The sequence below is a fragment of the Phocoena phocoena genome, chromosome 3 (assembly GCF_963924675.1).
Source record: "Phocoena phocoena chromosome 3, mPhoPho1.1, whole genome shotgun sequence".
In the NCBI taxonomy this organism is placed as follows: Eukaryota; Metazoa; Chordata; class Mammalia; order Artiodactyla; family Phocoenidae; genus Phocoena; species Phocoena phocoena.
The window spans coordinates 129318332-129390420 of NC_089221.1; the positions used below are offsets into that span (position 1 = coordinate 129318332).

Consider the following 72089-nt stretch of genomic DNA (forward strand, 5'->3'; position numbering starts at 1 on the left):
TAATGATGAAAAATCTGAAAGTGACATTAAGGAAACACTCCCATTTACCATTGCGACAAAAAGAATAAAATACCTAGGAATAAGCCTACCTAAGGAGACAAGAGACCTGTATGCAGAAAACTATAAGACACTGATGAAAGAAATTAAAGATGATACAAACAGATGGAGAGGTATACCATGTTCTTGGATTGGAAGAATCAACATTGTGAAAATGACTATGACTATACTACCCAAATCTACAGAGTCAATGCAATCCCTATCAAACTACCACTGGCATTTTTCACAGAACTAGAACAAAAATTTAACAGTTTGTATGGAAACACAAAAGACCCCGAATAGCCAAAGCAATCTTGAGAAAGAAAAACGGAGCTGGAGGAATCAGGCTTCCTGACTTCAGACTATACTACAAAGCTACAGTAATCAAGACAGTATAGTACTGGCACAAAAACAGAAATATAGATCAATAGAACAGGATAGAAAGCCCAGAGATAAACCCACACACCTATGGTCACCTTATTTTTGATAAAGGAGGTGAGAATATACAATGGAGAAAAGGCAGCCTCTTCAATAAGTGGTGCTGGGAAAACTGGACAGCTACATGTAAAAGAATGAAATTAGAACACTCCCTAACACCATACACAAAAATAAACTCAAAATGGATTAAAGACCTAAATGTAAGGCCAGACACTGTAAAACTCTTAGAGAAAAACATAGGCAGAACACTCTATGACATAAATCACAGCAAGATCCTTTTTAACTCACCTCCTGGAGAAATGGAAATAAAAACAAAAATAAACAAATGGGACCTAATGAAACTTCAAAGCTTTTGCACAGCAAAGGGAACCATAAACAAGATGAAAAGACAACCCTCAAAATGGGAGAAAATATTTGCAAATGAAGCAACGGACAAAGGATTAATCTCCAAAATTTACAAGCAGCTCATGCAGCTCAATATCAGAAAAACAAACAACCCAATCCAAAAATGGGTAGAAGACCTAAATAGACATTTCTCCAAAGAAGATATACAGATTGTTGACAAACACGTGAAGTATTGGCTCTTGATGACACGTAACTCTGCCAAAAGAAAATATAACAGGGTTGTCTAGCTGAAATAATTCTAAAATTTTGTTAATAATCTGCCTTTGATTTGTGAGGTAGAGACAATATATTTTATTATCTTCATAAGTGAGGAAACTGAGGATTAGAGGCTTAAAATTATTTGACAAGGAACTGTGCTATTTCACAGAGTTCTAGAATTCTTGAGCTCATCCTGTTTAAACTGTCATCTTAAAGAGGAGATATTTGCAGGGAGAAGGCATCATTTATTCATTGTCATATATTGCACTAGTAATAGCATCAGGGATAAAATATACTATCTTTTAATCACATTTATGAACAAGTTGACTAGATAAGGGGCGTTATTTATAGTTACACATCATGTGATATTAACTGATGCACACAATTTTTGAATGACTAACAGATCTTCTAATTCATCTTAACTCGATTGTATGCAAATATGGCAGTTGATTGGTTACTGAAGGAAATCTTTAATATTATTTTAACTGTGAGCAACTTTAGATTGGATTATAGGAAGATATTTGAGTATTTATCAAGATTCTTTATTAACACTTTGAATGAGGAGTACAATGCAAATGGATTCTTTTGCAAAGATAGTTGAAAAAATTGATTTGTAGAGGCCAAAAGGGACAAGGATTCCCTCCTAAAACTAGAGACACTAGAGGGGGATAGAGTCTCATTGCCCTTACTGAGTCTGAGTTTCTTGGGAGTGACTGGAGTGCTAAGCCTTTGGGATCTGACAATGGGATGCCAACGTTCTATCTGTAACTGTGGTTTCTGGGATTACTTTTCCCCCTATTGAAATAAATCAGTCATCAGCAGAACACTTATTTTCAATAAAAGTCTAACAGTTTTTCCTCATCTAAAATCTTATGCCTCACCAATGATAGTTTTAAGATTTTTGTTTTATTCTTTCTTTTCTTTTCCTCTGCAGTGACACCCTAATAATGGTGATGATACCTAAAGAAAAAAAAAAAAAACAGTAATAATGACTCATAAAAACTCTCAGTCACTAGACAAAAAAAAAAGATGGCAGGTGTAAGGTTCTCTCGAGATTTGGCAGAAATTATTTTTTTGTAATCAATTTATGTGCTTCATCAAAGAACTTGCTGTAAACCTTGGTGCTGACTCCGAGAGAAGTCTAATGCACATGAAAAGTTGGATGCTGCGTCTTACAATGCCAGTGTATCTCTTAGTGGAAGAGAGAATTATATACTTAGGATTGTGACAACTGCTAGACAAAGGATGCATAATAACACTTCTGGAGAGGACTTGTACACAAGCTATTGTGGATGAATAAGTGGAGCTGTCCATGGCACTGGACAAAACCCAAGAACCTGTACAAAGCCATCTGGAACATTTAGGCCTTCACAATGGGGGCAGACTTCCTCTACGAGGACTGACTGCTAGTCTTATTAACAGGGAGGAGTTAGTGATCAGTGTATTTAATCATAGCCTGACAACAACTTCTAGTAAATAAGGTTTTAAGAAAGGAAAAATATTTTAGAAATGAATCAGTGTGCTATGGTGTTGGAAACGTTTTGTGCTTTACTTCCTCTTTAGTCTCCCAGCCTAGGCAGCCTTTTTTACTATCCAGTGTCTGCCCTTTTCATAGTAAAATTCAAAGGATAAAGAATACTAGAATCTGTAGGGCACAAGGATGTTTACTTCACAGACATGTGTGAGTAGGAGTCTATTGCAGTGGAGGTGACTATGGTTAGTGCTTATGCTAGGGCAAGAATAGATAGTCACACATACATGTTTATTTATTTTTGTTTGTCTATTTATTTATTTATTTATTGCGGTATGCGGGCCCCTCACTGCTATGGCCTCTCCTGTTACGGAGCACAGGCTCCGGATGTGCAGGTCCAGCAGCCATGGCTCACGGCCCCAGTCGCTCCACGGCATGTGCGAATCCTCCCGGACCGGGGCACGAACCCGTGTCCCCTGCATCGGCAGGCGGGCTCTCAACCACCGCGCCACCAAGGGAGCTCTGCATGTTTATTTTAATTCAATGAATGAAAGTACAATTTTAGCAGTCTCTTATTTGGGACAGATTTAGAAATATTCCAGGAACAGTACTAAATTATGTTGCAGCTAAAGTGCAAAAATGCACAATTCCTGATGTCAGAATATAAAATGATATAAGGTGTAACAAGTGCCCTATTACCTAATACACCTTCACTACGAGGTGGAATAAGCTAAACCCTTTACCCAGAGGTACAGAAAGTATAATAGAAAAGTAAACCAAAGAGATCATATATTGTAGGAAAAAAAAAAAAAAAAAGACTAGATGTAGAAGATGGCATTTGAGAGGGTCTTTGACAAGAAAATCATGTTTAAATAATTAGTAATGAGTCATGGCCACACATCATTTTACCTAACTAATAATCTTCTATTTCAATTGTAAGAGAGAAGAGAGGGGCTTAATTTGAAAGGGGCTAGAGTATGAAGTACCCAAGGATGAAACCAAGGAATTTCAACTGGTCGCTTCAAAGTTTTACAAGTGCAGGTGTTTTGCCAGAGCATTTTGTTACATATATCCTTATACAAGTTTTCAAAGGCAACGTAACTAGATAGTGTTTTGCTCTGGTTACAGGATGAACTGCTTAGTACACGTTTTTATATACCCAGCAAGCATTATGATAACTTTATTAACCTGCAAGCATTTGGACTTGTGACCTTTGGCTTAAATAGCAGTAAGTGTGTATCAGATTGATTTCTTCTGGAGACAGGGTTAATGTGGGCAGAATGGGGAATTGAATGTTTTGTGGAAAATAGTGAGGGGGCATTAAAAGAAAGCAAAAGTTATAGAAAAGAAATTATGGGAGCTCTTTCTAAAACAGTTGTTAGCACCGTTTTTATTACATAGACAGAAAGCTGAAGCTCAGGGATATAATTAGAGGTACATAGTCAGCCCGTGGATAAATTTGGACCTTGGTCAATAGACTCTCTACCTGTTGTTTTTCTTATACCCTCATAGAAGCTGAGTTCAAAGACCAGTGCTTTCTAATTTTAAATATCTTGTACAACTAATCCTGACAGTACTGGCCTACAGGGACATCTCAGATTCAGGGACAGAATTGATATTCATGGTGATGATGACGGTGATAACTTGGACCAAGCACACCACAGGAAAATAGGATCTGAATCAGTGAAAGAGAGGATACAGATGAAAAGACATTAAAATTTCACTGTTTCCTAATTGTTCAGTTGAGTGAGGCACTAGGCAATTTATTTCAATTATTTATTCTGATGATATCTCATTGAAATATATTACACGGAAATATATTTTTGTTTATTATTTTGTACTAACTGAGAGAGAAAAGTGTCCTTACTATCTCCTTGTCATTTATGCTCTGTCCTCCGACTAGTAATGTCTTCATTGTTTATCCTTTTTGCAGCAGGGATTTATAATGCTTAAGAGCACTTGGGTGTGGGGGAAAATGTTGACATTAGAGAGATGATTCATTGAGTAAATTGACACAGATTTATTGTGACTGCAGGTCGGTGAGCTGACATCAATTCTCTCAAGCAGAATTGCTTTATCAAAATACAAATCAGTGAAGAAAAATTCCTTATCTATTTCCTTTCCCTCAAAGAAATCATTCCTGGACTTTCTGATACAGAGTGTTGAATATTTCTGAAAGTAATTATTCCTCTAGGAAAATCAGCCTTTGATAGCTTCATGAGTTGTGAAAAGCAAAATGCCAATGAAAAATATCTGATTTTCTGGCTTCAAATAAGACACCGTCCCTTCATGAGATTGTGATGTTCAGAGTGTACTGAGGCATGCGTAGTTTGAGTTTTATAGCACTTGAGTATATTTGTATAATGTTTTATATCAGTGGTTCTCAAGCTTGAGCATGCCCCAGAATAAACAAGAAGCCTTGTTAAATGAGTATTGCTGGCTATCCTCCCCAGCATTTCTGATTGAGCAAGTCTGAGGGGGGAGCAGTGTAAGAACTTGCATTTCTAATAAGTTCCCAGGTTGTCCTAATGTTGCTTAGGACAAGGACCTAAGCTTACCCAAGGACCGCACTTAGAGAAAATGCTGTACACTATTCTTAAAAAGTTCGTTTCACATTATCATGAGGTTCATTTGTCATTAAGCTTCACAAAATAGGAAAGGCTGGCATAATTCCTTTTATGTTATGCATAGAAGAAGCAGATGCTGAAGTTAATTTGCCAGTGTTATTCATATGGTAAATCAGTGATGAAGTAAGTGCTGGAATCCATCTTTTAACTCTTAGTGTTGGCTTTAGTGATACAAATTCTCCTTTAAATAAGATCCAGTTGGTAAGGCCAAGGGTTAGGATATGAGATGATCTTTATTGTTAGGTACGTAGGATATAAACTAAGGACAAACTCCTTTGCCTGGGATTCAAGGTTTTCATGATCAGTCCCCAATGTGAATTTTTGCCCCATCTCCAAATTATCTCTATCCAAGGTTCCAAACAAACTGGAACTTCCTCAAATGAGGCAGGTTGTTTTCTGCCTTCAAACAGGGAGACGTTTAAGTTATTCCCTCCATCTCTTATCACTAAAATTATATTTCTCAGTATTCAGTAATATGTCACTTTTTCCATAGAATTTTTCTTTCTAACCTTTCCCCTAACTGCTTCATCTTCACATAGTAAGTGCTACATAGGTATTCATTAAATGAACAAATATAAGTCTGGCATTGTGGAGGGAATAATGTGTGGGTTTTGTTTTTGTTTTTGATATTTTGGCGAGGTGGAGGTACACAGATAAGTGGGAAAAGCTAGTGGTAGGTTTCTATATTTGCTTAACTTTATTTTCTATCTTTGTGTTTTATTTTCATCTTTAACTTACCGTAAAATTGACTTTTTGTATGTGTATAGTTCTGTGAATCTATATGTTCATATAACTGCTGCCAAAGTCAGGATATAGAACAATTCTATTGCCCCATAAAACTCCCTCATATTACCCCTTTGTATTTGTACCCTTCCTACACCCCTAATCCCTGGCAACCATTGATCTGTTCTCTGTCACTATAGTTTGTCTTTAGGAGAATGCCATAGTACAAATGGAATTATACAGAATGTACATTTTTGAGACTGGCCTCTTGCCCTCAGCATAATGCCTTTTGAGATTTTTCCAAGTTTTTCAGTATATCAACAGTTTTGTTGTTTGCTTTATATTGGCATTTTGTTTTGTTTTATTTTTGGTTGACTAGTTGTCCTTTTTATGGATAAACCACAACTTATCCATTCAGTTATTGAAGGATATGAGGTTGCTTCTGTTCTTACATGATTATGAACAAAGCTGCTATAAACATTTGTATACAGGTTCTTGTGTGAATGTTAGTGTTCTTTTTTTAAATTTAATTTTAAAGATTATTTATTTATTTATTTATTGGCTGCATCGGGTCTTAGTTGTGGCATGCGGGATCTTCGTTGAGGCATGCGGGATCCTTTGTTGCGGGGCACAGGCTTCTCTCTCGTTGTGGCATGCAGGTTTTTTCTCTTTTCTAGTTGTGGCGCTCAGGCTCCAGGGTGTGTGGGCTCTGTAGTTTGTAGCACGCAGGCTCTCTAGTTGAGGCGTGCGAGCTCAGGACTGTGGTGCGCGGGCTTAGTTGCCCCACTGCGCGTGGGGTCCTAGTTCCCTAGCCAGGGATCGAACCCGCGTTTCCTACATTAGAAGATGGATTATTTACCACTGGACCACCAGGGAAGTCCCTGTGAATGTTAGTTTTCATTTCTCTAGGGTAAGTACTCAGAACTTGGATGTCTGGGGCAGATAGTAAGTATATGCTTAACTTAATAAGAAACTGCAAACTTGATTTCCAGAGTAGCTGTATCATTTTGCATCACACCGGTGATATTGGAGTTGCAGTTGTTACGCATCCTCACCAGTACGTGGTGTTGTCAGTATTTTTTTTTTTTTTTTTTTGCGGTACGCGGGCCTCTCACTGTTGTGGCCTCTCCCATTGCGGAGCACAGGCTCCAGACGCGCAGACTCAGCGGCCATGGCTCACGGGCCCAGCCGCTCCGCGGCATGTGGGATCTTCCCGGACCGGGGCATGAACCCGTGTCCCCTGCATCGGCAGGCGGACTCTCAACCACTGCGCCACCAGGGAAGCCCGTCAGTATTTTTTATTTTATCCATTCTAATAGTTAGGAAGTGGTATCTATTGTAGTTTTAATTTGCATTTCTCTCATGACTAATGATCTTTTTATGTAGATATTTTCGATCCATACATCCTTTTTGGTGAAGTATCTATTCAAGTCTTTTGCCCATTTTAAAAACTGTGTTGTTTTCTTACTGTTGAGTTTGGGGGTTCTCTGTATATCCTGTATTAAAGTTCTTTGTTACAGATGTAATTTGCAACTATTTTCTCTTAATCTTTTCATTTTTCTCATAGTGTCTTATGCAGAATGGTAGTTTTTAATTTTGATGAAGTCCAATTTGTCTATATTTTCTCTTATGGATTATGCTTTTAGAGTCATGTAAGAATTTTTTGTCTAAGAAAGTACATTAGTGAATGCCTAGGACTGAAGTTGGAGAAGGATGGGGTCTGTGGTAGGTACAAAATTTCTTTTTAGGGTGATGAAAATGTCCTAAAATTAATTTATGGTGATATTCTCACAACTCGGTGAATGTATTAAGAACCATTGAACTGTATACCTTGGGTGTATTTTATGTTATGTAGATTATGTCATAAATTTGTATCTTGTATCTCATTGCATCTCAAAAATGCTATTTAAATTAATTGAATTAATTTATAAAATCTATGTTTTCTTCTAAAATATATATAGTTTTGTAACATATACCTATAGCAATAGTCCATTTTGGGTTAATTTTTGTATAATTTCTGTATAAGGTGTAAACTTGAAGTTGAGGTAATTATTTTTGCTGTTATTGTTAGTTGGCTGCCTAGTTGTTCCAACACCATTTGTTCAAAGGACTACCTTCCTCTTTTGATTTGCCTTCATACCTTTGTCAAGAATCATTTAGCCATGTTTGTGCTGGTATATTTCAGGACTCTCTTCTGCTCCGCTGGTCTGTACTTTTACCAGTACCACACTGGCTTGATTACTGTAGCTCTATAGTAAGCTTGACATCTAGCAGTGCTGTTTCTCAACTTCATTTTTCTGATTCAGGTTTCTTTTGGCTAGTCTTGTTACTATACCTTTCCACATAAATTTTAGAATAAATCTGTCTATATCTACAAAAAATCGCTGGGATTTTGTTTGGAATTGTGTTAAATCTATAGATCAGTTCGGAGAGGATTAACATTTTTATAGGATCAGTCTCCCAATCCATGAGTATCCTATCTCTTGTCATTTATCTAAGTCTTTTTTTATTTATGTCATCAACATTTTGTACTGTTCCGTATACAGATACTATGCATGTTTTGTTAGATTTATATTTAAGTATTTCATTATTTTTGAACTCTTAGACATTTTAAAAAAATTCTGTTTTAAAAGTTTTCTGTTCACTGTGAATATATAGAAATACAGTTGATTTTTGTGTGTTAACTTTGTATTCTATGACCTAACTAAAATCAATAACTCTTTCTTAAGAAGTCTTTGTGGCTTGTTGGGATTTTCTACCGTCATTTTCCTTTTCAATCTCTATCACTTATATTTCTTATTTTAAGTTTACTTCACTGGCAAGAATTTCCAGTATGATGTTGAATAGGAGTGGTGAGAGTACATAGCCGTGCCATATTCACAGTCCTAGGGGGGAAAACATTCTGTCTTTCACTTTTAAGTATGATGTTAGCTACAGTCTTTTATTTTTAATTGAAGTATAGTTGATGTACAATATTATATAAGTTATAGGTGTAAAATATAGTGATTCACAATTTTTAAAGGTTATACTCTATTTATAGTTATTACAATATGTGGACTATATTCCTCATGTTGTACAGTATATTTTTGTAGCTTATTTTATGCATAATAATTTGTACCTCTTAATCTCCTCTATTGCCCCTCCCCCCTTCCCTCTCCCCATGGGTAACTACTAGCTTGTTCTCTGTATCTGTGAGTCTGCTTCATTTTTGTTATATTCACTGGTCTGTTTTATTTTTTAGATTCCGTATATAATGATATCATATAATATTTGTCTTTCTCTGTCTTCTTTCACTTAACATAATACCCTCCAAGTCCATCAATGTTGCAGCAAATGGCAAAATTTCATTCCTTTTTATGGCTGAGTAGTATTCCATTCTATGTACATACCACATCTTCTTTATCCATTCTTCAGCTGATAGACACTTAGGTTGCTTCCCTGTCTTGACTATTGTAAATAAAGCTGCTTTGAACATTGGTGTGCATGCATCTTTTGGAATTAGTGTTTCTGTTTTTTTTCCAATTTATACCCAGGATTGGAATTGCTGGGTCATATGGTAGTTCCCTTTCTAGTTTTTTTGAAAAACCTCCATACCGTTTTCCACAGTGGCTGCACCAGTTTACATTCGCACCAACAGTTTATGAGGGTTCCCTTTTCTGCACATCCTAGCCAACATTTATTATCTGTGTTCTTTTTGATAATAGCCATTCTGACAGGCATGAGATTTTCTCATTGGGGTTTTGGTTTGCTTTTCCCTGATGATTAGCAATGTTGAGCATCTTTTCATGTGCCTGTTGGCCATTTGCAATTCTTTGGAAAAATGTCTGTTCAGTTCTTCTGCCCATTTTTTGATTTGGTTGTTGTTTTTTTGATGTTGAGTTCTATGAGCTATTTGGGTATGTTGGATATTAACCCCTTATCGGTCATAACATTTGCAGATATTTCTCCCATTCAGTAGATTGTCTTTTCATTTTGTCAATGGTTTCCTTTACTATGCAAAAGCTTTTAAGTTTAATTAGGTCCCATTTGTTTATTTTTTCTTTTATTTCCTTGCTTTAGGAGGCAGATTCAAAAAAATCTTGCTACGATTTATGTCAGAGTGTTCTGCCTATGTTTTCCTCTAGGAGTTTTATGCTTTCCAGTCTTATATTTAGGTCTTTAACACCATATACAAAAATAAACTCAAAATGGATTTTAAACTTAAATTTAAGACTGGAAACTGTAGTCTTTTAAAAAATATACCTTCTTTAGGTTGAGGAAGTTCCCAACCATCCCTACCTTGCTGAGAGCATTATCATGAATGGTTGTTGTTTTGTTGAAACGCTTTTTCTGTGTCAATTTATATTACCCTGTAACTTTTATTTGTTAGACTCTTAATATACTGGATTAAATTGATTTTCAGATAGTGAACCAACAGTGCATTCCTGTGATAAGTCCCACTTCGTTGTGTTGTATCATTCTTTATATATATTGTCGGATTATATTTGCTAATATTTGGTAAAAGATTTTTATGTTTATGAGGGAAATTGGCTTTTAGGTTTCATTTCTTGGGCTGTCATCTGTTTTTAATTTTATTTATTAATAAGTTAGTTAATACAAATAAAATAGGCGGAAAATACGATTTCCAAATTTTGAATAGTATAGATCTTAAGTATTGTGGAGTTCATGGTGGAAGGTGATCAATGTCATTGTTTATCTTTGATATTAGGGTAACTCAATTTTATACAACGAATAGAGAATTGTTTCCTTATCTTCAGTTTTCTAGAAATATTTGGTAGAATCAATGTTATTTGTTCTTTTAATACTTGGTAGAATTCACCAGAGAAACCATTTGGCCTTGGGAATTTTTTTTCCTAAAGATTTTTAACTATGAATACAATTACTTTAATAATTATAGAACTATTCATGTTATCTATTTCATCTCTTTTTCACTTTGCAGCTTTTTAGCAAGTTGTCAATTTTTTTCAAGTTGTTAAACTTATGTGCATGGAGTTCCTTGTAATATGTCCTTATTTTAATGTCTGCAGAATCTGTACAGGAATCCCCCTCTTTCATTCCTGCTATGGTAGTTTGTCTGTCTCTCCATCTGTCTCTCTCTCTTTTTTTGTCTTCAGTTTTTTCAGAGGTTTATCCATTTTGAAGATCTTTCCAAAGCACTAGCTTTTGGTGTCATTGATTTTCTCTGTTACATATGCTTTATATTTTATTGACTTATCTTACTTGTTATTTCCTTCCTTATGCTTGCTGTTATTTTTCTAGTTTCTTAAGATGAAAGTTTGGATTACTTACTTGAGATCATTTTCTTTTTCTAATATAAGCATTTAGCTGCTAGCAGTAATTTAGCTGAATTCCACAGCTTTTGCAATGTTGTATTCTCATTTTTGTTTAGTTCACAATATTTTCTAATTTTGTTGGAGATTTTCTGTTTGACCTGTGGATTATTTAGAAATATGTTGTTTAATTTTCAAGTGTTTGGAGATTTTATTACTGTCCTTCCGTAATTTAGTTCTAGTTTACTTTCATTATGGGCATAGAAATTGCTTTGAATGATTTAACTTTAAAAATTCCTAAGTTTTGTTTTCTAAACAGAGATATGGTCTATCTTGGTGAGTATTCTATGTGCACTTGGAAAGAATGTGTATTCTGTTGTTGGGTCAAGTGTTCTAAAATTGTCAGATCCAATTGCTTGATGATATAGTCCAATTATTCTACATCTTAATGATTTATTGTCTCTTAGTTTTGTCTATTACTGAGAAAGGAGTGTAGAAGTCTCCACCTATAATTGTGGATTTGTATGTCTATCTGTCACTTTTTCTTCATTTTTTTAAGCTCTAGTATTAGGTGTTCATGCAATTAAGATTGTTATTTTTAGTCTTTATGGATGTTTTGATCCTGTTATCATTGTTGCTCTTTTCTTTTCCTTGTTAAATTTCTTTGCTCCAATGTCTAATTTCTCTTACATTAATATAGCTACTAATGCTTATTTTGGTTAATATGTATATGATATATTTCTTTTCAATCATTTGGTTTTTAACCTACCTGTATTATTACATTAGAAGTTTCTCAGAGATATAGTTGGTTCACTTGCATACATTATGAAAATCTTAGATTTTCAATTTGTTTGGTTGGGCCATTTAAATTTAGTGTAATTACTGACATGTTTGGATTTAGGACTATTATTTTATTGTTTTCTGTTTTCTCTGTTTTTGGTTTCTTTGTGTTCTCTAGTCCCTGTTTTCTCTGGTGTTATTTGAATATTTTTTAAAAATACTCTACTTTATCTACTGTGTTTTTAAACTTTACCTCATCTTATAATTTTGGTAGTGAATTCTCTTGGGATTACAAGTGATTCCTGCAGAATCAATATTTTACCACTTCAAATAAAAAGTTCAAACCATGTAGGTTTATTTTTCCTACCCCCATTATTTTGCAGTTTTCTTTCATATTACCTATACATTCATTGAAAACCTCATTAGACTGTAATTTTAATGTTCAGCAGTACAACATATTATTTAAAAGTCAGTACCCTCTAGGACCATCCATATTGTTGCAAATGGCAAGATTTCATTGTTTTTTATACCTGAACTATACATAAATATCTCACCTCTTTGTCCATTCTTCTGTCGATAGACATTTATATTGCTTCCATATCTTCTTTTGTTTGTTTTTTGTTAGTTTACATTTTTTTTGAATTTTATTTATATTTTTATACAGCAGGTTCTTATTAGTCATCCATTTTATACACATCAGTGTATACATGTCAATCCCAATCTCCCAATTCATCACCCCCCCTACTTTCCCCCCTTGGTGTCCATATATCTGTTGCCTACATCTGTGTCTCTTTCTGTCCTGCAAACTGGTTCATCTGTACCATTTTTCTAGTTTCCATATATATGCATTAATATACGATATTTGTTTTTCTCTTTCTGACTTACTTCACTCTGTGTGACAGTCTCTAGATTCATCCACGTCTCTACAAACGATCCGGTTTCATTCCTTTTTACGGCTGAGTAATATTCCATTGCATATATATACCACATATTCTTTATCCATTTGTCTGTCGATGGGCATTTAGGTTGCTTCCATGACCTGGCTATTGTAAATAGTGATCCAATGAACATTGGGGTGCATGTGTCTTTTTGAATTATGGTTTTCTCTGGGCATATGCCCAGTAGTGGGCTTGCTGGGTCATATGGTAATTCTATATTTAGTTTTTTAAGGAACCTCCATACTGTTCTCCATAGTGGCTGTATCAATTTACATTCCCACCAACAGTGCAAGAGGGTTCCCTTTTCTCCACACCCTCTCCAGCATTTGTTGTTTGTAGATTTTCTGATCATGCCCATTCTAACTGGTGTGAGGTGGTACCTCATTGTAGTTTTGATTTGCATTTCTGTAATAATTAGTGATGTTGAGCAATTTTTCATGTGCTTCTTGGCCATCTGTATGTCCTCTTTGGAGAAATGTCTATTTAGGTCTTCTGCTCATTTTTGGATTATGTTGTTTGTTTTTTTTAATACTGAGCTGCATGAGCTGTTTATATATTTTGGAGATTAATCCTTTGTCCATTGATTCGTTTGCAAATATTTTTCCCATTCTGAGGGTTGTCTTTTTGTCTTGTTTGTTGTTTCCTTTACTTTGCAAAAGCTTTTAAGTTTCATTAGGTCCCATTTGCTTATTTTTATTTCCATTACTCTAGGAGGTGGATCAAAAAAGATCTTGCTGTGATTTATGTCAAAGAGTGTTCTTCCTATGTTTTCCTCAAAGAGTTTTATAATGTCTAGTCTTACATTTAGGTCTCTAATCAATATTGAGTTTATATTTGTGTATGGTGTTAGGGAGTGTTCTAATTTCATTCTTTTACATGTAGCTGTCCAGTTTTCCCAGCACCACTTATTGAAGAGACTGTCTTTTTCCATTGTATATCCTTGCCTCCTTTGTCATAGATTAGTTGGCCATAGGTGGGTGGGTTTATCTCCGGGCTTTCTATCATGTTCCATTGATCTATATTTCTGTTTTTGCAACAGTACCATATTATCTTGATTACTGTAGCTTTGTAGTATAGTCTGAAGTCAGGAAGCCTGATTCCTCCAGCTCCGTTTTTTTCCCTCAAGACTGCTTTAGTTATTTGGGGGTCTTTTGTGTCTCCATACAAATTTTAAGATTTTCTGTTCTAGTTCTGTAAAAAATGCCATTGGTAATTTGATACAGATTGCATTGAATCTGTAGATTGCTTTGGGTAGTGGAGTCTTTTTCACGATATTGATTCTTCCAATCCAAGGACATGGAATATGTCTCCATCTGTTGGTTTCATCTTTAATTTTTTCAACAGTGTCTTATATTCTGCATACAGGTCTTTTGTCTCCCTAGGTAGGTTTGTTCCTACGTATTTTATAGTTTTTGTTGCAATGGTAAATGGGGGTGTTTCCTTAATTTCTCTTTCAGATTTTTCATCATTACTGTATAGGAATGCAAGATATTTCTGTGCATTAGTTTTGTATCCTGCAACTTTACCAGATTCATTGATTAGCTCCAGTAGCTTTGTGGTAGCATCTTTAGGATTCTGTATGTATAGTAGCATGTCATCTGCAAACAGTGAGAGCTTTACTTCTTCTTTTCCAATTTGTATTCCTTTTATTTCTTTTTCTTCTCTGATTGCCATGGCTAGGACTTCCAAAACTATGTTGAATAATACTGGTGAGAGACGACATCCTTGTCTTGTACCTGATCTTAGAGGAAATGCTTTCAGTGTTTCACCATTGAGAATGATGTTTGCTGTGGGTTTGTTGTATATGGCCTTTATTATGTTGAGGTAGGTTCCCTCTATGCCCACTTTCTGAAGAGTTTTTATCATGAATGGGTGTTGAGTTTTGTCAAAAGCTTTTTTTCCATCTATTGCGATGATCATATGGTTTTTCTTCTTCAGTTCGTTAATATGTTGTATCACATTGATTAATTTGCATATATTGAAGAATCCTTGCATCCCTAGGATAAATCCCACTTGATCATGGTGTATGATCCTTTTAAAGTGTTGTTAGATTCTGTTTGCTAGTATTTTGTTGAGGATTTTTGCATCTGTATTATTTATTTTGAAGGTTTTTCCTGTATGGGACTCTCTGCACTTCCTGGACTTGTGTGGCTATTTCCTTTCCCATGTTGGGGAAGTTTTTGACTATAATCTCTTCAAATATTTTCTCGGGTCCTTCCTCCCTCTCTTGTCCTTCTGGGACCCCTGTAATGCAAATGTTGTTGCGTTTAATGTTGTCCCAGAGGTCTCTTAGGCTGTCTTCATTTCTTTTCATTCTTTTTTCATTATTCTCTTCCGCAGCAGTGAATTCACCATTCTGTCTTCCATGTCACTTATCCATTCCTCTGCCTCAGTTATTCTGCTATTGATTCTTTCTAGTGTATTTTTCATTTCAGTTATTGTGTTGTTCATCTCTGCCTGTTTGTTCTTTAATTCTTCTAGATCTTTGTTAAACATTTCTTGCATCTTCTCGATCTTTTCCTCCATTCTTTTTCCGAGGTCCTTGATAATCTTCATTATCATTATTCTGAATTCTTTTTCTGGAAAGTTGCCTATCTCCACTTCATTTAATTGTTTTTCTGGTGTTTTATCTTGTTCCTTCATCTGGTACATAGCCCTCTGCCTTATCATCTTGTCTATCTTTCTGTGAATGTGGTTTTTGTTCTACAGGCTGCAGGATTGTAGTTCTTCTTGCTTATGCTTTCTGCTCTCTGGTGGATGAGGCTATCTAAAAGGCTTGTGCTGCTTACATATTGACTGCTGTAAATAATGCTGCAGTGAACATAAGGGTGAATATATCTTTCTGAATTAATGGTTTTGTTTTCTTTGGGGAAATACCTGGAAATAGAATTGCTGACACTAGAGGGTATTATGCTAAGTGAAATAAATCAGACAGAGAAAGACAAATATGATTTCACTTATAATGGAATCTGGAAAACAAAACAAAGCAAACCAAACAGAACAGAAACAGACTCATAGATTCACAGAGCAAACTAGTGGTTGCCAGAGGGGCAAAGTAGGGTTGGCAAAATAGGTGAAGAGAATTAAAAGGTGCAGACTTTGAATTTTAAAATAAATGAGTCACAGGGCTGTAATATAGTCATAGCATAAGGAATATAGTCAATGATACTTTTGTGTATGCTGACAGATGGCTACTAGACTTAATGTGATCATTTCACAATGTATTTGATTGTCAAATAGCTATGTTGTATACCTGAAACTAATAACATTGCACATCAACTATACTTTCATAAAAAATAAAGTGGCTGAAGACACATAAAAAGCCAATGGAAGAGTAATATATATTTATCTTAATTTTCCACTTCTGTTGCTTTCTGTTCATTCCTGATATTCCACGTTTCTTTCTTGTATAATTCCCCTTCTGTCTGAAGATCTTGCTTTAGCAATTATTTTAGAGCAACAGTTTTTCTTAATTTTCTTTCATCTGAGAATGTCTTTATTTTTGTTCATGGAGGATTTTTTTTTCTGAAGATAGAATCCAGGTTTTGCAGTTGTTTTCTTTTAGCACTTGAAATATACTGTTCTGCTTTCTTCTTGGCTCCATGGTTTCTAATGAGAACCGTGCAGCCATTTGAATTTTTGTTCATCTATAAGTAATGCATAATTTTACTCAGTTTGCTTTCCATATTTTTCTTTGTGTTTAGTTTCCAGTAGTTTGATCGTGATTTGTCCTGGCTTGGATTTCTTCATGTTTATCCTTTTCTGGGTTTTCTGAGATTATTGAACTTGTAGGTGTGTGTTTTTCCTCAAATTCAGGAATTTTTCAGTCATTATTTCTTCAAATATTTTTACTATGCTGTACCTTTTTTCATCTTATACTGTTCTTTTGTTGACATGAATATTAGGCTTTTTGGAATTGTTCCACTAGTAACTGAGGCTCTCTTAACTTTTTTCCAGTCATTTTTCTCTATATTTCACATTGGATAATTTCTATTGAGCTATCTTTACATTTTCAAACTGTTTCTTCTGTCATCTCCATTCTGCTGTCTGCCCATTTAGTGGGTTTAATGATACCTTAGTTATTCTATTTTTCAGTTCTAGTTAACAGTTCCATTTAGTTCTTCTTTACATCTTCTTTTTCTGATACTTTTAAACTTTCCAGTCATTTCAGCAGTGTTCACAATTACTTGGAGTTATTTTAAAATTTGTCTGACAATTTCAATTTCCATGTCATCTGGGATAGGTGTCGCTTAATTGTCTTTTTCCATGGGAAGTGAGGTTTTCCTGATTCTTTAAATGCCATGTATTTTTGGATTGTATCCTAGACTTTTTGAATTTTATTTTCTGAGTCTACTTCTTGTTTAAGTCCTACAGAGAATTTCAGCATTTTTGTTTTAGCAGATGTTCAGTCTACTTGGGTTTAGGCCACAAGTCCTGAGCAGCTTTATATGGACAGTAGTCTCAGCATCAGTTGTGTGGTCAAAGCCTCTGCAGTGCTACTTGGATCTGTCCTTCATGTGTACCCCCTACTGGGGGATTTGAACAGTGGTCTATCCCACTATAATTTAGTTCTCAAAGTCTTTGTATGCTGTTTAGGGTCAGATTCATACATGTTCATCCTGTGCTGAGCCCAGGAGTTCATAAACAACCATAAGAGGTCTTTTTCTGAGCTTCTTTCTATCTGTAATCTCCCCCATATTTCCTGTTTTCCAAGGGTTTCCTTCTCAGTCACCTGGCCAGAAAGCTGAAACTCTAGTTATCCTACTCTGCCATGTATTTCACACAAAAGCATCAAAGTCCAAGGCCAGGCAGTGGGAGAATAGAGGGGAAAAAAAGTCACCCAGTGTTACTACTGCAGCTCCCTTAACCAGAGACGATTGCCTTCCCTCAGAGTTTTGGATCCTGTGGCTCCTGTTATTGCCCTGCTGCAATGAGATTGTTTGGGGGCCAGGGCACAAGAGAACAGAGAATGGAAAAAAAGGAGAAAAAACCAGTAGCTTTCTACTCTCCTTTCCCACGCCTTAAGTCGTTCTTAGTAGTCTTCCCTCAGATCTCTCTTTGTCCAATTAGTTCCCACTTCCTAGTTTTAAGCTGTGTTGATTTTAGGTATGGGGATAATGCAGGAGGAAAAGGAATGTGGCAGTTTTACTTTCAGTTGGGTGGTACTTGAAATCCTGGTCGTCTTCTACTATTTACTTGTTAGAGACTTCAGTAACTGCTGCATGAAACAGAGAATAGAGCAGTGCTCACCAAGGGTTGGGGAGCAGGGGAAAGGGAGAGATGTTCAGTTGGCATAAAGTTTCAGTTATGCAAGATGAATAAGTTCTTGAGACCTGCTGTACAACAGAGCACCTATATTTAACAATACTGTGTTGTCCACTTAAAATTTGTTAAAAGGGTAGATCTCATGTGAAGTGCTCCCAAAAAAGGAGGTGAGATACAAACTTTATGATGTAATGGATGTGTCTGTTACTTTAATTATGGAGATGGTTTCATGGGTGTGTGCTTATATTCAAACTCATTTAATTATGGACTTAAATATGTGCAGCATTTTTGTATATCAATGATACCTGAATAAAGCTGTTAAAAAAATAGCTGCTGCATGCATTTTGCCCAGATTTTCTAGCCACAGTTGGTGGGAAAGATAGTGTGTGATGACTTTCTTACTCAGAACCAGAGCCTCCCATCAGCCATATGATCTTTTTGTTTGCTGGGGCACATTTTTGCTGAGGTATATTTTTTAAACATCATGGCCTTTTATGTATGAATCAGTTTCGTCACTGGTTGAGAGTCTTTATGATAGTAGGATACACAGTATCTCACCCAGAGTTGTATGACCTGCAGGGCTTAGGAGAATGATGTGTACCTCACCCATTGTTACACAGAAACTATTTGTTGGATCCGTGATTACATAAAATCAATTAACTTTCCCTCTGGATCATTCCAATTAAGACAATCTAGGGGAAGTCCAGATGTTTTGAATACAGTTATGAATAAAATGAAATAGCTATTATACATTCATCTCTTTGCTAGAAAAATCAAGTAAAAGACCTGCACCTAAGTAAAATCTTGTTCTAATAGAGAGGGAGGAAGAGAGGGAGAGAAAGAGAGAGCAAACCTACCTAACTAATGGTTAGAAGGTGCTTAATGTCATTAAAAATAATGTTCAAAATTGATTTCCTAAGGAGAATCTGCTAAAATGTCTACATTTTAGCCCTTCTGTCATTAGAGTTACATTAAATGTTTCAACCTCATGATTTGACTCAAGTCATTTGACTCAGTTTTTATTGGTAGATCAGTAATTAATGGAATAGCCTGAGCAATTTCAGAATTAACTTTATTAATTTGACAACATTTATTTAACAAATATCAAACTCCTACACTATGAAAAGCTCTTGATGATGTGATCGGATGTAAAAGTGAGTGAAATAGTTACTTTCCTCCATGATAGAGGCTGACAGACTTTTTCTGCAAAGCATCACATAGTAAATATTTTAGGCTTTTCAGGCCGTATGGTCTGTGTCACAACCACTCAACTCTGCTGTTGTAGTGCAGAAACACATGGACAATATGTATAGACAAAATGTATATGAATGGGCATGGCTGTCTTTCAGTAAAACTTTATTTACTAAAGCAAGTGGCACACTGAACTTGGACTCTAGTTTGCCTGGGTACTATGAGAGTACAGGATATGAGTCCTCTAACCTAGTCTGCCAAAAATGATGCTTGCAGAAGTCTTCCTGGAAAAGGTGATGTCTGAGATAAGTTCCGAAGTAAAAGTAAAGTTAGGTGAAGAATTATCAGAGAGAAAAAGGTGGGGTTAAAGTATATTTTATCAGGAGGAAATAACATGAACAGAGGTACAGAGGTATGTGTAAAGAATTACCCATAGATTTGGATTTTCTGAAGCTTTAAAGGCCAGGAGTGAGTGTTTCTAAGCCGGTGTGGTGCTCAAATGAGAGATGAGTTTGGAAAAGTCAGTAGGTATCCAGTGAAGGGTCTTAGGCAAAGCATCAATGTGTTCAGGTTTTCATTTTATATAAATACACTTTCTAAGTGTGTGTGGAACTCAAGTGAGATGGAAGATGATGGGGGTGGGGAAGCAAGAACGGCCTGTGCCACAATTGTTGAGCACTTCATCATTTCCCTGTGGATCACTGGATTTTTTCCTGTTTTGGTATCTTGCCTACAAAGACACTGGATTTTATGCTGTGACTTAAGACAAGCTTCAGATGATTCTTTTCCTTTCTTTGTGATTCTAAGGCAAAGCATAACCCCATATCATCTGATGGTGAATATTTTTCCAACTTTAGTGAAGAATAATTTACAGATATACTTGTATATATTTAAAGTATACAATGTGATGATTTGATATACATATACATTGTAGAATGATTACCAAGATCAAGATAATTAATACATCCGTCACCTCATATAGTTAACTCTTTGTGTGTGTGTGTGTGAAGAATGCTTCAAATCTACTCTCATCAACTTTCAAGTATAAAATACCATATTATTAACTGTATTCACTATGCTGTACATTAGATCCTCAGAACTTATTCTTATAACTGAAAGTTTGTACCCTTTGACCTACATCACCACATTTCTTCCTCTTGCACAGTCCCTGGCAACCATTGTATTCTCTGTTTCTATGAAATTGGCTTTTTTTTCTTTTCTTTTTTTGTTTTAAGATTCCACATGTAAGTGATGTCATAAGATAGTTATCTTTCTCTGTTTGGTTTATTTCACTTAGCATAATGTGTGCTAGACCCATCCATGTTGCAAATGACAGAGTTTGCTTTTTTTTGGCTGAATAATATTCCATTGCATATATAAGATATAAAATATATAGGATATATAAGATATATAAGATAACATAAGATGTAAGATAAGCTATAGGATATTATATATACCATATATATAGAATTATATGTTATATACACATATATACAGGTCTTCCTTCACTTATGATTGGTTTACATTCTGATAAACCCATCATCAATTGAACGTGTCATAAGTTGAAACGCGTTTGATACAACTAACCTATCAAACATCACAGCTTAGCCTAGCCTAAGCTAACCGTGCTCAGAACACTTACACTAGCCTACAGTGGGGCAAAGTCATGTAACACAGAACCTATTCTATAATAAAGTGTTGCATATCACATGTAGTTCCTTGAATACTGTACTGAAAGTGGAAAACAGAACCATTATGAGGATACTGCATTGTTGTAAATATATTGAATGTTTACCCTTGTGATCCTGTCGCTGACTGCTGCCACTGCCCAGTATCACAAGAGAGTATCCTACAGCGCTAGCCCAGGAAAAGTTCAAATGCAGAGTCTGAAGTACTTTTTCCAGTGAATGCATATTGCTTTCACACACATTGTAAAGTTGCAAAATCTAAGTTGAACCATCGTAAGTTGGGTACTGTCTGTATATATACATCTCTTATCTTCTTTATTCATCTTTCAGAGGACATTTAGGTTGTTTTTTGTATCTAAGCTATTATGAATAATGCTGCGATGAACATGGATGTGCAGATATCTCTTTAAGATACTGATTTCACTTTCTTCATATATATACCCAGGAGTAAGATTTATGGATCATATGGTAGTTCTATTTTTAATTTTTTGAGGAACAGCCATACTGTTTTCTATAATGGCTGTACCAATTTACCTTACTACCAGCAGTGTATAAGGTCTCCTTTTCTCCACATCTTCACCAATATTTGGTATGTCTTGTCTATTTGGTGGTCATCTTAACAGGTGTGAGGTGATAACTTACGCTTTTGAGGTGCATTTCCCTGCTGATTAGTGATGTTGAGCACCTTTTCATATACCTATTGGCCATTTGAATGTCTTTGGAAAAATGTCTGTTTGGGTCCTTTGCCCATTTTTCAGTTGTTTGTTTTTGGTATTGAGTTGTATGAGTTCTTTATATATTTTGGATATTAAACCCTTTTAGATATATGGTTTGTGAGTATCTTCTTCCATTCTCTAGGTTGCCTTTTTGATTTATTGTTTACTTTGCTGTGCTGAAGCTTTTTAGTTTGATATAGTCTCTTTTGTTTATTTTAATTGTGGCCTATGCTACTGGTGTCTTATCCAAGAAATCATTGCCAAGGAACCTTTTATTCTGTTTTCTTCTAGAAGTTTTATGGTTTCAGGTCTTACATTTGAGTCTTTGATCCATTTTGAGTTAAATTTTGTAAGTGGTATAAGGTGTCCAGTTTTATTTCTTTGCCTATTTTCCCAACAGCATTTATTGAAGAAACTATCCTTTGCCTACTGTGCGTTCTTGGCACCATTGTCAAAAGTTAATTGACCGTGTATGCATGGATTTATGTCTGCACTCTCTATTCTGATCCAATGATCTATGTGTGTGTTTCTATGCCTGGACCATATTGTTTTGACTACTATAGCTTTGTAATATAGCTTGAAATCAAGAAGTGTCTACATTTAAAAGTGTATCATCACAAATAATAGTATGGTAATATAGTAATTTGAGGGCAGATGACAATAAAGGAACTTGAGGAAATATTTTCAATGTAGACTTTCTCAAGTTATTTTATTGTCACCTGCCTGAAAATTACCGTAATACCTCAACATATATATAGGGATTAGGAATGTGCCCTCTAGAGTTAGGAGACACAAAACTTGCACAGTAATAAGCAGTGGTCCTGGCAAAACAAAAAAACATGCTCTTTCCCTGACATCAACACAAAGTAAAACAGAACAAACCTGAAGGAAAACCAAGACTCCTGATTCAGCTATACCACTGTCCTGCAGTTTATTCACTCTGCTTAATTCTTCCCGCTTTGTCATCTCTAATTCTTAATCCAGAAGACCAGCATATGTGGAATAAATAGAAATCCTTTCAGTTCATTATACTTCACCTTGGGATAGCTCTTGTTTCCAGATGTCCTGGGAACTGTTTCTACTTAGCAAATACATTTCTTTCTTAGGAAACCATACTTACTCACAAACTATCACACTGACAAACCAGATATGAAAGAGAGATACCATCCTCCATACCCAATTTTCTCTTCTTTTTATGCTTTAGAGACATAAATTCATTTTAGCTTTCATGAAAAGACTGGAGTTAACAGATTTTTGCCTGCAGTCATCCTAATAGACGTGTGGGCTTTCGAGTCGTTGGATCTGGATTCAAATGTCAGCTCTTGCCCTTAACTACGCTTAATGTCTAAAGTGAGAAATTTAGATGTTTAAGCTCACTTTCCTTTTCCATATATATGTAGATAATTTAAAATAAATGAAAACCCATAGAATTTTTAAGATTCAAATAAAAATTTGTAGGTGTTATTATCTCTTTTCAGAAATGAGGAAACCAAGGGTAAATGAAGTTAAGTATGCTGTACAATCATATTCTATAATAACAAGTAACATTTTTTGCACTCAGAAAATGTTAGTATCATACATTCTTCTGATATCCTCTCTTTATGGGGAAACAAAGCTTAGAGTTGATTCATAGATACCATTAAAAACATTCATCTACCTAAACTGTTGAGTCAGGTCAACATAACTGGAATGAGGTTGGCATATTCCCTGCCCAATGGGAATTTTTGTTTGGATATATACCTTATTCCCCTCTGATTTGGGAAGTTTATACTGATGCTATGTGTGTGTGCACACATACATAGCAGAGATGGCAGTCCATCAAGCAGCCGCATAGCACAGGGATATCAGCTCGGTGCTTTGTGACCGCCTGGAGGGGTGGGATAGGGAGGGTGAGAGGGAGGGAGACGCAACAGGGAAGAGATATGGGAACATGTGTTTATGTATAACTGATTCACTTTGTTATAAAGCAGAAACTAACACACCATTGTAAAGCAATTATACCCCAATAAAGATGTTAAAAAAAAAAAAAAAAAGCCAGGGGCAATCCCAAGACTCTAGTCAGCACCACTTCTAAATTCAGTTGCTCTGAGCTGACTTAAATCCATCTTTCTTCATCTCCTGGGCAGGGTCTCTGTAGAGACATGGTAGTTCTGAGTCTGTGGCCTCATCTGGTACAAAACTGTTCTCTAATGAAAGGCCTGGGGCCAGAGACCTCATTTACTTTCCCCAGTGTCTTCACAGATGGAAATGAGGATTTCTATTTCACAAAGCAAAAGGGCATGCTGTCGGAACTACAGCGTCTGCTTCTCGATTCAATAAAGCAAATTCAAAACCTAATGTCCCCCGCTGCTGACCTTGTCACAGTGACTGTGTTTTTTCAACACGGTTGTACCTCCTTTGTAACTGTATTTAACTCACTGCAGGGCCAGACACTTGCATGCATGGGAACAGTGCTGCAAAAGACTTTGCCCTGTTCAGTGCTATAAGAAGAAGGATTCTTCAGAGGTGCCAGGAGAGATCTGTGGCTGCCAACAGAAGGTTTTAGAGACAACTATTTACCATTCTGGACTTTTCCTTTTAGGTACTATGCAGGGATAACCATTAGAATTCAATAGACACAACTTCTTCCTTTATAAATGAGGAATCTGAGGACCAGAAGTTTAATAACTTGCCTAAACTTATATCGATACATCAGTTGGTGGAGGTATCCTAAAATGGCAGCCACAGGAGGTCTGCATGCCACTGTCCAGGCAAAGTCTCTGCATTATAAACTCCTAGGAGGACTTGCTGTGTGGAGGGCCTGCTATGGTATGCTTGGTTCATCATGGAGAGTGGGGCCAAAGCCTGTGAGGTCACACTGTCTGGGAATATCTGTGAATAGATGGCTAAATCCATGAAGGTTGTGGATGGCCTGAGGATCCCCACTGGGGACCCTGTTAACTACTATGTTGATACTAGTATGTGCTATGTGACACTCAGTGTTCACTGGACATCAAAGTGAAGATCATGTTGCCCTGGGACCCAAGTGGTAGGATTGGCCTGAAGAAGCCCCTGCCTGACCATGTGAGCATTATGGAACCCAGAGATGAGATACTGCCCACCACCTCTGTCTCAGAACAGAACAGTGGGAAGCCGGAGCTGCCAGCTATGCCCCAGACAGTACACACAGCATAACAGGGTCTCCTTGGCAGTTGGATCTGGAGTCTGCAGGTTGCTCTCTAAAGATCTTTAGTAAAATCTGTTAAAGAAGAGAAAAAAAATCAAGATCTCACACAAGAGCCTTTTTATAGCCACAGGTTGTATTCTCCATTTACTAATCTCTAATAATCACTTATTTTACTCTGGACCGGTGTTTCTTTCAGATCAGAGTTTCTCCAAGTATGATCCCTGAGAAATGTGCATCAGAATCTCCTTGTGTGCCAGTTAGAATGCAGATTCCTGGGAGCTGCTCCAGGACTATAATTTTCATGTCTCTGAAATTGGAGACATTTTCATTTTCAACATGCACCTGAGGTGATTCCTGTGAAATATAGTGTTTTTTCTTTTTCTTTTGAACTAAATTTAGACTTACAGAAGAGCTGCAAAGAGAGTACAGAAAGTTTCCATGTATACTTCATCCAGCTTCTTTTAATGTTAACATTTTACCTAATAATATAGTATACCTATCAAACCAAAAAATTACCATTGGAACATTATTAATAACCAATTATGGACTTTATTCATATATCACCAATTTTTTTTCACTAACTATATTTTTGTTGTTCTAGGACCCAATTTATGGTCCCACATTGCTTTTAGTTATTATGTATACCAAATTTTACTGCTCTAGATTGTAATCCCATGTTCCACACTACAGGGGTTGAATCCTGGCTCTGAAGGCAGCCAAAGGCTTAATTCAGGTACTCATGTGACGGTACTTAAATTCCAGCTACAATGACAGTACTTTTAATAATGCTGCAGAGACTCAATCACTCAGAAACTAAATTGAAGGACACATAAAACATCACTCAGTCTCTCATTTTACTGATAGAGTTCCTGCATCCTAGAGAAGAAATTTGAGCAAGTTGATGGAAATATTGGAACTGTAGTCCATTTCACATGTCTCCAAGTTACCTTGTAATTTCTTTAAGCATCTGGCTTTGATTATAGTTCTTTCCTTTATTCTCAAAGTGAAGGTCAATGAACAGTTTTAAAAAATATCATCCATGATTTCATATGGTTCTTCCAGTTATCCATGAGAGGAATAGGAGAAGGCTAGCATTCTCCAATTTGGTGATCAGGAATCAGGTTCAGAGAGTAAAAACTGAGGTCCCCAATGTTCCATGGCAAGCATACAGCTAAGCCCTATCCAGACCTCTACAGGCTGACTCCTGAATTAGTGCCATTCTGCAGTATGCCACACGCCTCCAGCCCTGAATTTATGCACTCGGTGCTGAAACGGATATTTTGTGTATTCATATAGAACATTTGGAGGAGTGAGTATTTATACACAAATTCAAATAGGGCACCCAAATGGGGAAACGTTGTGAACCTGGCATATTGAGCAATTATAAATGGGAGACATGACTGTGGGAAGGGAAATGACATAAATCAGTGTGAATATCTATTCTTGGTAGAAAAGACTAGATAATTCTAAGGTGTTGTTTTTTTTTTTTTTAACATCTTTATTGGGGTATAATTGCTTTACAATGGTGTGTTAGTTTCTGCTTTATAACAAAGTGAATCAGCCATACGTATATATATATCCCCATATCTCCTCCCTCTTGCATGTCCCTCCCACCCTCCCTATCCCATCCCGCTAGGTGGACGCAAAGCACCGAGCTGATCTCCCTGTGCTATGCAGCTGCTTCCCACTAGCTATCTGTTTTACATTTGCTAGTGTATATGTGTCCATGCCACTCTCTCACTTCGTCCCAGCTTACCCTTCCCCCACTCCATGTCCTCAAGTCCATTCTCTACGTCCGCGTCTTATTCCTGTCCTGCCCCTAGGTTCTTCAGAACCTTTTTTTTTTTTTAGATTCCATATATATGTGTTAACATACGGTATTTGTTTTTCTCCTTCTGACTTACATCATTCTGTATGACAGACTCTAGGTCCATCCACCTCACTACAAATAACTCAATTTTGTTTCTTTTTATGGCTGAGTAATATTCCATTGTATATATGTGCCACATCTTCTTTATCCATTCATCTGTTGATGGACACTTAGTCTGCTTCCATGTCCTGGCTATTGTAAATAGAGCTGCAATGAACACTGTGGTACATGACTCTTTGAATTATGGTTTTCTCCAGGTATATGCCCAGTACTGGGATTGCTGGGTCTTATGGTAGTTCTACTTTAGTTTTTTAAGGAACCTCCATACTGTTCTCCATAGTGGCTGTATCAATTTACATTCCCACCAACAGTACAAGAGGGTTCCCTTTTCTCCACACCCTCTCCAGCATTTATTGTTTGTAGATTTTTTGATGATGGCCATTCTGACCACTGTGAGATGATACCTCATTGTAGTTTTGATTTGCATTTCTCTAATGATTAGTGATGTTGAGCATCCTTTCATGTGTTTGTTGGCAATCTGTATATCTTCTTTGGAGAAATGTCTATGTAGGTCTTCTGCCCATTTTTGGATTGGCTTGTTTGTTTTTCTAATATTGAGCTGCATGAGCTGCTTGTAAATTTTGGAGATTAATCCTTTGTCAGTTCCTTCATTTGCAAATATTTTCTCCCATTCTAAGAGTTGTCTTTTTGTCTTGTTTATGGTTTCCTTTGCTGTGCAAAAGCTTTGAAGTTTCATTAGGTCCCATTTGTTTAGTTTTCTTTTTATTTCCATCTCTAGGTGGTGGGTGAAAAAGGATCTTGCTGTGATTTATGTTGTAGAGTGTTCTGCCTAAGTTTTCCTCTAAGAGTTTTATGGTGTCTGGCCTTACATTTAGGTTTCTAATCCATTTTGAGTTTATTTTTGTGTATGGTGTTAGGGAGTGTTCTAATTTCATTCTTTTACATGTAGCTGTCCAGTTTTCCCAGCACCACTTAATGCAGAGGCTGTCTTCTCTCCATTGTATATTCTTGCCTCCTTTATCAAAGATAAGGTGACCATATGTGTGTGGGTTTATCTCTTGGCTCTCTATCCTGTTCCATTGATCTATATTTCTGTTTTGCGCCAGTACCACACTGTCTTGATTACTGTAGCTTTGTAGTATAGTCTGAAGTCAGGAAGCCTGATTGCCCCAGCTCCGTTTTCCTTTCTCAAGATTGCTTTGGCTATTCGGGGTCTTTGTGTTTCAGTAGAAATCGTGAATTTTTTTGTTCTAGTTCTGTGAAAAATGCCAGTGGTAGTTTGATAGGGATTGCATTGAATCTGTAGATTGCTTTGGGTAGTAGAGTCGTTTTCACAATGTTGATTCTTCCAATCCAAGAACATGGTATGTCTCTCCATCTGTTTGTATCATTTTTAGTATCTTTCATCAGTGTCTTATAGTTTTCTGCATACAGGTATTTTGTCTCCTTAGATCAGTTTATTCCTAGGTATTCCTAGGTATTTTATTCCTTTTGTTGCAATGCCAACAAAAGTTAGCATTGTGTGGAGTGTTTCCTTAATTTCGCTTTCAGATTTTTCATCATTAGTTTATAGGAATGCAAGAGATTTCTGTGCGTTAATTTTGTATCCTGTTACTTTACCAAATTCATGGATTAGCTCTAGTAGCTTTCTGGTAGCATCTTTAGGGTACTCTATGTGTAGTATCATGTCATCTGCAAACAGTGAGAGCTTTACTTCTTTTCTGATTTGGATTCCTTTTATTTCTTTTTCTTCTCTGATTGCTGTGGCTAAAACTTCCAAAACTATGTTGAATAATAGTGGTGAGAGTGGGCAACCTTCTCTTGTTCCTGATCTTAGTGGAAATGGTTTCAGTGTTTCACCATTGAGAACGATGTTGGCTGTGTGTGTTGTCGTATATGGCCTTTATTATGTTGAGGTAAGTTCCCTCTATGCCTACTTTCTATAGGGTTTTTTTAATCAAAAATGGGTGTTGACTTCTGTCTAAAGCTTTTTCTGCATCTATTGAGATGATCATATGGGTTTTCGCCTTCAGCTTGTTAATATAGTGTATCACATTGATTGATATGCATATATTGAAGAATCCTTGCATTCCTGGGATAAATCCCACTTGATCATGGTGTGTGATCCTTTTAATGTGCGACTGGATTCTGTTTGCTAGTATTTGGTTGAGGAGTTTTGCATCGATGCTCATCAGTGTTATTGGCCTGTAGTTTCCTTTTTTTGTGACATCTTTTTCTGGTTTTGGTATCAGGGTGATGGTGGCCTCTTAGAATGAGTTTGGGTGTGTTACTCCCTCTGCTGTATTTTAGAAGTGTTTGAGAAGGACAGGTTTAACTCTTCTTTCAGTGTTTGATAGAATTCGCCTGTGAAACCATCTGGTGCTGGGCTTTTATTTGTTGGAAGATTTTTAATCACACTTTCAATTTCAGTGCTTGTGGTTCATCTGTTTTTATTTTCTGTTTCTTCCTGGTTTAGTCTCAGAAGGTTGTGCTTTTCTAAGAATTTGTCCATTTTATTGGCATAGAGTTGCTTGTAGTAATCTCTCATGATCTTTTGTATTTCTGCAGTGTCAGTTGTAACACTCCTTTTTTCATTTCTAATTCTATTGATTTGAGTCTTCTCCCTTTTTTTCTTGATGAGTCTGGCTAATGGTTTATCAATTTTGTTTATCTTCTCAAAGAACCAGCTTTTAGTTTTTTTGATCTTTGCCATCGTTTTCTTCATTTCTTTTTCATTTATTTCTGATTTGATCCTTATGATTTCTTTCCTTGTGCTAACTTTGGGGTTTTTTGTTCTTCTTTCTCTAATTGCTTTAGGTGTAAGGCTAGGTTTTTTATTTGAGATACTTCTTGTTTCTTGAGGTAGGATTGGATTGCTATAAACTCCACTCTTAGAACTGCTTTTGCTGCATCCCAGAGGTTTTGGGTCATCATGTTTTAATTGTGAATTGTTTCTGAGTTCTTTAAAATTTCTTCTTTGATTTCTTCAATGATCTATTGGTTATTTCATACTGTATTGTTTAGCCTGCACGTGTTTGTATTTTTTACATATTTTTTCCTGTAATATCTAGTCTCATAGGGTTGTGGTCAGAAAAGATACTTGATACAATTTCAATTTTCTTAAATTTACCAAGGCTTGATTTGTGACCCAAGATATGATCTATCCTGCAGAATGTTCCATGAGCACATGAGAAGAAAGTGTATTCTGTTCTTTTTGGATGGAATGTCCTATAAATATCAAGGCCATCTTGTTTAATGTGTCATTTAAAGCTTGTGTTTCCTTATTTATTTTCATTTTGGTTGATCTGTCAGTTGGTGAAAGTGGGGTGTTAAAGTCCCCTACAATGATTGTGTTACTGTCAGTTTCCCCTTTTATGGCTGTTAGCATTTGCCTTATGTATTGAGGTTGTGTGCGTAAATATTTACAATTGTTATATGTTCTTGTTGGATTGAACCCTTGATCATTATGTAGTGTCCTTCTTTGTCTCTGGTAATAGTGTTTATTTTAAAGTCTATTTTGTCTGAGATGAGGATTGCTACTGCAGCCTTCTTTTGATTTCCATGTGCATGAAATATCTTTTTCCATCCCCTCACTTTCAGTGAATATGTGTCCCTCTGTCTGAAGTGGGTCTCTTGTAGACAGCATATAAACGGTTGTTGTTTTTGTATCCATTCAGCCAGTCTATGTCTTTTGGTTGGAGTATTGAAGCCATTTACATTTAATGTAGTTATTGATATGTATGTCCCCATTACCATTTTCTTAATTGTTTTGGGTTTGTTATCGTAGGTCTTTTCCTTCTCTTGTGTTTCCTGCCTAGAGAGGTTGCTTTAGCATTTGTTGTAAAGCTGGTTTGGTGATAATTGAATTCTCTTAGCTTTTGCTTGTCTGTAAAGGTTTTAATTTCTCCGTCAAATCTGAATGAGACCCTTGCTGGGTAGAGTAATCTTGGTTGTACGTTTTTCCCTTTCGTCACTTTCAGTATGTCCTGCCACTCCCTTCTGGCTTGCAGAATTTCTGCTGAAAGTTCAGCTGTTAACCTTATAGGGATTCTCTTGTATGTTATTGGTTTTTTTTTTTTTTTTTTGCTGCTTTTAATATTTTTTCTTTGTATTGAATTTTTGATAGTTTGATTAATATGTGTCTTGGCGTGTTTCTCCTTGGATTTATCCTGTATGGGACTCTCTGCACTTCCTGGACTTGATTGACTATTTCCTTTCCCATATCAGGGACGTTTTCAACTATAATCCCTTCAAATATTTTCTCAGTCCCTTTCTTTTTCTCTTTTTCTTCTGGGTCCCCTATAATTCGAATGTTGGTTTGTTTAATGTTGTCCCAGAGGTCTCTGAGACTGTCCTCAATTCTCTTCATTCTTTTTTCTTTATTCTGCTCTGCAGCATTTATTTCCACTATTTTGTCTTCCAGGTCACTTATCCATTCTTCTGCCTCAGTTATTCTGCTACTGGTTCCTTCTAGAGAAGTTTTAATTTCATTTATTGTGCTGTTCATCAGTGTTTGTTTGCTCTTTAGTTCTTCTAGGTCCTTGTTAAACATTTTTTCTATTTTCCCCATTTTATTTCCAAGATTTTGAATCATCTTTGCTCTCATTACTCTGAATTCTTTTTCAGGTAGACTGCCTATTTCCTCTTCATTTGTTTGGTCTTGTGGGTTTTTACCTTGCTCCTTCATCTTCTGTGTTTTTCTCTGTCTTCTCATTTTGGTTAACTTACTGTGTTTAGTCTCCTTTTCGCAGGCTGCAGGTTCATAGTTCCCATTGTTTTTCATGTCTGCCTCCAGTGGCTAAGGTTGTTTCAGTGGGTTGTGTAGGCTTCCCTGTGGAGGGGAGTTGTGCCTGTGCTCCGGTGGATGAGGCTGGATTTTGTCTTTCTGATGGGCAGGACTGCATCCAGTGGTGTGTTTGGGGGTGTCTGTCACCTTTTTATGATTTTAGACAGACTGTCTGCTAATGGGTGTGGTTGTGTTCCTGTCTTGGTAGTTGTTTGGCATAGGGTGTCCAGCATTGTAGCTTGCTGGTCATTGAGTGGAGCTGGGTCTTAGTGTTGAGATGGAGATCTCTGGGAGAGCTTTAGCCATTTGATATTACATGGAGCTGGGAGATATCTGGTGTACCAGCGTCCTCAACTTACTCTCTCACCTCAGAGGCACAGGCCTGACTCCTGGCTGGAGCACCAAGGCCCTGTCAACCACACGGCTCAGAAGAAAACAGGGGAAAAAGGAAGGAAAGAAGGAAAAAAATGAAATAAAGTAAAGTTATTGAGTAAAATTTTTTTTAATTATTAAAAAATATTAAAAAGTACAATAAAAAGAAAGAAAGAAGACAGCAACTAAACCAGAAAACAAATCCACCAATGATAACAAGTGCTGAAAATTATACTTACAAAAAAACCACAAAAACTATGGACAGACAGTACTGCAGGACAAATGGTAAAAGCAAAGCTATACAGACATACATAAAGAAGCATACACATACACCCTCACAAAAAGGAAAAAAAAAATGTATAGAAAAAAAAGACCAAGTCAATAAACAAATCTACCAATGATAATAAACTAAATACTAAAGTAAGATAAACATAAAACCAGAAACAAATTAGATGCAGTAAGCAAACCCCAAGTCTACAGTTGATACCAAAGTCCACCGCCTCATTTTTGGGATGATTTCTTGTCTATTCAGGTATTCCAGAGATGCAGGGTACATCGAGTTGATTGTGGAGATTTAATCCATTGCTCCTGAGGCTGCTGGGAGAGATTTCCCTTTCTCTTCTTTGTTCACACAGCTCCTGGGGTTCAGCTTTGGATTTGGCCCTGCCTCTGCCTGTAGGTCCCCAGAGGGCGTCTGCTCCTCACTCAGACAGGACAGGTTTAAAGTAGCAGCTGATTAGGGGACTCTGGCTCACTCAGGCCGGGGGAGAGGGAGGGGTGCGGAATGCAGGGCGAGCCTGTGGCGGCAGAGGCTGGCGTGACGTTGCACCAGCCTGAGGCGCACCGTGTGTTCTCCCAGGGAAGTTGTCCCTGGATTACGGGACCCTGGCAGTGGCGGGCTGCACAGGCTCCTGGGAGAGTAGGTGTGGATAGTGACCTGTGCTTGCACACAGGCTTCTTGGTGGCTGCAGCAGCAGCAGTAGCATTTCATGCCTGTCTCCGGTGTCCGTGCTGATAGCTGTGGTCCAGGCCTGTCTCTGGAGCTCATTTAGGCGGTGCTCTGGATCCCCTCTCCTCGCACACCGTGAAACAATGGTCTCTTGCCTCTTAGGCAGGTCCAGACTTTTCCTAGACTCCCTCCCGGCTAGCTGTGGTGCACTAGCCCCTTCAGGCTGTGTTCACACAGCCAACCCGAGTCCTCTCCCTGGGATCTGACCTCCAAAGCCCGAGCCTCAGCTCCCAGCCCCCACCAGCCCCAGCGGGTGAGCAGACAAGCCTCTCGGGCTGGTGAGTGCTGGTCGGCACCGATCCTCCGTGCAGGAATCTCTGTGCTTTGCCCTCTGCACCCCTGTTGCTGTGCTCTCCTCCATGGCTCCGAAGCTTCCCCCCCCACCCACCTCCCGTTTCCACCAGTGAAGGGTCTTCCTTGTGTGTGGAAACTTACCCTTCTTTACAGCTGCCTCCTAGAGGTTTAGGTCCTGTGCATATTCTTTTGTCTCTGTTTTTTCTTTTGCCCTACCTAGGTACTTGGGGAGTTTCTTGCCTTTTGGGAAGTCTGAGGTCTTCTGCCAGCATTCAGGAGGTGTTCTGTAGGAGCTGTTCCACATGTAGAGGTATTTCTGATGTATTTGTGGGGAGGAAGATGATCTCCACGTTTTACTCCTTTGCCATCTTGAAGGTCTCCAGGTTTTTTGTTTTTTAATTTAGGTAACTCATTCCTTGTCTGTCCTGAGAATGAAATGAGTGACTCTTATGAATTTTGTCACTGCTCACAGCTTGGCATGCTTCTGGAAAAAAAAAAAAATGTTCATGGGAGAATCAGTATAATTTAAGACCCCGTTACACACAAAGCTACCAACAAAGTTGTATACAGGAAAGATAGAGTTCTATTCCTGTTTTTACCACTAAAACTAGTTTGTGCCCGTACACAAATAGTTGTTTGTTTGTGTTTTGGTACTATGTCACAGTCAGCCTAAATGTAAATGAGAGGGTGCGAATTGGTGGTTTCTTGGGCAAAGCCATAGCTAGGATCGGTCAGGGGGGATTACCATGGGAAAGAGCTGGTAGGTTAAGCCTACCTGTTGTGTGGTTTGATGGGGGTGTATTCACATGAAAGGCTATCATTCTTTCCCTGTGTTGGCCGTGATTCCCAAGGTCTTGCTCTGTTTCCTCTGATATTTTTTCATTAGAGTCTTAACAAAAGCCAATCCCATGCATGTCTTTATTTTTGTTGATTCCTTTAAAGTCATACCTGGGGTAGAAAGGTTCCCCTGCTCTCCATCCCACTGTGCCTCTGCTGTAGGGTCTTGTCCTGAATTCTTATGCTTCTTAAGTTTCCAGGACTGAAGCATCTCTTGCTAAGTAGAATGAAGAGCCTTTGTTTTCTGTGAGGCTTTAGATCACGGAAATTTGGCAGAGTGGGTAATCTTTTTGGCAGAGCCATATGAAATATTCATCCATCACATTTAGAGGCCTAAGTATGGGAGGCAACCTTGGCGAATTGGGAAATAACTGAAGTGTAGCTTTCAGGTCCAGCCTCTAAATAAGAAAGATAGGCTTAAGGGGTTGTTCTTCCAGTAGGATTTGCCTTCTAACAGGGGAAGTTAGAAAACCCCGTCAACTCGGAAAAATAAATCTTTAAAGGTGAAACTTCTGAAGGGTATCTGGGGTTGTGAAAGATATTGTTAGTTGACCTGAACATACCCCCAAATCCAACAAAATGGGCATTTTTTTTTTCGCTATATAGTTAAAATTAGCCCCAGGAAGTTATCTTGGTAATTTTACTTAGACTTGAAATACATGACCAAAATTGGCCATTTCTCTCCTATGTTACTTTCTCTCTTTTCCTACCAGGACCACAGTTACTGGTAGTGGTGACACCAGAGTTTCTCTATGGGTGAGTCTTAAATGGCCTGGAAAGCTCGTCTTGATATTGACAAATTATTTGACTTTAGTATACTTATTTGAGGTAGCTAGAGTAGAAAATCACTTTGCCAAGAATGGAGACAACTATATATATTACTTGCTTTGACTTTTCTCTAATTTGATGAGGACATAGGGTTCAAAGATGGTGGTAGGTAGTAAATGTCCCAGGGTCACAAAAGAAGTCCATAGAAGGGCTGGGCTTGCAAACCAAGTCTCAGATTCTGAGGAAAGCAAATCCTTTCCCATAAAGCAGTTAATTAACTTTATAGCTTCAATAGGAGAGAATATTTGCTTCCTCCGGTAAGTACCCTTTCTCCAAGGCCAGCTCAATACTGAGAGCACTGCAGTCGTATTGATTATACAGAACACGTTATGCAGTTCTCCAAGGCGTGTGAGAGGTTTTTGTTTGTGTGTTTGATTTGAACTTCTGAGCCAATGGTATTTTACAGGTATTCTAAATGAAAGGGTGGTTTCTAGAAAAAGAAAGACAGTAGAAGAAAATTCTGCTCTAAAATTATAAAATTTCAAGGTGTTACATAAGAGGAAAGTTTAGTAGAGCTAGTGGATTAATAAAGACTAACAAGGCAGCCAAGCCTCATCTCGGAGAAGAGTTAGGCTTTCAAGTCAGTATGTGAGGCCAAAATAGAGTTTAGTTAAAACTACCCTTGAAAATACATATACAGGTGGCATAATACCTGAGAAGTCCAACCAGGACTTCTGCCAGTTTTTCCTCCAGGCAGAAGAGATACTGCCAGTTTCACCTCCAGTGACAGAACAGATACCTCTTTATTTGCATGAGTACAGACAAAGAATTCTCAGGGTTGTGTTATGTGGAAAAAAGTGCAGTGTGTCTTTAAAGACAAATAGTATGCAGCCTTGTAAGATGCTCACTGAAGGAAGGTGCAGTGCAGGTGAGGAGGGGATCTGCTAAGGGAACAGTCACTTTAAGTCCCCTTTGAGGGGAATGGTGTATGGAATCGTCCTGTCCTGCTCTCACTCTCTCTGATTTTCTTACTTAATGCTCTTCCCCACAGCTCTAGAATGAGTCTAATTGAATATGCCTAAATGCATGTAAGATAGAGAAGAACTTAAAAACCAGGTTTTGAGTCTAGTTCTAATCTGACGTTTCTCAACAACCTCACTTCTCTCTCCCCTCTTCCCTTTCTTGTACACATACTTAGGTTGTGCCTATATGTACCAGAGATTACAGAAAGCACTTATGTGAACCAAAGTCCTACCCCTATGGAGTTCATAGACTTAATGGGGAAGAAAAAAATTTAAAACAACAAATAATTGCTAACAGAGTTATTCCATCAAGAGGAAATAGAAGTTCAGAGTACTAGGAGATCATGTAACTGGACAACCTAATCATATCAGGCTTGGGTTTGGGGGAGCAGAACTCATGCTACTTGATACCTGTGAGACCTTAAGCACATCACTTAAATGTCTCAATTTTTGTTTGCTCAGCAACTGCATTAGTTGTTGTAAGAATTCGATTGAACAGGATAACCTATTAGTTGGAACATAAATTATTTGTCCTATTGTTGCCCATCTGTCCTGTGTCCACATTTGTTTTGGGCTCTACCAGAAGTACATGAGAGGTATAAGATACAGATTTGCCTTTTTTTTCTGCTTGGAAAGTTAGATTAGTTCAAGAGAATAATGAAGAGATTATATTGTAAGACTTAAGCAAAGCATGTCACATGAGTTCAAAGAAGGGAGAAATCCATCAAAGAGGGTGGTAATATGGGGCAGTCTTCAAATAGTTGACTGGATTTTGTGAGTTTATCTAGAGGGGGCAATGAAATGTAAAGTATTATTCTGCTATAATAAGGGATGAAGTACTTATATATGCTATAACACAGATGAACCTCGAAAACATTGTGCTAAGTGAAAGAAGCCACACACAAAGGCCACACATTATTAGATTCCATTTCTGTGGAATTAAGCTCAGTATATTCTTTAGCATCCACCAGCAAGTATTCCTGTTCTGAAGTAGTTCATCACAGAAGAATTGAAAAAAAAAAAAAAAGATCATGTGCTGAGTACTCACCGTGGTGAGTGACACTGTGAGAGGTGTCAGTCACGTGTAATAGGAACATGTGAAATGCACAAGTAGCAGTCCATCAATGAAATGTACAGAAAGGGACCTACCCATAATAAGGGACATATGAAAAGATCCAGTGGTGCCAGGCCTTGGGAATTAGGCACAGTTCAGTTCCTGACTCCTTCCCTTACAAATTACTGATTTTGGTTGGAAGGTTGTTAACCAATCTCTGACATTTCTTTTTCATTTTTAAGATGGATATAATTACACAATGCTGAAAAATGACCACGACAAGTGAGATACCTCATGCACTATTCCTAGCACATAGGATGTTCTCAATGCAAATTCCTGGAGGAATTTCAATGCCGGCAGAGGCAGCTTCAAAGTAGGCACTCTCACAAATGCCTTACTGAAGGAGACTGAAGTCCAGCGCATTATCGTTATTATAAAAGTCAGTGCATGTTAAATGTGAAAGGAATGGCCCAGGTGATATGTATTATTGTAAAGACAGTGTAGTCAACATAATTTAGTATGAGATCAGTGTTTCAATGCCCTAGGTCTACCACTTACTAACTGAGATTTCAATCAATTTTTTTTTTCTAATCTGGGAAAAAAGGAATTAAGCTTCTTCATTCTTAGAGGGTTGGAGTTATATAAATAGATGAAAAGTACCTAGCAAAATGCCTGGTCCCCAGCAAATTCATTATAGAGGTTGGTTGGAGGAAAGGGAGTATTTCGGATCTCAATAACCAGAAAAGGGTTATTGAGATGGTAGAACTTTGTGTCACCCCTAAACAACAGTTGAACAGTTGAGTTTTCGGAAGCACAGGGCATTCCGGGTCAGACATCTTGTTTTAGCTCCCACATTAGCTTCTCCTCACCTGAGTGTGTGATAGTTGCTCTATTTGTGGTCGTTGTCTGCTTTCAGGTTGATTCCAGATGGATGAAGAGTGAGACAAAGTGTGCAAGGCAGGGGGTCACTCAGTGACAGTTTAGGTCAGAGGTTTTCAAAGTGGAATGCCTGCATACCAAGAGGTAACACAGGGATATGGGGAGGAAATAGAACTTACATTTATATGTATTTTAATGTATCAGTTTGAATTTTAAAAACATTTTGTGTCTATTTAAAATGTACATAATATGGAGTCTGTATGGATTCATAAATAAATCTACTGAGGGTGCACAATCAAAAATATCTTACTGAAGAGAGTACACAATCACACTTTGGGACCAGTAGTCTAGATATCAGCCTACTAACTCTTCTGGGAATTCAAGTTGCTGCTCCTAGCCCAGTGATGGCAATGGAGAAAATGAATCAATACAGAAGGAAGGGCAAGCAAACCAGCCTGAATTTCTCTTTTAGTTTTATAGAAAGGAAATTGTCAGGAAGGGGGAAATTTCCCCCTCTACCCCTCTTGTGTTCTTGAGGCTGGACCAATAATAAAATTGACACAGGACAAATTAACAGGAGAAAACAAAATACATCTTGGCCTCTCCCGCTGCAGAGCACAGGCTCCGGATGCACAGGCTCAGCGGCCATGGCTCACGGGCCCAGCCACTCCGCGGCATGTGGGATCTTCCCGGACCGGGGCACGAACCCGCGTCCCCTGCATCGGCAGGCGGACTCTCAACCACTGCGCCACCAGGGAAGCCCCAAAATACATCTTAATTCATGCACTTGGAGGTCTCATAGAAATAGGACTTAAGAAGTGGCGAAAGCAGGCAGCTTTTGTGTTTTAGACTAATAAACAATAAATTGGTCAATTCCTCAATTGACAGGAAAAAGTAACTTAGGTTTTGGGTGATCAGTTAGTGAAGAATCTAAGCAGATTTTGGGCTTGAGGTATTAAATTAAAGAAGTAATATTGTTTACACAGGCTTTTGGGCCCAAATTCCCTATCTCTGGAGATCAGGGTGTCCTTTTACCCCCAGATGCAGGAAGGGTGCCTTTCACATGAGAGATTTATTTCCTGCTTTCAGGGAGACAGGAGGGTCAAAGTTTCGCCTGTGCATCAGTTGTTTCTTAAGGAACTTTAATTCAAAAGAATCAATATTGCCATTAAGGCATATTTTGGGGCAGCATACCCTGGGCCCCAACAAAACCAGGATTCTGAAAACCAGAAACATCTGCTCGAGTAAAGGAAGGAATGTAGCTAGGAGCCAGAGCCTCCCATGAAAGAACTGTTTTTCTTGGGGTGATGGGGTAAATGTATGTGCCTTGATGTGGTTATGGGAGTTGAAGGGGTCCTAGTCAGTTTTTAGTTTTTGATTTTGTCTTTTTCTACTAAATAACCCTGGCAAACCTTAACTATACCCCGGTCCTCTAAACACCTATTAGAAAGGCTAGTGCTAAGAAAATCCATCGTCCCTTTCCCCTGCCAGAGTTCTCTCCATGACTCTTGTATCCTCAGTTGATTCTGTTTCAAAAATGTAATTTCACTGAATGACAAATGCTCTTTGTGGTAAAGCACACTCAGTTCATGTGACCCTGGGTGCCTAAAGGGAATGGATTTTTCTCTCTGTGGAATTACCTTGGGAATCACTGAAGCATCTGTGAAGCCGTTCTTGCCAAGCAGTATTTCTTTTTCTCACCCTGCAAGGGAAGGGGAGACTGGAGGTCTGGCTGGAGAATCTGTCCCCACTGAATTCTTTGCATTTTAAATAAAGAGAATCTCAGGAATCACTCGGTCTATTAACTCATGTGAAAAGGCTTCCATGGCTTAGATTAGCCATTCATTGAAGGCACAGTCTTGATTTTAAGCTTAAAAGGATATATTCTGCTTTGGGCAGGAGAAATATATTTGTTTATTGACTTTAAGAAAAATGATTTTTTTAGTAGAAAAAGTAATAGTGTGTTTTACAGATTCGATTATTAGGAGGAAGCATTGCCCCCAGACAAATGTTGTGTTCATTTAAAATGTAAATGAGTCTCCACCATCATTCACTCTGAGTCCTCTCAGCCTCCATTATGCGAAATCACATGGGTCTTTATACTGAGAAGCTGTTCCGCTCACAGCAGGCTATTCCCTCTCCACATGGACAGCTGTCCTGCTTCAGAATCCTCTTGGGCTCCCTATCAAAGAGGAGGCCCTTTCCTCTCGGTATAACCAGGACCAGCTCAGTGGGATGGGCACATTTGCACCTGCAAGACAGTCACATCAGCATCCCCTCAATTAATGAGAACCTTCCAGTGTCTCCTTCTGAGGGAACCAAGCATGCAGAGAGTGGAAAGTTCAGTAAAGAGAATGCCTTAATGAGGGACAGATGGTTAAAAAGTGACGGAATCTGGGGCCATGGCTTCAGAGAAACTGGCAAGTGATTGGAATGAGAAGCAGTGGGTTAGACCTAACAGTGATGGAAATGTGAGGGAGAGGACAGGATAGCAAAGAAAAAAGGGCAGCAAGTTGCAAATCAAGAAACTGGGTGCCAGCCTGGGTTGAGCATCAGCCATCTGTGGACCCCGGTGAACATCATTCTAGACTTTGCCCCTCAGTTTCCCTGTCTGTAACCAGGGGGTTTGGATAAGCTGACATGTAAGGCTTCTTCTAGCTTTAGTACTCCGCTGAGCAGGAAAACCCATGCATTTCAATTTCCATTTGGCTGTATGTTTATGGTCTTGTGTTTACATAAAGTTTTCTGTGTGTGAAAGAACTGTAATACATCTCAGTGCCCTTCTTTGTAATCTGTGGTCTATAAAACCAATATATGTAAGGTAGACATAGCAGTTATTACCTGAAACCTGTATGTCCATGAATTTAAACAGTGCTTCATGGCCAGGGATTAAGTCAGAAGCACTATTGTGGGAGGGGTGATAACCTAGATGTTTTAAACAGTGCTTCATGGCCAGGGATTAAGTCAGAAGCACTGTTGTGGGAGGGGTGATAACCTAGATGTCTGACCCTGGGACTATCCTTCAACTCCTCTGAAATGCACAGTGGTGGTGATGCTTGCCCTGTGTGAAAGCACAGGGCATAACCGGGTTACCATTTTAGGGTCTGAAATACTAAATTCTAAACTGTGGAATGTATGCATTCCTAGTTGCTGTAGAGAATTTAACTCCCTGGATGCCTCTTGCTTTTGTCGAAGCCATCCCCACAATTGCCTCATTAGCCTTCCCAGAAAGGCAGCGTGATGCAGTGATTGAGGCTAGACCCCTGAGTTTGAATCTCAACTATGTCACCTGCCAGCTCTTTAAGCTTGCACCTCTCTTGGCCTCAGTTACTAAACTTCTAGAATAGGAACCACGCTAATGGTTAACGTATAGGGTTTCATAAGGATAAACTGAAATCATACACATAAATTACCTATCTCAGGATCTGATGTGTAGTAAGAACACCGTTTAAAAAAAACACGGTCGTTACTCTCATATGTGTCAGAGCCAACCTTAGGTGCCATCTTCTCAATTAATGCACTTTTCATTACTTTGGCCCATAGAGATCTATTCAGTCTCAAATGGTAGCACTTAATATTTTTATAGCCTCATTTTTCTCTTGCCTATACACTGTCTCAGAATAGTCTCTAACGGCAAAACTTCCCAATCATATAATAAGCTCCCTAGTAAAAGAGGAGGGGCCTGAGACAAGTTAAGTGTCTTTGTCAAAGTGAAGCAGCTAATAAATGGCTCAGTTCTTATTTTCTGGCTCCCAAACCACTATCCCTCACGGCTTCACATAATACTCCTCTACTCCCTAAAAGGAAGACTGGTTGACTTTTCTCATAGGTGGTACTAAGTAGAGAGCACTTTTCTGGGAGTTGGTAATCCAGGCTTGAGGAATGTCACAGCTAGACTGCTAGGCTACCCTGTTGTAGAAATAGGGGTGTGGAGCTTTCCCTATGTGAGCTTCAGTTTCCCCAGCTTTAAAAGAAGATGGTAGTGGTCATAATTGATAAGAGCTTGGGTACTAGGGCTAGACAGAATGGGCCCACCTGGGTGCTGTTTGTAGCCCTGAGCGTGTTACTGAAGCCCTGAGCATGTTACTGAACCTTTCTAAATTAGCTCAGTTTCTTCAGGTAAGGTGAAGATATTGATACCACATCCCACGAAGAGCTGTGAGGATTAAATGAAGTAGCGCGTGTGAAGCACTTGTCATAGTGCAGGGACTGTGGTTGTGTTTTGTTGTTGCTGGTATTGTTATCCTTAACAATAATAATACCATCACCATCACCATCTCTATTAGCTTTTATAACACAGCAGGAAAGAACAATAGACTATGAAGTCAGACTCTACTTGGATTTAAAAACCAACTGCGTTTCTTACTAGCTGTGAGAACTTTGGCAAGTGACCTCTGGCAAGTGACCTCGCTCTTCTAATTCTTAGCTTATTCATTTGTAGAATGGGGGTAGTGATAATGATTCCTTTATAAGCTTGATGTGAGGATTAAATGAAGTATTGTTCTATACATTGCCAAGCACTTGAGCTGATACAAGTCATAATGATAATATCTCTTCAGCTATAACTTCACGATCCCTTAGTTATAAGTTGAAGCTTTGAAAAGAAATCGAACTTACGCTCTGGAACTTGGTAAAGCCATCTGTGGGTAGGCATGGAATAAACGTCCTCAGATGCAGACTGCCAGACATCTGCCTACAGCCAGTGCAGCAGCCTATGGAAGAAAACAAATGGGATGTGGCAGGCTTTTGGTCCTCCTTCCCTAGAACCTGCGTCTTGGCACTGATGCGCCTGCTTCTGCAGACCAGTTGGTCAAATGAGGACCAGCTGACTTTCTCCCCACCTTGCTCTTCATGTTAGCAAATGGAGGAGAACACATAAGAGGTTTCCCTGGAGGAGGTGTGATGAAACCTGACACCCTGTAGACAATAATGAAATGAAACAGTGATGAAGACATTCTGGCAGAAATAAGGGAGACAGGAAAGTAATGGTCAGTAGGAATGAGTGTTCTTTGCAAAGGTACTTCCGTTTCGTTAAGAGAGACCTCTCTTAGGGCTTCCCTGGTGGCGCAGTGGTTGAGAGTCGGCCTGCCGATGCAGGGGACACGGGTTCGTGCCCGGGTCCGGGAAGATCCCACATGCCACGGAGCAGCTGGGCCCGTGAGCCATGGCCGCTGAGCCTGCGCGTCCGGAGCCTGTGCTCCGCAACGGGAGAGGCCACAACAGTGAGAGGCCCGCACACCGCGATGAAGAGTGTCCCCCCTCTTGCCGCAACTAGAGAAAGCCCTCGCACAGAAACGAAGAACCAGCACAGCCAAAAATAAAAAAAAATAAATAAATTTAAAATTTACCTATTTTTTTTTAAAAAAGAAAAGATGATGGTAAAACATTTAGTCTAACGTATGGCATTTGGTCGTCGCTCAATAAATGTTAAGTAAGTGACGGTAAGATTATGAAGAAATCCTGTCTCTGTAACTGCAAATTAAGAAAGTCCCTTTATCTTTTCTGAATCTCAGTTTCCACTTACATACAACAAGAAATCTAGACCCAAATCAGCAATATCTCCCAAAGACCTCCACATAAGGAGTCTGTTGCAAGAAATAACCCAAGAGACAGAGTTAGGAAGAATTTGACTGTTCTTGGGGATCCTAGTTTCAAAGGTTTGGGGCAGGATGAAGACATCTTGTTCTCCTTTGATGATATAATTTTCTAAGTCTGTCTTTTAGTTCTGCATAGCTCTTTGGAAGTAATGACTTTACGAGACTTAGAAAAAGAACACTGAAATAGGAGATGCCTCTATGGTCCTGTGATGCCAAGTAGTCATGTGGCCTGAGGCAGAGGTTCATATTCCCCAGTGGTCAAACAGGGGACTTTAACTGGATGAATTGTAAGGTCCTCTTGAGGTATGAAGCTTTGAGTGTAAGATTCTAAACTATTGCCTGTCATTTTTTCCTGATCAGAGCCTTAGAGCTGCATTAGTCATTTAAGGCTGCCATAATAAAATAGCCATAGCAATCAGAGAAGAAAAAGGAATAAAATTGGAAACGAAGAAGTAAAACTGTCAGTTTGCAGATGACATAAAACATAAAAAACCCTAAATACACTACCAGAAAGCTACTAGAGCTCATCAATGAATTTAGTAAAGTTGTAGGATAGAAAATTAATATACAGAAATCTGTTGCATTTCTAAACACTAACAAAAAAGGATCAGAAAGAGAAGTTAAGGAAACAATCCCATTTACTATTGAATCAAAAAGAATAAAATACCTGGAAATAAATCTACCTAAGGAGGCAAAAGGCCTGTACTCTGCAAGCTATAAGACATCGATGAAAGAAACTGAAGTTGACACAAACAGATGGAAAGATATACCATGTTCTTGGGTTGGAATAATCAGTATTGTCTTCTTTTTTTTTTGAATTTCATTTACTTTTTTATAAAGCAGGTTCTTATTAGTTATCCATTTTATACATATTAGTGTATATAAGTCAATCCCAATCTCCCAATTCATCACAGTGCCACCATCACCCCCTGCCGCTTTCCCCCCTTGGTGTCCATAACTTTGTTCTCTATATCTGTGTCTCAATTTCTGCCCTGCAAACTGGTTCATCTGTACGATTTTTCTAGGTTCCACATATATGCGTTAATATATGATATTTGTTTTTCTCTTTCTGACTTACTTCACTCTGTATGACAGTCTCTAGATCCATCCACATCTCTGTGAATGACCCAATTTCATTCCTTTTTGTGGCTGAGTAATATTCCATTGTATATATGTGCCATATCTTCTTTATCCATTCATCTGTCAGTGGGCATTTAGGTTGCTTCCATGACCTGGCTGTTGTAAATAATGCTGCAGTGAACATTGGGATGCATGTGTCTTTTTGAATTATGGTTTTCTCTGGGTATATGCCCAGTAGTGGGATTGCTGGGTCATATGGTAATTTTATTTTTAGTTTTTTAAGGAACCTCCATACTGTTCTCCATAGTGGCTCTATCAATTTACATTCCCACCAGCAATGCAAGAGGGTTCCCTTTTCTCCACACCCTCTCCAGCATTTGTTGTTTGTAGGTTTTCTTATTATGCCCATTCTAACTGGTGTGAGGTGATATGTCATTGTAGTTTTGATTTGCCTTTCTCTAATAATTAGTGATGTTGAGCAGCTTTTCATGTGCTTCCTGACCATCTGTATGTCTTCTTTGGAGAAATGTCTCTTTAGGTCTTCTGCCCATTTTTGGATTGCGTTGTTTTTTTTGATATTGAGCTGCATGAGCTGTTTATATATTTTGGAGATTAATCCTTTGTCCGTTGATTTGTTTGCAAGTATTTTCTCCCATTCTGAGGGTTGTCATTTCATCTTTTTTGTAGTTTCCTTTGTTTGTAAAAGTTTATAAGTTTCATTAGGTCCCATTTGTTTATTTTTGGTTTTATTTCCATTACTCTAGGAGGTGGATCAAAAAAGATTTTGCTGTGATTTATGTTATAGAGTGTTCTGCCTAAGTTTTCCTCTAAGAGTTTTATGGTGTCTGGTCTTACATTTAGGTCTCTAATCAATACTGAGTTTATTTTTGTGTATGGTGTTAGGGAGTGTTCTAATTTCATTCTTTTACATGTAGCTGTCCAGTTTTCCCAGCACCACTTATTGAAGAAACTGTCTTTTCTCCATTGTATATCCTTGCCTCCTTTGTCATAGATTATTTGACCATAGGTGGGTAGGTTTACCTCTGGGCTTTCTATCGTGTTCCATTGATCTATATTTCTGTTTTTGCAACAGTACCATATTGTCTTGATTACTGTAGGTTTGTAGTATACTCTGAAGTCAGGGAGTCTGATTCCTCCAGCTCTGTTTTTTTCCCTCAAGAATGCTTTGGCTGTTCGGGGTCTTTTGTGTCTCCATACGAATTTTAAGATTTTTTGTTCTAGTTCCGTAAAAAGATGCCATTGGTAATTTGATACGGATTGTGTCAGATCTGTAGATTGCATTGGTTAGTATAGTCATTTTCACAATATTGATTCTTCCAATCCAAGAACATGGTACGTATCTCCATCTGTTGGTATCATCTTTAATTTCTTTCATCCATGTATTATAGTGTTCTGCATACAGGTCTTTTTTCTCCCTAGGTAGGTTTATTCCTAGGTATTTTATTGTTTTTGTTGCAGTGGTAAATGGGAGTGTTTGCTTAATTTCTCTTTCATATTTTTCATCACTAGTGTATAGGAATGCAAGAGATTTCTTTGCGTTAATTTTGTATCCTGCAACTTTACCAAATTCATTGATTAGCTCTAGTAGATTTCTGGTCGCATCTTTAGGATTTTCTATGTATAATATCATGTCATCTGCAAACAGTGACAGTTTTACTTCTTCTTTTCCAATTTGTATTCCTTTTATTTCTTTTTCTTCTCTGATTGCCATGGCTAGGACTTAAAAAACAATGTTGAATAATAGTGGTGAGAGTGGAAATCCTTGTCTTGTTCCTGATCTTAGAGGAAATGCTTTCAGTTTTTCACCATTAACAATGGTGTTTGCTGTGGGCTTGTCATATATGGCCTTTATTATGTTGAGGTAGGTTCCCTCTATGCCCACTTTCTGGAGAGTTTTTATCATAAATGGGTGTTGAATTTTGTCAGAAATTTTTTCTGCATCTACTGAGATGACCATATGGTTTTTTCTCTTCAATTTGTTAATATGATGTATCACATTGATTGATATGCGTATATTGAAGAATCCTAGCATTCCTGGGATAAATCCCACTTGATCATGGTGTATGATCCTTTTAATGTGTTGTTGGATTCTGTTTGCAAGTATTTTGTTGAGGATTTTTACATCTGTTTTCGTCTGTGATATTGGTCCATAATGTCCATTTTTTGTAGTATCTTTGTCTGGTTTTGGTATTAGGGTGATGGTGGCCTCATAGAATGAGTTTGGGAGTGTTCCTTCCTCTGCAATTTTTTGGAGGAGTTTGAGAAGGATGGGCATTAGCTCTTCTCTAAATGTTTGATACAATTCACCTGTGAAGCCATCGGGTCCTGGACTTTTGTTTGTTGGAAGATTTCTAATCACAGCTTCAATTTCATTACTTGTGATTGGTCTGTTCATATTTTCTATTTCTTCCTGGTTCAGTCTTGGAAGGTTACACCTTTCTAAGAATGTGTCCAGTTCTTCCAGGTTGTCCATTTTATTGGCATAGAGTTGCTTGTGGTAATCTCTTACGATGCTTTGTATTTCTGTAGTGTCTGTTATAACCTCTTTTTCATTTCTATTTTTATTGATTTGAGTCCTCTCCCTCTTTTTCTTGATGAGTGTGGTAATGGTTCATCAATTTTGTTTATCTTCTCAAAGAACCAGCTTTTAGTTTTATTGATCTTTGCTATTGTTTTCTTTGTTTCTATTTCATTTATTTCTGCTCTGATCTTTATTATTTCTTTCCTTCTACTAACTTTGGGCTTTGTTTGTTCTTCCTTCTCTAGTTCCTTTAGGTGTAAGGTTAGGTTGTTTATTTGAGCTTTTTCTTGTTTCTTGAGGTAGGTTTGTATTGCTATAAAGTTCCCTCTTAGAACTGCTTTTGCTGCATCCCATAGGTTTTGGATTGTCGTGTTTTCATTGTCATTTGTCTCTAGGTATTTTTTGATTTCCTCTTTGATTTCTTCAGTGATCTCTTGGTTATTTAGTAATGTATTGTTTAGCCTCCATGTGCTTGTGTTTTTTACATTTTTTTCCCTGTAACTGATTTCTAATCTCATAGCATTGTGGTCGGAAAAGATGCTTGATATGATTTCAATTTTCTTAAAATTACTGAGGCTTGATTTGTGACCCAAGATGTGATGTCTCCTGGATAACGTTCTGTGTGCACTTGAGAAGAAAGTGTAATCTTCGGTTTTGGATGGAATGTCCTATAAGTATCAATTAAACCTATCTGGTCTGTTGTGTCATTTAAAGCTTGTGTTTCCTTAGTAGTTTTTTGTTTGGATGATCTGTCCATCGGTGTAAGTGGTGTGTTAAAATCCCCCACTATTATTCTGTTACTGTTGATTTCCTCTTTATAGCTGCTAGCAGTTACGTTTTGTATTGATGTCCTCCTATGTTGGGAGCAGATATATTTATAATTGTTATATCTTCTTGGATTGATCCCTTGATCATTATGTAGTGTCGTCCCTTGTCTCTTGTAACATTCTTTATTTTAAAATCTATTTATCTGATATGAGTATTGCTATTCCAGCTTTCTTTTGATTTCCATTTGCATGGAATATCTTTTTCCATCCCCTCACTTTCAGTCTTTATATGTCCCTGGGTCTGAAGTGGGTCTCTTGTAGACAGCATATACATGGGTCTTGTGTTTGTATCCATTCAGTGAGCTTGTGTCTTTTGGTTGGAGCATTAATCCATTCACGTTTAAGGTAATTATCAATATGTATGTTCCTATTACTATTTTCTTAATTGTTTTGGGTTTGTTTTTGTAGGTCCTTTTCTTCTCGTGTTTTCTTCTAGGTGTTTCCCTCTTAGAGTAATTTCTTTAGCATTTGTTGTAGAGCTGGCTTGGTGGCACTGAATTTTCTTAGCTTTTCCTTGTCTGTAAAGCTTTTGATTTCTCCATCGAATCTGAATGCGATCCTTGCCATGTAGAGTAATCTTCGTTGTAGGTTCTTCCCTTTCATCACTTTAAATATGTCCTGCCACTCCCTTCTGGCTTGTAGAGCTTCTGCTGAGAAATCAGCTGTTAACCTTATGGGAGTTCCCTTGTATGGTATTTGTTGTTTTTCCCCTTGCTGCTTTCAATAATATTTCTTTGTCTTGATATTTTGCCAATTTGATTACTGTGTGTTTTGGCATGTTTCTCCTTGGGTTTATCCTGTATGGGCCTCTCTGTGCTTTCTGGACTTGGGTGGCTATTTCCTTTCCTATGTTAGGGAAATTTTCAGCTGTAATCTCTTCAAATATTTTGTCTGGTCCTTTCTCTCTTGTCCTTCTGGGACCCCTATAATGCAAATATTGTTGCGTTTAATGTTGTCCCAGAGGTCTCTTAGGCGGTCTTCATTTCTTTTCATTCTTTTTTCTTTGTTCTTTTCCACAGCAATGAATTCACCATTCTCTCTTCCAGGTCACTTATCCGTTCTTCTGCCTCAGTTATTTTGCTATTGATTCCTTCTAGTGTATTTTTCATTTCAGTTATTGTATTGTTCATCTCGGTTTGTATGTTCTTTAATTCTTCTAGGTCTTTGTTAAACATTTCTTGCATCTTCTTGATCTTTGCCTCCATTCTTTTTCCAGGGTCTCTGGATCATCTTCGCTATCATTATTCTGAATTCTTTTTGTGGAAGGTTTCCTATCTCCCCTTGGTTTAGTTGTTTTTCTGGGGTTTTATCTTGTTCTTTCATCCGTTACATAGCCCTCTGCCTTTTCATCTTGTCTATCTTTCTGTGCGTGTGGTTTTTGTTCCACAAGACTGCAGGACTGTAGTTCTTCTTGCTTCTGCTGTCTGCCCTCTGATGGATGAGGCTATCTAAGAGGCTTGAGCAAGTTTCCTGGTGGGAGGGACTGGTGGTGGGTAGAGCTGGCTGTTGCTCTGGTGGGCAGAGCTCAGTAAAACTTTAATCCACTTTTCTGCTAATGGGTAGGGCTGGGTTCCCTCCCTGTTGGTTCTTTGGCCTGATGCGACCCAACACTGGAGCCTACCCGGGCTCATTGGCGGGGCTAATGGTGGACTCTGGGAGGGCTCACGCCAAGGAGTACTTCCCAGAATTTCTGCTGCCAGTGTCCTTGTCCTCACAGTGAGACACAGCCACCCCCTGATTCTGCAGGAGACCCTCCAACACTAGTAGGTTTGTCTGGTTCAGTCTGCTGTGGGGTCACTGCTCCTCTCCCTGGGTCCCGATGCGCACACTACTTTGTGTGTGCCCTCCGAGAGTGGATTCTTTCTTTCCCCCAGTCCTGTCAAAGTCCTTCAATCAAATCCCACTAGCCTTCAAAGTCTGCTTCTCTAGGAATTCCTCCTCCCATTGCCGGACCCCCAGCTTGGGAAGCTGGACATGGGGCTCAGAACCTTCATTCCAGTGGGTGGACTTCTGTGGTATAAGTGTTCTCCAGTTTGTGAGTCACCCACGCAGCAGTTATGGGATTTGATTTTATTGTGATTGTACCCCTCCTACCATCTCATTGTGGCTTCTCCTTTGTCTTTGGATGTGGGGTATCTTTTTTGGTGAGTTCCAGTGTCCTCCTGTTGATGATTGTTCAGCAGTTAGTTGTGATTCCGGTGCTCTCACAAGAGTTAATGAGAGCACGTCCTTCTACTCCGCCATCTTGAACCAATCTGAAAAATCAGTTTTGTTAAAATGACCATACTACCGAAGGCAATCTACAGATTCATCACAATCCCTATGAAAATACCAATGGCATTTTTCACAAAACTAGAACAAATAATTTAAAAATTTGTATGGAGACACAAATGACACTAAGTAGCCAAAACAATCTTGAGGAAGAACAGAGCTGGAGGAATCGTGCTCCCTGATTTCAGGCTATACTGCAGAGTTACAGTAATCAAAACAGTGTGGTACTGGCAGAACAACAGACACATATATCAATGGAACAGGATAGAGAGCCCAGAAATAAAACCACAGACTTATGGTCAATTAACCCACAATAAGGGTGGCAAGAATATACAGTGGAGAAAAGACAATCTCTTCAATAGGTGGTGCTGGGAAAACTGGACAGCTACATGTAAAAGAATGAAATTAGAATATTCTCTAACACTATATACAAACATAAACTCAAAACAGATTAAAGATCTAAATGTAAGACCAGATACTATAAAACTCCTAGAGGAAAACATAGGCAGAACACTTTTTTACATAAATCACAGCAATATTTTTTGGATCCGTCTCCTAGATTAATGGAAATAAAAGTAAGAATTTTAAAGTGGGAACTAGTTAAACTTAAAAGTTCTTGCACAGCAAAGAAAACCATAGCAAAAGGGAAAGACAGCCTACAGAATGGGAGAAAATGTTTGCTAATGATGTGACTAACAAGGTTTTAATTTCCAAAATATACAAACAGCTCACACAATTCAATACCAAAAAAAAAAACCCATCAAAAAATGAGCAGAAAACCTTAATAGACATTTCTCCAGAGAAAACATACAGATGGCCAATAGGCACATGAAAAGATGCTCAACATTGCTAATTAGTAGGGAAATGTAAATCAAAACTACAATGAGGTATCACCACACACCTTTCAGAATGGCCATCAGGCAAAAGTCTACGATTAATAAATGTTGGAGAGGGTATGGAGAAAAGGGAACCCCCTACACTGTTGGTGGGAATGTAAATTGGTGCAGCCACTATGCATAACAGTACGGAGGTTACTTTAAAAACTGAAAATAGAGTTACCATACGATCCAGCAATCCCACTCCTGGGCATATATCTGGAGAAGATGAAAACTCTAATTCAAAAAGATACAGGTACCCCAGTGTTTATAGCAGCACTATTTACAATAGCTAAGACCTGGAAGCAACCTAAATGTCCATCAACAGATGAATGGGTAAAGAAGGTGTGGTATATATATATATATATATATATATATATATATATATATATATATATATATATATATATATATATATGAAATGGATTATTAACCATAAAAAGAGAAAGAAATAATGCCATTTGCAGCAGCATGGCAGGGCCTAGTGATTATCATACTAAGTGAAGTAAGTCAGAAAGAGAAAGACAAATATCATATGATACCACTTATATGTGGAATCTAAAAAACGATGCAAATGAACTTATTTACAAAACAGAAATAAGACTTACAGACATAGGAAACAAACTTATGGTTACCAAAGGAGAAAGGGGGGGGAAGGATAAATTAGGAGTTTGGGATTAGCAGATACACACTACTATGTATAAAATAAACAACAAGGACCTACTGTATGGCAGAGGGAACTATATTCAATATCTTATAATAACCTATAATGGAAAAAGAATATATATAAAACCGAATCACTTCGCTGTACACCTGAAACTAATATAACATTGTAAATCAACTATACTTTAATTAAAAATAAGATACCATAGGCTGGGAAGCTTAAACAACAGCAATTTACTTCTCACAATTCTGGAAGCTCGAAAGCCCAAGATCAAGGTGCTGACTGATTCAGCTCCTGGTGAGAACCCTCTTCCTGGCTTGCAAGCGGCTGCTTTCTTGCTATGTCTTTACATGGTGAAGAGAGCAAGCTCTCTGGTGTCTCTTCTTATAAAAGCACTAATTCCATCATGAAGCCCCACCCTCATGATCTCATCTAACCCACCTCAAAGACCCCATTTCCAAATGACATCACATTGGGAATTAGGGTTTCACCATATGAATTTGGAGGGGTTTATAATTCAATCCATAACACGGTGAATGTGGGAAAGATCATTTTTGAAGGATTCTTGGGTTTATTCATGTAACACAAAGTTACTGAGCACCTAAAAAATGCAAGACACTTTTAGTTACTGAGAACATAACACTAAACAAAACAAGCAAAACTTCAAACCCTTGTGGAAGTGACATTCCTTCAGTGTGACATATAAGCTATATGTTCACCTTTCCTATAACATTTCTGATATCATTCATAGGGACTTGAATGTTGACTTCTCAGGAAGCATGTTAGTAAACCAAGCATTTCTTTCCACTTTATTAAATCAGAGAATTTTAATTCCTAGGCGTGCTTGATGGTTCTTCCTTTGAAGTGGCCAGTCTCCCTAATTTATTTCTGGTTTCATGAACATTTGTGAATATAGTATTAATATTTAATGTAAGCATTAGATTTGTAGTCAGAAAATTTGGGTCAGAAAAAATTTGTAGTCAGAAAACTTGGCTTTCTTGTTTACTTGTGTATGATCGTGGTCATGTCACTTTAATTTCTATGGCTTTAGTATTCTGTGGTTGAATTTAATTTTAAAAGCTGTGGGGTTTAAGTTACTGATCTTTACTGTAATACTGTGCTATAGTAAACTCAGAAATGCAAATGTTTGTCGTGCTTTTTTGTAAATATCAAATACATCACTGGGCATGAAAACATTTGTAAAATGATCACTGAGTAAAGTGAAAATGTTGCAGGTGGCCACTCCTCTTACCTCTTCTGGTTATCTAATACTACATAACAAATTATCCCAAAAATTTGTTTTGCAAAACAACCATCTCTTATGCTTATAAGTTCTGTGGGTCAAGAATTCAGACATGGTATGTCAAAGATGGCTGTCAAAGATGGCTTGTCTCTCCTTTCTTGATGTCTGGGGCTTCAGAGGGAAGACTTGAAGGTTAGGAGCTGGAATCTTTTGTAGATTTGTTGAGTCATATGTCCTGGTGGTTGATGCTAGCTGTTGGCTGGAGGTCAACGTTTCTCTCTATGTGAGCTTTTCTGCATGAGTTGGTTTGGGCTTATTCATGGAATGGTAGCTGCCTCCTCTAGAACAAACATTCCAAGTAAAGAGGCCATGTGGAAACAGTTACTTTTAAAGATCTAGTTTCAGAAGTCACATAGGATCACTGTTAGCATAATTTGTTGGTTGAAGCAGTCATAAAAGGGTCAAGGTCCAAGGAAGAAAGAAATTCCATCTATAATTTGATGGGGAGAAGCAAGATTGTACAAGAGCATATGGAATCTGCTATTTCTGAAAAATGTAATCTACTAGTCAACCCTCTGGCTACAGTGATTCACATCCTTCCCACATACTTGCAAAATACACTAACCTTTCCATCACTACCCTCCCACCAAAGTCTCATCTCACTGTAGTCTTGTTACTGAGTCCAAACTCATACTGCTCGCCACACGACAGGCCAATAAATTGAGAGACAAGGTGTTGGGGCAAGGAATAGCATCTTTATTTGGAGAAGATGGTGGACTAGTGTCCTAAAGAACGATCTTACCCAAGTTAGAATTTAGGCTTTTTAGAATTTGGAATTTAGGCTTTTTAGAATTTATACTAAATTTAGAATTTAGGCTTTTTAGAATTTAGAATTTAGGCTTTTTAGAATTTATACTAAAAGGGGAGAGGGTGTGGCTGGATGTTGTAACCGTCTTTGTGCCAGAATCCTTTGTTCTTGCAACTGTCCATGTAGGTCTGGTCATAATGTTCCTGTGAACCTCCAACAAAACAATTGTTATTTTCTGTTCTGCAACTTTTTATCTCTATGTGAATGGAAGAGTGTTATACCTTTAAAGGTCAAACCTGGGAGGCAGAGCACTGAGATATTTCAGGCTATAGGCAACATTCTTTTACAAAGGTGTAGAGCCAGTGTGACTGAGCACAGGAAACAGGCCACAAAGGTTGGAGCTAAAGGAATAGATCCAATATGGAGTCAGGTTTGTTCTTCTCCACTACAGTATCAGGCTCAGGTTGGAGGTCCAGGATCTCATCATCTGAAACAGGTGCAGGGAAGAATGAGGCTCCTTGGGTGCAGCCTCTCAATACAGCTTCTTAGGTACAGTTTCTCTTGATCCAATGACCTCTGATAGATACAGTTACCTTTCCCACATACACCCAACACAGCATGGTGGAACTGGCTTAGGATAACTACTAAAAATGCTTTCATTTAAAAACGAGAAGACAGGAGGCACAAATCTATTACTGGTCCACAGGAATTCTGAAGTTCAGTCAGGTGTATGTTGCCAGTTCTTTGATTGGTTCTCAGGGTTACTGTCTGAGAATGGTTGTCTGTGGCTCTTGGATCTGACCTCTGAATCATTCTTTCATTTCCATAAGAAATGACTGACAGTGTTTCCATCAAAACAATTATAAATGTTATAGATTTCCTATTGATCTTATTGGAGTTAACTCCATCAGACAAAAGTCATAACCACAAATATTGTTGAGATAAGCCCTTCTCTACTTTAGACTTCTCATTAGGCTGCAAAAGGAAACTGCCCTTAAAATTTTTAGAAATCCTACACTTAGAGAGAATCTGTAAGGTATACCCTTAAATCTTGAAAAGGACTTTTGTCCATTTGAGATATCACCTTAATTTTTTTTTTTTTTTTGAGATCTTAACAAATGGTTCTGAAGTCACACTTTTGGGTTTATCTTTAGATCATGTTTTCCTGACAGTACCCTGGATCTGATCTGTGCAACAAAGCCATTTATTAATGTAGCATCATTTACCATCTGGAGAGGGTGGGAATGAGAAACCATTATTTTCAAATCCAGAAAGTCCTGGCTACTTTATATTCACTAGTCCCTTCTTTAGCATTCCTCTGTTTTCTTACATTTACTGCAGGTTGCTGTAGCAACCTATAGTACCAGGTAGCACCTTCAACAGTCTGCCTGGAAATCTCATGTTCAATTATCCAGACCATTCAGTACATTTTCTAGGTTCCGTATTATCACAGGAGATAGTGTTCCTAAACTTTCCACCACCACATCCACCACATTTCTTTCAGCTCCCAGTAACACTTTTCTCCTGTTCCTTTAACCCATCACCTTCAGTCTTCTGGAGGAACATCAAGGTTTGCTGACTGACTTTTTAAGACGCTTTAAGTTTTCATAAATAATCTCCTCATTGTTTTGTCAGTTTCTGCCCACCTCCAAGTCCCAAAGTCACCCCCTTGGTTTTAGGTATTTTTGTAATTGCAGTACCCTACTTCCAGGTATGAAAATCTGTTTCAGTTATTTAGTGCTGCAGAACAAATTACTATGAAATTTAGGATATAAAATAACCATTTATTGTGTTCATGGATTCTCTGAGTTAGGAATTTAGACAGGGTGTAGCGGGGATGGCTGGTCTTCCCTTCATGATGTCTGGGCCTCAGTTAAGGCTTGTTGACCCATAGGTATGGTGGTTGATCAAGGCTGTTGACTGGGGTCTCAACTTCTTTCCGCAGGGGCCTGTCTCCACGTGATCTTTTTGGGTGTGGGTGAATGTGGATCTCTTCACAGCATGGTGGTTGGTTTCCCAGAGCAAACATTCCAAAAAGAGGGATTCAAGTGGAAGCTATGTTTTTTTTTTAAGCCCCAGCCCCCAGAAAACAAATTATCACTTCACTCTATTGGTTGGAAAAGTCACAAGCCTTCCCAGGTTTGAGGGGAATGAAAATAGACTACAACTTTTATGTGGAGTTGCAGTTCTGGAGGCACACGTGGAACTAAAAATATTACTGTGATTATTTTTAGAAACTACCTCTTCTGTGCTTTCTTTTATTTACATTATTTAAACATTCCTGGTTTTAAAAAATAAACTAATACATGTATATAGCAAAAATAAAAATAAGACAAAAAGGTAGTGTGACAATTAAAAGGCTCCTCTGCTTTTTTTCTGATTATAAGTCTGCACTCCTGTTTATTCAATAGTGACTAAATTTAATCTTACTAGCTTTGTGTAATCTTTCAAGAGTATTCTATGCATATACCAACATATTCAAATAAATACTATTACATTCTGTTGAGTCTGTAGGTACTTATGTTATAAAATCCTTTCTCATTAATCCATACTGGTAGGATTAGAAATCACAGAACACTCAAACTGTAGGGAGTTTTCTCTTAGAAGGTTTTATGAATTTTTTTTTCTCAATCCATTGGCCATAAGTATAGTTTGCTTAAGCTAAACTGTATCTGTATTTCCAACCCCCTGCTGATGATGACAGGAGGTAGAGCATAGGTTCACAGTATGCTAGGATGGTAGAGTGGCCATTGATGAGGAAAACAGTTGGTCCTTGATGGCCCAAAGTAGTTTTTGTTTTGTTTTCTCATGTTTCGTGTTCTTGAGAGTTTGGTGGGGCAGAGAACAAACTCATTGTGGGGATTTTTGCTTGTTAAGTATAATAATCTCAGGACCAACATGTAATGACTAGGGAATGAAGGAGGAATGTGTTTTGGGTCTCTGATCAAATCTATGTAGTGGGAAGGAGTCTGAGTTGGTATTTTGGAGAGTTGGTGTCTGGTCTTGATCTTTTTACTGCAAAACTTTGTGACCTTAATTAAGTCTCTCTTTCTTCTCTACCTCTTGATTTAAAAAAAAAAAAAAAAATTAACATCAAGAGGTTGGAACTGAACTTTGCTACTCTAAGTGTGGTCTGTGAAACAGCAGCACCCACATTGCCTGGGATGACTTCTCTCCAGACCTACAGCATCAGATTCTGCATTTTAACAGAATCCTCTGGTGGTTCACGTTAAAGTTTGGAGAGAATTGGACGGAAGACTCTCTAAGGTCCCTTTCTATTGTAACTTTTAAGGATTAACAGGATTTAAAAGAAAAAAGTAAGAAACAAAAACAAACCAACTTCAGTGAAAATGCTCTTTTATTCTCTCTGAGAAAAAAGTATGACCTATACTTGTGATACAGACTGTAATGCTCCTTTTGAAAATATAGTCAAAAGATTTTCTTTTTTGTTAGCTCAAAATTATGGAGGCAAAAATGCCAAAGGATACAAAGACTTCTTCTTGCCTTTAGTCATCTTATAGCTCTGTTGTATCCTTTGTATCCTTATAGCTCTGTTGTATCCAGCTGTATCCTTTTCTGCTTCCCTGGTTCCTGGCATCAGTCAGCTTCTCAAGGTTGCTTTAAAGAATTCTAATGGCAACAAGCTAGGAAAAGGAAAGAGACCTACCAAAGGCCATGCTGCAAGGCAGTGCTGAAAATGCCAGTAATAATTGATGACAACAGTACTCCAGAAAGATTCCCTGAATACGTAAAGGATTTGGTTAAATGAAACCTAGAATAGTAAGTGGTGTTCCAGGTGATTTATTATGTGATTGTATAAACAAGGGGAAGGAAGTTACTTTATTCATATCTTTAAAACATTTATTCCTTAATGTAGCCCATTACCTGAACACAATAGAGGCCTATTACTAATGGATTTATTCTATAGAGGCCTATTACTAATGGATTTATTCTGTCTTTAATCTTTCCAAAAAATATTTATTGGATACTTATTAGATGTCAGGCATTGGGCTATAAAAAAAGAAAAGGAACATTGTTCTTTTATTTTTTGATAGTTTTATTGAGATATAATTCACATACTATGCAATTTAAAAAATACAATTCAATGGTTTTAGTGTATTTACAAATATATGCAGTATAATTTAGATGTTCAATTTTAGAACATCTTCATCACCTCAAAATGAAATCCCACACCAGTTCGATATCCCCCTCTCCCCAGAATTTGTCCCCTCCCAGCCCTAAGCAATGACTAAACTACTTTCTATCTACATTCTGGACATTTCATATGAGTCATATAATACGTGGTCTTTGGTGATTGACTTCTTTCACTTCTCATAATGTTTTCAGGGTCCATCCATGTTCTAGTATGTATCAGTGCTTCATTCCTTTTTATGGTCAAAATATTCTATTATTTGGGTATATCACATTTGCTTCTCCGTCAATTGATGGACATTTTTGTTTTTTCTACCTTTTGGCTCCCATGAATAATACTGTATGCTGTAAACATTCGCATACATTAATCGTTGATAATTAAGGCAGTGCTTGCTGCCTACCAAGTGCTAATGTGATCTTGAGCAAATCCCTTTACTTCTTTCAACCTTAGTTTTCTCATCTTGTTTCTCAAGTTTTGCTATATATTAGAATCACCTGGTGAGATTTTAAAATCACACTGATGCTTGTTTTCCACCCTCAGAGGTGCTCATTCAGTTGGTCTGGTATGGGATCCAGGCATTAGTATTTTTTAGATGCTGTCCAGTGCTTTGAATATGGTGTCAGAGTTGCAAACTCCTGGATCAGGTGATGTTTAAAACCCTTTGCAGAGTAAATGGGAGTCTCTAAGTTGTGAACATTCAATTATTTGGTGAAGCCACATTTTTTAATGTTGTTCTTGAATTACAATATGCTTAGGGCACAGTATTTCCAACTGGATACCAACACTGTGCTTTCAGTTGCCTCATGTCCATCCTTTTCACGAATTTGCCTTATATTTCTGGGCCTTTAAAATCTTAGACTTCTTAATTTATGGTCTTATTTATGATCCTTGGTTCTCAATGTATTCATCTACTATAGGAAAGGTTTAAAATGTTTTCTTTTTTAGTTATTGTTATTGTTCTCTTCTATGAATGGAAGTCATGATCTTACTCATCTGGAAAGACAGAACCGTGATACTGAATTTTGAATACAATCTCTCAGCCTGCGTTGCCCAGTTGCGGCAAGTTGGCTAGAAAATTGCCTCTCACAGCTATTGTGTCTATTGCTGTATCAGCAAAGTAAAGAAAAGGAAATCTGATATAAAACCTTCTGAAAATGCAGAGAGATTTTCTTTTTTAATCTGGAAATTGTAGATAGATGAAAAAAATAGCTTCATTCTTTTCTTTCCATGTATAATGATGTATTCAGCTGGGGTGGGGTAGATGAGGTCACTAACTGCATTACACACAGCTTGATCAGGTGGGCTGATTCTTGCAAGGATAATGACTTTGTCGAATTCAAAAAGAGAAAAGAATGGGATCCCAGGATTGCTCCTGAAGCCCCCTTCAGTTCAAAGGAGATGGGCTAATGCTCCCCACCAGGGATAAGTGATTTGCTATTGTCCAATCTTCTTGAATGGATGAAGTATAAACTACAGCTCAGAAGCTCAGAAGTCTGTATGGAGGGGGCATTTTTTTGCTCTTATGTGAGGAAAAATAAAAGAGTAAAACCTATGATGATTGAAGTCACTGATATGTCACTCCAGCAGTCTTGGGCCATTCAGTAATGTGACATGCTTCCCTTCTGCTTAATTTTGATTAAAAAAATTCTATGGCATTTTATAGAAAACCCTCATTCTTCTTCCTAGCCCAAGTTACTTCTTGTGCTTAGCAAATAAAGCATACCAAACCTTTCACACCAGTGCTGAATAAAGATGAAAAGATATCTTAGACAGTACATGATCCTGAGTTGGCTAATTGCGTGACTTTTTAAAAAGTCCCTTCTTGCCACCCGACATGAAGCATTTGTCGAGAGATTTGCAAATGTTCCTCTTCTTCAATACCTCAGATATTAGTAACTCTCGCTAGTTCATAAGCATCATTTTTCATTTTGGGGCAGGTTTTGGAATTTCCATGTATCAGTTGTATTCTGGTCTCTAAAACCATAGAAAAAAGTCTAGGCACTCTTCAATATGACAGACCTTTTGAGTTTAGGTAAAACATGATAACTGTTTTCAAGGTCTTTTTGTTAGAATAAATATCCTTAGGTTCTTTGACCTTTAGTCATTTGCCACATGCTATGATTTTGCACCCATCCTCGCCCTGGTCACTCTAAAAAGCTGAGCTCTAGTTTCTCCAAAGACCCTGTGTGAAGTATATTTGTGGAATTTAGGACTGTCTTCAACGTGTTGCCTGAAGACCAAAAGTGGAATGAGATTTTCATCTACTTGTTTCTGGGCACTATTGTTTATTGCCCGCTTAAATCTTTCCTGAAGGAGGGCAGGGAATAAATAAATGGCTGTTGTTCTATTTAACATAGCCTTAGATTGCATTAGCTTTTTTTCTTGGCAGCCTCATTTTTCCTGTTCAGTGAATTCAATCTCCGTGGCTGGTAATTCTGTCACTTGAGAGTGTTGAGATTCAAATGAAGCCAGGCTGAGTACCAAGCCATTCCACAGTCACAGTCCACAGCCCTCTTCCCTGCCAGTCAGCAGCCTATAGATCCTTGGCTCTAAGAGAAATTGAGACATGCTTTGTTCATCCCATCCCACAAATGGCAATCTGGAGGCCATAGAAAAAATAAGCTGGTTTTAGCTGTTTGGGGTAATAGTTCTGGATCTGCTCAGAATGGTTGGGTGACTTGGGATAAGTGTTCTAACAGGGCTTTTGGAAGTCATTGTAAAGATTAAAATAACACAGAATACTCTCCTTACCCATATCAGTGTTCAGTAGTAAGCATCGTATTTTGTTAGGAAGGTGAGCACATTACTACATTTTTGGACCGATCGAACTGCCAGACCTTTTGAACATTGTTTAAGTGTTTAGATTTCAACTGTTCTTTTCTTTTTCTTCTCCATGGAATTTTTTGAGGATGGAGAGTCACTTTCTTTAACTGTCATATAACTTTTAGACATGCATTTCAGTCCACACTGTGTTGTAAGCACACAGAGGGGTTTTATTACTGATTGAATTCTGTAATTTTTAGTAATAGACGTGGGGATGGCTGGAGTTTAAAAAACAAAGATTGTAATTGTGAAATCATGTTTTAAACTAGAGGATAATGATCTCAGCTCTTAGGATATTAAGCTGTTCTCGCCATCCAGCATTGTGCCAAGAGGCCCTCAGGTGTGCTCAAACCCATAACAACATTGTTAAGCCCGTGACCTTGTCTTTGATTCCTTCGCTTTTCACCTGTCATATTTGGGCAAGTATGCACATGTGGTTGGTGGCTGCTCAGCCTCTGGATCCCAGGTCAGTGTCGCAAATACTCACTATGCATGTCTCCACTCACCTTCCTACCGGTGGTACACCTCCTCCATTGACTGTAGCATTCCTTCTTGTCAAGCCTATATACAATCAAAAACATTTCTCCATTTAACATTACAGACGGTTACTGCTGGTTGGTAGTTGGCATGGGGATGAAATATCCTCATTTTAGCATAACACTCTAGGGCTAGACCACCGGAGTTCAAATTCAAGCTCTGCCTTTTCCTCAGTATAATATTTATAATATCATGTATATTTCCTCAGCATAATTTATCTGTGTCTCAGTTTCATCATCCATAATATGGAGATAATAATAGTACCTACTCCATAGAGTTCTTGTCAGGATTAAATGAGATAATGTGAAGATGTTGGAGCAGTGTCCACACATAGTTAGTTCTTAATAAATGGCAGGTGTCAAGGGAAATCAACGGCCCTTTCCTTTATGCAGTATCACCTTGAGATATACAATTAAAAACTTATTTAATAACTCAAAGCTGGATGTGGACATTAAGAGTGATATATTTGATAATTACAGATGTTCAAGTGTGTGTTTGTATGTTTGTGTCATACTCGATTCCTCTGTGCATTTGAGGAGATGGATCAAGATGGAGAGTGATTTACATTTTTATAACTTTCTATTTTAGTTAGTATTTGAATTAGACCCTTTGGTAAACATGTCACTAAAATATTCTTTCCAAAACGGGCACCGATCTGGCTAATGATAGTAGTCAGCCATTAACCTGAATTTCTTCCCTCTCCAATTCTGTTTACAGAAGTACAGAAAAATTACCAGCTGCTTGAGGAAGCAGGAGTCAGTCTTGCTGACCTTTCTGTTGGCATTTGGTTAGGTCTTACTGTTTTTCTGATAGACTGTTGGTCAGACAGCCTGTGACACTATGACTGTCTTTGGAGTGTTTGTGTGCCCCATTTCTGCACTTGTTGCAGATAGCTTTGCTGAGGTTCTGTTGCTACTCTTGTGGATATATGAAGTGTGGAAAGTGTGTGTGTGTGTGTGTGTGTGTGTGTGTGGTGTGATTCGGGGGAGTGTATTTATGTGTGTGCATGGACACAGGAGTTGTACGTTTTGAGGAATATGAGGAGATTGTATACATATGTGGTGTCTGTGTGTGGAGAAAATACATAACTACGTGTTTCTATGTCTCTTGTGTTTGCACATGTGCACCTCTGACAGTATAAAGAACAGCCACTCCTCAAGTTGCTATTTTCTTTAAACAGCCTAGTCAACGTTATCCCGTATTTTTTTCTCCCATTGCCTCCCCTTTTTCTGGTTCCTCTCTATCACTTTCCCTTCCTCATCTCTGTAAGTTTTACCCTCTCAGGTGGTACCACCACTTAGTAATCTGTACTGTGCCCTCTTTCTCTTAGAGCTGAGAGCGTCCTCAGCTTGTAGAGGGCTTCACGGGATGGATCTACCTAGTTTCTCAACGGTTCTATGCAAGGTAGCTCATGTTTACCTAGGGTGCATATCACTTCAGGCTTTCTTGGGTAAGACATGCCTGAAACCTTGAATTTCAACTCTCCTCTGCTGCTCCTTGACAAAGTATTTCCTCTCTGCTAGTTCCAGCTATAGGCAGATCAGATATTTGAATTATACCCCATTTAACGGTGAGGAATTTCAGGCCAGTAAATGATAGAATCAGATTTAGAACCTGCTGCTCTTTTCACAAAGTCATTTTTATGGAGGGTTGGGGAGGAAGGAGTGTTCAGATCAGACATGTGGAGGGGTCTATCAGTAAAACACTTAAGGAATATTATTTTACATTCTAGCCCTTTCCTAACCCCTGACATTGTTGAATCTTTACCCATCACAGGCCTTAGTAGGGAATCTGTTGACGGATTATTTTCTCAGGGCTTGAGTGAGATGTGTATCCTTTCCTTTTTTAGTAGTATTCCTTGGACAATTAAGTTGTGGCTGAAGGCGTTTTCTTTGCTTCATACTTGGCACTGATGTTTGTAACCTGCCCTGGCAAAATTAATAGTAATATTAATAATTGTGGCAGGTCGTGAACAAAATCTGTCAATATCACTAAATATTCATGCTTTCTGCACCCCTTATGTTCTGTTTACATTTCTACTAATTAAGCATCTCAGAGCTCAGTTAGAGAAATAACAACTGAGTTTATTAATGATAATAATTATGGATATTAAATTATACTTGATACCATTTACATAATGCAAATGAGGGAATTAATTACAAATCTAGAGAGGGGAGAATGTTCTGGCTTGTCATTGAACTCTAAGCCTACAACATTCACAGTAGGAAAGCTTTTTTCTTTTTTCTGGCAATGACATTGACCTCCAGGTATCTGTAGAAGGAGGACTACTTGAGAATCTAGAGGATACAAGCTTAAATATGTCTGCTTTTCATCTGACTCATGGGGTGACTTAAGGTTAAAGCTAGTAGCTGACAGATATAAAGCCATTTAAATTCCACATTTTTTCCCCTATATATGGTATCATTTAAGACTTATAACCCCCTGAGGAAAGAAAAGTCAGATTTTACTGTTGAGGGAGTGAAGTTACACGAGCTAATGGGATACCTTTGAAAATGTCATCTCACAAACAGTCCCGCTGAAACAGAAATGGATCCACCTTCTATTGGGCCATGGAAGTGGGCCTCAGGCATGTTATCTAAAATTGATGTATACTCTACACATGCTATTTGGGCCTGGGGAAGACACCTGACACTAGCTACGCCAATCAGACCTTTGGCTGGGAATTGGACATAGAAATAAGAATTGAGAATCAGTCGTTCCTTGTGGTTAGACCTATACCATACAAACTTGGGTTATTCCACCAGGCAAGCTAGATGGCAAAAAAAGTAATTGACAGGGATGAGAAAGAAGCAGATTCACAGAAGGAAGCAGTAATGAAAGAGGAAATAAACTCTTTTCCTAGGCATGCAGTGCTGTCGTAGCTTCCTTATCCAGTACTTCTGAGATTTTGTGTTCCTGCCTTTGACTTCTGTGAAATGCCTGTGGATCCTTGAAATAAACTACTTGTTTTATTGTCTTTGCTTAAGGTAGCTTTAGTATTTGCTTATTATTAATAGTCCCAATGAAGACAAATAGTTTGCCTAAGTCACGGAGCTAATGAGTAGTGCCGAGTGAGAGAGAATTCACATTTCTTTACCACATCTCTGCAATTCTTCCCATAGCCCTGTAGCCGTTTCTTACATTCCCCAGTCCTCATCCGCTATTCAGGATCCATCCAGCCCTGTCATGAGGGTGGAGCCCACCCCGGGTTTCTCAGATCTCAGAGTTGGGGATGAGACCATTCGGCTTTGCTTCTAGCATATACAGATGTACTCTGTCAGGATGCTCCTTGATTCATTAAAACGCTACAAGAAGGAAATGCAGCCAGCTGCCATTCTCCTTTTGCTCATCATCTTTCCTGGTGTCAGTAGCACCTCGTTGCAGTTGGCAACGTTGTTGACATGAGTGACATTAGCCGGAGCACAAATCAGGTAGCATCTGCTGAGGAGTGAGAAAGAAAAAAAACACATTTATAAAAGGGAAAACAGAATCAGGGTGACATCCAGGTTGTCTTTTTGATAGTCTCTGTTTTTGGGTTTGTATTTGGGATAGATGGCTCCATTTTTTGGTGTTCCAGTTTAACTGTTTCAAAGGTTGTCTGTTAGCTTTATCTCAGAGGAAACTCATAACGTTGAACAGCTATCGTAGAACACGGGTTAGAACTAGGATAACCGTGTGGTCCAGTTTGTCCAGGATGATCTCAACTTGTAACTATTTTCCTAGAATAATTTTTAGTAGGACCCCTTTCCTTCTCAAACGTGCCCTGATTTGACTGACACATTATTTGGTCACCCTAGTGATAGCTGCCTGATCACATATGAAGACCCATCCATCACTGATATTTACTGAGCATCTACTATGAATGCTCAAAGGTGGTGTGAGGGATGTGTATAAGTGTAAATGTAAGCAGCTCATAATCTCTGCCCTTAATGAACTTCCTTCCAGTTTAGGGAAGGAAAGAATACAGCAAAATAGAACTGTAACTCCAGGGGACAAAAATCTTCCTATAGATAGGACTGGACAATGCAAGCCAACTGATTCTTTGTTTATTTTTCTTGCTGGAGGCATTGTACGCAAGGACAGAGAGTCTGGAGACAGCTTGCGTTCACATTCCAACTCTGCCATTTGCTAGCTGTGTGACAAGGAGAAAAGCGACTCATCTGCCCAAGCCTCTAGTTTCTCGATTACATGTGTGGATGGTAACAGTGTGTTACTTGTACTGTGAGGATTGTGTTATGTGTGGAAGGTGATTATCATAGTGCCTAGTGGAAACTAAGAACTCTGTAAATCAGAGTTGAGATAGGATTCGTAGCAGCATGTCCTTATTGAGTTAAAAATCTTTGGAATCAGACCTTGTCTCTACCATTCAAACTCTGTGACATATTAGGTAGGGCTATTCATAGAATCCCAGCACTGTAAGGCCCTGTACTGTTATCCAGCGCCATCCCTACCATTCAGCAGTGAATGGTTGGTAGGTAAACAACATTCCTTAGAATCATTCATCGCATTTCTTCTCTACATTTTCAAATAGAGTTGTGACAGCAAGGCAAACTGTGTGCTGTGGGCTTAGGAGAACAGATGGTGTCAGAAAAATCTAGCATGTGATGGAAAAACATGGTATGCTCCCATCCAGCAGAGGAAGGGGCAGGAACAGTGTGTACTGAATAATTCCTCCTTCTGAGTGGTGAAGGTGGGAAGTAAAAGGAGATGATGAGTTATCAACAGCACAGTCCTTCATGGAAAAGGTCTAGAATGCTGCTTCTCTAGAATTTCTGCCCTGGACCTAGAAAGGTATTAAATTTTCTTAAAGGCTGTTTGGACACATGTTTCTTGGAAATGCACTAGGAACTCCTTCCATGAGTTGATTGAAAAGTTTGGGACATCTTCGGACCTTGTCCAAAGAATATGGGCTCCTTAAAAAAGAACCCTCAGATATAAAGCTAAACTTATTTAAATTACTGTTATTCACTATGATTATTTAAATTAATGACTAACTTTACTGAGCCCTATATGTCAGATCTGAGCTAAAAGCTCTACTATGCATTGTCTTATTAAATGTCTATGACTGCATTCTGACATGAGTGCTATGACAATTCCTATTTTGCTTATAAGGAAACTGGTTCAGAGAGGCCCAAGGGTCTAAACAACCACTAGGAGGAAAGGCCTTTTACCTAGGCCAATCTGTGTCCAAATTTTATACTCTTGATTACGATGCTGTATGCTATGATGAACTTGCCCTAAAAATAATACATTATAGAACTAGCTAAGCAAGATCTTTGATGATCATAGTGTTAAAGGATGGAATAATACTGAATGGAAGAAGAAGAATTAAAATACTGAGAGCTAGAAAGGTATTTCCGGTTTGACTGAATTTTCCTCCTGTTCCCAATCTAAATTACATGGGGCTCTGGCCTTACAGCTGGGTAGCTAGTCTTGTTTCACAGGGAAGATCTTTTAGTTTTACTCCGGAAAGCATTCCAAGATTTTAGCAATAGGCAAGTGCCAGAAAGTGCCAGAAAGTTCTTCCTGATTCTGAATCTAAGGTGGTGTTATTTAGTCTAACTGGACGATATGGGTAGGTATTGGAATATAAGTTATTTTTGCTATATTGGGTAATACAGTGATTCCTCATTTTTTTCTTTCTTTTAATCCTTTAGTTCTACTAATATTTATGATATGAATTCTCTATGCCAGGCTCTTTGCAGACACAAGGCAAGAAAAGGAGGCACAATGCCTATTCTTATTAAGTTTATCATCTTGCTTTGTCCTAGGGAAACAAAAAAAGATTATGAAATCCTGCTACGTTCAATAGTAGGGTATAGTACTTGTATTTTGCTATTCGTCTGTATTTAAAGTTACTTGCTTGCATATGTTTCTAAATGCACCCACAAGCTGTCTCCTAATAAAGCCATGGAGACATAAGCAATGTAGTGTTTAATGGCTAATTGCCTTGATGCAGAAAGGTAAGAGGGTCACAGCTTTGCTGAGTAACCCAGAATAAGTTGTTACATTTCTCCAAGCTTATTTAGTAATTTAGAAAATGACCCTCTGCCCTCCTTTCTCTGCAGGCGAGCCAGAAATATGAAATCATTTTCCACCTGAAGATGCATCTGTCCCAGAGTTGAACAAGTGCCTAGAGCCAGAGGACGCTCAAGATCTGGTTTTGAAGAAGCGGCTTTTTCTCCTTTTCCCTGTCTACTTTTGGGTGAGTCACTTCATCTTCCATTAAGTGGGAATGCCGTTCCATGTGCTGCCTACCTTGATGATGGCCCAATGTTAGGATCCAGTGAGATGGATTTGAAAGTGCTCTGTGGATTCAAGGCTTTCTAGTTCAGTGAAACTTCAATCTGACAGCTTAGTTGGTAGGCATGAAATAATTTCAAATGGTGTGGTTGTATACTTTGCAATATTAGATGGTTTCTTTGTGAAAAGAGACAAGAAGATGGAGATGTGAATTGTTCTCTGAATTCAGATATCACAGCAACAAAATGCCTTCTGTAATACAATTTCTGGTGGGTAACCAAGTTGAAATGCCTGCATCGTCATCTATCAATGCATGAAACAGTCTATTCAATACAACGAGTTGGTCCTCAAACTTCCGTTTCTCTTCCCTGTTTATGAGACGTGTCCATAGCTCCTGACACCAAGTCCCAAAATCTGCCTCCACATTACAGAGTATGCTCAGAAGGGAGCTGTTTCCTTGTCAACAATGAGAATTAGTACAGCAGTTGGACTGGAAGGAAAAGCCTTTGTCTATTAGGAAGCCTGAAGAGCTTGGTTGCTAGGCAACCCAGTCTTTAGGCAGCAAATAGCGTATACCAGGAGGGAATCCAGGGGGGTGGGCCTGGAAAATAGGGAGAAGCAATTTCATACTTAGAGTCAGCTGAGGCAGGAAAAAAAAAAGCACTGCTTACTACCCAGGTAAAGAAGAGGTGCACACGCTGAATTAAGTTGTGTGTTTTAGCCTCAAATGTGTTAGGTGCCAACACTCACAGGTTACTATTATCTGGAAAACTGTGTGACCTTGAGTAGGTGACTTTCTCCAGCTTCAGGTTGTGTGGCCAACGCAGAAAGCCAAGGAGCCAAGTATCACTAACTTCTCCTCATTTCTACCAGTGCAGCCACCACATGAACATATACCTCCTTAAATCAGAGAAACGTGATTCTGATCTTTTATATACTGCATTTGCATGAAACGATGGATAGAAGAGGCTACATTACTAAAAACCCTGAAGTAAATGCTCTTTGGAGTTCCTGAAGCTTAAGGTTCTAAATAAAATGACTATTTTCCATGCTTAAACACAGCTAAATATTTACACAGGGCAGAATATGCCAAGATGCAGATATGGGGGAAGTTATCTTTCATGCAGCCAAGCTCTTATTGTTCCTCTCTCCCCAAATATATTCCTCACCCAGCTGCCAGCAGATTCGAAAGATGCAAAGTTAGGTACTTTGGGGGAAGTTAAGGCATAAACTACTCCTGAGCCACTTGGGCAGTCTGACATATCAAGTAAGCATTCACTGCTTCTCGACTTAAGCCTGACAGTTTATTTGAACACAAAGGAATGAGGCACCTTCCAGTGAGATTTGCTATGAAAGCCATCCAGGGTTGAGAACTGGCCTGAGGTTGGCACATGTGGGCCCATGAGGGTTGAGTCATTACAGAGAGAAGGCATTAGATGGTAAGATTTGCAGATATGCAGGTAGATATTTGAAGCAGGATTTCTTCACTTATTTTAGCTGTTAACCTTGGACATGTTACCTAAGTTCTCTGATGCATAGCTTATGCACCAGTACAGTGGGGACAAGAATGGTATTTGCCTCTAAGAGATGCTATGAAGTTTAAATGAAATAATGCATGGAGATCATTTAGCAAAGGGCTTGACATATTGTAGACAATGAATAGACTGGTGAGCTGGTCCATGGAGGTACTTGGGTTAGGGTCACAGAGTAAAACTAGGCCTGTGTAACTCATACTTTGTGAGCAAGAGGAAGGAGTGGTTAGAAAATCAACAGTTTGGAAGTAAAAACAAACTTCACACCTCAGGGGCAGGTGTGGATATTGGCATGGAAAGTCCTGTAGTAGGAGTTGGGAGACTAGGCATCTGCGAGGGTCTAGGTCACCACCAGGCAATTAGAGCCCCAATGTGGAATATTGACAGCTCAGAGTTGGCACCAAAAGAGCAGGCATATGCCCAAGACCACCTTCTGAAGCACCATAGAGCTCTACTCCAGACAGAGTTTAGGAAGACAGCTCCAAATCCAGATGCTTCCAGTCTGAAATCTTTTATTTGCAGATAACACTATCTTTGAGTACTTTCTGAGCCTTTTGTATTCTTGGATTTGGGACTCTTACTCTATGACTGGTCTACTTTGCAGATTCTTTCTTACTGTACAGGCCTTGCTTTATACAATGTATGTCCTTTTTCCCCATGGGCTGCCACTTTCTCACCAGTAACAAGAAAGATTGACGTAAATGATCTTTGAATTTGCTCTACCTCACCTTTTATACGTTTCCTATTTTTTCTCTTAAGAGTCTTGGAGCTTGTTACTCATTCACCAGATACGTTTTTTTGAGTGTCTGCTAGGTGCCAGGTGTTGTCATAGGCACTGAAGATACATACAATTGTAACATTCTAGCAAAATGCCTGCTCTCGTGGAGTTTACAGTGCAGGAGATGGACCGTATCAGGTGGACAAAATGTCTGATTATTTCAGATGGTGGTAAATGCTATAAAGTTCACTGAAAGAAAGAGGAACTGTTTCAATTACCAGTTGCAGTATAGAAACCACCCACTATGTGCTGCCTTAAAACAACAGTAATTTATTAATCCTCAGTCTGTGAGTTGACTGGACTCAACTGTGTGGCTTTCCTCCTCCCGGTGCTATCCCAGAGTTACTTTATGCACCTGAGCTGGGAGGTCAGTTGGGGCTGGAGCACCCAAGAGCACCTGTCATCCTGCAGGATCCCTTCACTTTGTCATCATTCTGTACTCCTTCTCAAGCTTCTTTAGAGAGTGGCAGCAGGATATTAAAAGCACAAAGCCCATTGTGCAAGTGTTCCCTAAGCATATGTGGTTGTCATGTTTTTTGATGTCCCATTGGCCAAATCAAGTCACATGGGGAAGCCCAGACTCAGTGTGCAAGGGGACTATATGAGTGCATGGAAACAGGGCATGGTTCATTAGGAGCTACCAAAGATTGGGGAAGATGACTGCTTTATGTTGGAAAATGGGTGAAACCTCTGATAAGTGCTCTTTGAACTTAGACCTGAAGGGCGTAAGAAGATCAGAGAGGAAGAGGATAAACACAAAGGTGCTGAGGTAAGAAAAGCTTGGCATTTTTGAGGATCTGAGGCTAGGCCTGTGTAAGTCATACTTTGTGAGCAAGAGGAAGAAGTGGTTAGAAAATCAAGTCTAACCACTTGAGGTTGGACAGAGGCCAGATCTTAAGGCTTTGAGAACAATAGTAGGGGCTTGGATTTTATTCTACATGCAGTGAGAAGCCATTCATATGTTTAAGAAAGCGTCACCTGATCTGACTTACTTTTTTTTTTTCTTTAATTTTATTTTTGGCTGCGTTGGGTCTTCTTTGCTGTGCACGGGCTTTCTCTACATGCAGCGAGCTGGGGGGGGCTACTAAGGAACAGGTCGAATAAAATAGATGGACACTAGGCCGAAGAAGTGAGCACACGTCAGATTAATCACTAGGGCTCAAGATGTCTCTAGCTGGTTTCCACGGTGAGAGGAGGACCAAGAAATGAGACAGAATAAATTGGAGGTTATAAATAATCTAGAGGTGCCTTAAGATGCTGAATGAAAAAGCCCAGAGATAGGCCACAGCCACTCTGCTTGATCTCTCCTTGTTGGTAGAAGATCTGTTCCTACCAGAGGAAAGAGCAATGTCAGGGACAACGGTAACTCATGTTGCAAAAACTCTCCTGATGGAATCACACAGAACTGGGCTCATGTTCTGACTTTATCAATGATTAATTCTTAAAAGAACCTGGTACTTCATTCTCTAAGTTTCCACTTTCTCGTCTGAAAAAGGGTTGGTGAGGAGGATTGAATAAGATACTGCTGTATAAATTTTTTTTTCTGTATAAAGTATTTGTACTGCATTTGATATCCAAGAACTCTCAATGACTATTTTTTAATATAATCCGTGAAAAAGAAGCACGGATGAAGCAAAAATAAAGGGAAAAGAAAAGAAAACAAGTATGAAAGTTTTTTCAATTGTATAGCAAGCACGATTCTGAGAACGCTGTGTTTCCTTCAAGTAGAGAATCAAATTCCGTTGAAAGCCACTTGCCACTAGCAAAGGTGTGGCTGTCTGAATGTGAATAGCCTGCGGTTTTTTTTGAGTAGCTCTTGATGTTTATATGTTCACTAGGCCCAATTTGATGACAGACAGTTATCTTAAAGTGTCATGGGACCTACAGAGAGATGACTTATCCTACTGGGGGTTCACCCTTAGCTCCCGGACTTTCTGGGTTTGTATAACAGCTTTTTGGGTGAGGGCTGATGAGGTCATGCTGGGATTGCGAAGAAGGCACCACCATAAATAGCGTTTGCCATGGAGCAGAGTTCAGACCTGTCACTAGAGCTGTTCTTATTTAATCCATAACAGCCACCACTCCCCAGTTTGCATTTTTCCCTGCCTGACTGGCATCTGTCTTCATATCCTGTGGACTTGAACGGATACAACATGTTTGCTCTAGTATTTCTTTATGTTAAGTCTACTCCTTGTGATGGTCCTTTAAGGGGCCAATCAAGGTTAACCAAGCACACATACTGAAAACCACGGGACAACTATTACAAGGCCATGTTTAACATGTTAAAGCTCT

General features: G+C 38.4%; 1 pseudogene; it reads left to right on the top strand.

Annotated features, from left to right (window-relative positions):
- Positions 1-24570: 24570 nt before the first annotated feature.
- On the top strand, positions 24571-24920 carry LOC136121106 (small ribosomal subunit protein uS3-like; annotated as a pseudogene).
- The last annotated feature ends 47169 nt before the right edge of the window (positions 24921-72089 follow it).